Consider the following 71,084-nt stretch of genomic DNA (forward strand, 5'->3'; position numbering starts at 1 on the left):
AAATAATAGATTAAATCTTGAAAAGGAAAAGATTGATTATTGTAACTCAACATTAAACTCAATGTTAAGTCCCTATAGATTCTTCCAGAGCATAAGAAGCCGCAAACAACATCTGAAAGGTTATAATTACATTAAGAGTCATCACTGGTTAGGACAAAACATGGATCAATGATTCAATCGTGATGGGTTTTGTTTGGCATGGACACGCACGTGAATCCTATCCCCTTACCTGCCCAAGTATAACACTACAGTGTGTTAGTAACCTGTGCTAAGGAGGGTAGTGGTCAAAGAGGTCTAACTTGGTCTTGGGTCTCCTGCACTCTCTCAGCACACAACAGAATCATAGGCATGGGCCTAGACATGTCTCCCCAGTCCCTCTATCAATAATTGATTCCCCCCCCTTCTCTCCCTCTCTTTCTATCTCTCTCAATGCATTGTAGAGCACTTGCATATATATATATATATATATATATTCACATTCAGGTATTCTATCTCATTTCATCAAGAGAACATAAAACATGGTTATAATGAAGGTACCTTTGTGTTTGGTTTGCCTGTGTATCCTCACAATTGCTTTCTATTCCTTTTCCAGAAACATCATCAGCAATTTTTCTTCTTCTTCTTCTTCTTCCTCGATGCTTCTTACCGGAAGGAGAGCCATGAGGGAAACGAGGCCGTCATCACCCAATTACAGTGTTGGATACTCTGGTTTCAAGGTGGGTTTGATATTTTCCGAACTCTTCAATGTTTTAGTAATTTCTTATTTTCTAAAAAGGGAATGCAGATAAGTTAGCCTGTACATGTCAGAATAGCCATACAAATCAACCTGTATACAGTGTCAGGTCTAATTCAGTTAACTAGGAGTAATGTTGTGCACCAGAACAGATTTCTCAGTAAATATTTGATAAAGAAACCCGCCTCAGTTTTAGAGGAGACTATTACATACCTTCTGCGAATTTCTTGCATCTTGCACCCATCAAATTATGCTTCCGATAAAATTTTCCATGTAGACATTGTTCCAGGCCTCATAATCAGGTTGCATGAAATGCAGGTTGCTGATGAAGAAACAAGGGAATTGAAATTAGAAGATTTAGTGTCACTCAAATATACAACCAGAATAGATGACTCGGATCAGCTGGTTTACCACATCGATTACCATGGAGTGACAACTCACCCAACACCAACACCAAAACATCCCAGACCATAGTAGCGATTTGGATTTCTGATGACACAGGATGAGTGGATGTATCTTAGTGAAATAGATGAAGATTATATATAAATGATCAGTAATCATTAGCATGAAATCACAATCCATCTTTATGTGCAGTTTTATTTTCTCATGGCTTACTTGAACCAAACTTGTGGATTCTACTCAGATTCAAACTAACAATAGTGGGAACAATAAGTACAGCACAATATGATACCAATATAGAAAATTGTGCATAACTAATTTGAAAAAGAGAGAGAGAGAGGAAATCAACAATCACAGTGGCTGCATATATACTCTAGTCTGAACTCACAGTTACAGTTTGTTAGAATGCAGAGAGAGCATTCCATTCATGTATTGCTTTCTCAGTCTCTTATACCTCTCAAGTAGCCTCTTATAGCTTCTGATAGCACCTTCATACAATATTTCATTACAAAATTTATTTTTGACCTGCATAAATGCAACCTCTGCCATGTCTTTGTGCTGAGAAAATATTGTTAACAGATTGTCACTTTTTGTGAAGGGTAAAATCCAATCACGTCCTTCCGTGGTTTCTGTCTCCCAATCAAGAAACTTTAACCACGTCATCCTTTGAAAAGGATCCTCATCTTTTTGACTAGCCATTTCCACTGTCCTGACTGCCTCCAGCATACTTGATGCTGAATTAATTCTATCAATGACACTGCTGAAGATGGCCCTTTGATTCAGATAAAGCCAACTCTCGGTGTTTGATTGGGAAGGAATTGCAGCAACCAAGCATGCCTTTCGAAAATTAGGATCAGAATCACCAATTAAACCGATAGTAATATGAAGTAAATGAATGGACATGATGCTCAGAACTGTAGATAAAGACCCAGAAGAAGTGTGCTGCCATGGCTTTTGGCTTTGGGTCCAACAACAAAGTGCAACATGTGCAAATCCCTCCCACCTGTTCTTAAACAAAAGGCAGAAAACACCGCATAAGAATAACAGTTTTTAAAACCTCATTGTTCTCTTATTGGCTCATGAACAGCCTAAACATGTACGTTCAAAGAGTCAATAGTTTTCAATGCTTGTAATATATTTCACTACTTGAATGGAAATTTTTTTTTTCTCATTTAAATATAACCAAATAGCAAATAAACCTTTTTCTTTTACTGTTTTGACAGGATGTATCTTCCATATCATAGACTTACAGTGTCTAGTTTGAACGGCTCAAGTTTGCTAGAAATTACCCATGTCAGAACCTTATCATTTATATAATAATTGACAGATCTCACATTGACCGAAACACATGAAAGAGACGTCCATAAGCACCTTTTCTAGAGCCAATGGCCCCAACCCTGTCTCTATGTCTGATGAACAGGGACGTCTATGCGATTCAATTCTGTAAACAACATGGGATCAATCCACATGCACTGTTGAGTTTTTGTCTTATAATGACCATAATTCCGATCAACCTCAAGATATCTGAGTATTTTATGGAAGATCTATATCTACAAGATGACCATTATAATAAATATAAGAGATTGATGATTATGAGAAAGGCCATTTCACACAAGATAACAAAGGGACAGGTTCTTACAAGAATAACACCTTTGACCATATATCTCAATTTAAAAAGAAAAGAAAACTTTTCTGAAAGCTTCATTATGAGGTGATCACAGGATAAGGCCCTAGAGTTAGAAAAAAGAGGTTTATTTTTATTTTAGGTTATTTTAAACTAAAAACAAAAGAATAGTTAGTTTGGAAAACCTAAATTTTTGAATCGTTGGTTTAATTTTACTTTTGGCTACTAAGTCGTCAAAATTTTAACTTCTTATCTTCTTTCACTTTCCGCTGTCTATACTTTTTGCTCAACTACCCTAATTGATTACCAACTTTAATTATTTACTCTCTTTAAAGTAGGGTAAAAACCTTGAAAGACTTCCTGTTATCCAGTTTTGGAAAACATAAAATCTGCGTTCTGACTTTCTCATCCAAAGAAAAAAAGGAAGATTTTAGCAAGCTTGTGAAGACTTATTGAAATTGTCCCCTTCTGCAGGTGGTTTTCTGAAAAAAAAAAAAAAGATAATAAAAACAGACTGCTTGATAGAGAAGCATCCCATTGGCACTTGGCATCAACGAATGGAACTTATTCTATAATTATTAAAGGCAAATGGTTAAAGAAATATCAAAATTCAAGGCAGCCAAGTGATTGGCCTTTGTATGCAAAAGAAGAGAGAGCTTGGAGCTATCATGTACAGGGTGAATTGGCATAAAGAATATGGACACATCCAATATAGAAAATTTCAACAGCATAAAATAACCAATACTATGGAAAACAAACAAGATTTACAAAAGGCAGGGGCATTGAGACTTGGGAGAAGCCAGGGATATGAGAGATAACTCAATAACCAAATAACATATCAGACTCATGCAAAAACTTATTGGAAATTATACTTACGAGAATGGAGGTTCAACCTCAATAGCTAGTGTCACATGCAGTGAAAACCCAGCTGATCCATTAACTTCGTTGTTATCTGTATATGCCTCATGAGGATAGCCTCTTGGAATATATAAGATATCACCTTCTGTTAGCAGTAAGTTTCTACATGAATCTGTTGAACTCTCAATATGTTCACTGTTAGGGATGTCACAGGACGCATACAAGCGAGGCAGCTGGACAATTGGCTGAGAGAAAACTTTCCAATGTTTTTTTCCAAGAAGTTGGCATACAAACACACAGTGATCATCATAGTGCATAGATAATCCTTGAGAATTAGGTGGTGTCAAATACAAATTGGCCCCAACTGATGGTTGACCAAATAGAGAAGCTAATCCATCAGCAATGGATGCAACACTCTCAAATCGGAACTCTGCACCACGTAAAGCAATTGTGTAACCCCTTTTAAATGCTTGATCACATTTTAAAATATCATCAACATGAAAAAAGCAAGGAGTCTCGACAGAGCAAGAGCATAAATTTTCTGGAAAAAAGTGAACCTCCCTTTTTGACTTCTTCTCTGTTCTTAGAACCCGAATATCCTGGTCATAGATCAGAGGACAGCCCAATTTAGTTCTTGCCTCCTTAAGGAAACCAAGGATGTCCATTTCATCTGAAGCAAGAGGCAGACATGAAATAAGACTTTGGAAGACAGAAGAAATAGGAGAAGAAAGAGATCCTTTTGGATATATAGAGCTTATAATTGATCTTAATAGATCATGATCCTCCTTCAAATTAAGACTTCCTATAAGAAAAGGTGAGACCTCCCAGTGATTTAACAGGAAATGTTTAAAAGCATTCTCACTTGAACCAAAAATACTGCTCCTAACCATCTCAGGTGAAGAATCTGCAGTTGGTTGGTCAGCATTAATAGACAGCCTAAATAAGCTTTCTGCCAGATTGTTGATTGTCATATTTGTCAAGTGAAATCCTTTCTCTTGACAAGATCTTGAAATATTTCCAAGAAACATTTGACTTCGAGCTTTTACCCAAATCTGTTTCAGAACAGCAGAAAAACATTCCAATAGCTTCGTTGGAATCTTTTCCAATTCCACCGTTTCACAGGTATTAGTAAGAAACATGGTTGCATCAAGAAGCAAACCTAGAAATTCACCTTCCTTGCAGTCTATCTCAAGATAGGTAATATTTGCTTCATCCCCAGGGCATAAAGAAATTGATATTGTTGATCTAGGAACCTGAAGGAATGCAAGCCTAATGCATGTTAAGTTAACGGGTGATAACGGGAGACACAAAAGAGCCACAAAATTTTCAATTTACCATCAGATCATGAAACCAAAAAACAATTCTTAGCAAAATGGCTGGGAAGCCTTTTCTTTCCCAACATTGATAAGTTGGATACATCTTTTAGACATCATCGAACATAAGCTTCTAAATCAGCCACTACAATACAAAAAAATATATGATTTGTTTGTCTTAAATTTTTAACAACTAATGTAAAAGATATGCTTTCCCAATCATATTGGGAATTAGTAAGTTAAATTCTGGAAAACATAGCTCCTTTCGAAAGCTCGTGGCATTAACTTCAAGGCCATGGAAAAACAGACTTGGTAAATAACAAGCTACCAGGAAACCACAACTGATGAAGCACCTCTCGCTCTAAAACCGACATCATGGCCCAAAGTAAGCCTAATACCATGAGTACTACATGACACCTTTTCATAAGCTTAATAACATGTCAATAAAATTTAAATCCATGACTCTTTTCTATGGTTTCTCGGCAACCAAACAAAGGTAAATCATAACAACTGAACCCAAATCTTCTTCTTTCATGTTCATCGCTCTTTACAGTCAGTTGTTTAAACAATCAAGATTATTATAACAAACACTAGAGGTAAAAGCAAAAAACAAAAAGAGTTGGATACTTACATAAGAGTCTCCAGAGCAGAAAACTGCAACAAACTTTGTCGTCCAATGGAGGTTGTAGACAAATCCAAAACGGCATTACACGCTGCCGTTGAAACTTTCCGGTCCAAACTTGCCAGCAACGGAATTAATTCCTTGACAGTTTCCCCGTCAGAAGCAACTACTTCATTCATCTCAAACGACAACAACGAGGCCAACCCCACAAGCTTCGCCCCGCAGCGCGCAATTTCTCTATTTCTACAATAACCGCACCGAACAAACAAAAAGAAATCGACTTAACTCGATCAATTCAAACAGGCATTTACACTTGCATATGCTCAAACATGTATATACAGAGAGGAGATAACCTGGAACTGAGGAGTAAAGGAAGCAAAGAGATAATAGGAAAAAATAGAGATGGCGGAAAAGGGACTGTTGAAAGAAGCGATGCTCGAAGCTTGTTTAAACTTTTCTTCACAACAGAAATGGAGTCGGGTCTGTAGTCGGACTTCGACAGAGTTGCCAATAACAGAGCGAAGATGGTGTCCACGACCGGAGACTGGATGATAGGCGACAGTTCAGATTCTGAATTGCTCTTTCTCTTGCGGGTTTTAGCGCCATCGCTCGCCATCATCCCCCACTCTGCTGTCTGCAACTCAGTAGCTTCCAGCTGAGTCGGGTAATTGGGGTGTCCGTGTTTGGTACTTTGTGCCTAATGATACGTTCTCTGGTAACTTAATGTATTTTTATTTATATTAATAAACATAATTAGTATCTATTATTATAAACCAATAAATATATTTTATTTTTTTAATATAAATAATTTTATGTATTTACCTATTTTTATTCACAATTAAAACTGAATACTTTAGTTTAACAATTATATTTTATTCCCATTTGTTGACCTTTTATTTTGATAAAAATAAACTTATTTGTATAAATTTTATAGACATATTTAATCAAATTGTTCACATAAAGATTTTAATTTATAAATTAATATAAGAAAAGTGAAGATTAAATATACATAAAAAATAATATTATTAAATATTTTAATATTTTTAAGTTTACCTAAGAAATTGAAAATACAAAATAGTTTTTTGTAATTTATTTTATTTTATATTTTAAAAACTATTAAATTAAATCAGGGATTGAAAAAAAAAAAACAATCTTATAAGTAGTTATGATTAGCGGGAATAGAATGGAATCCTGGAAAAATATAAAACTAATTCAAAATACCAAAAAGGAAAGAAAAGCACGATTCTGTATTCGACTGAGTCCAGAAAATTGAGTTTCCATTATTATAAATTACTTTTAGTTAAATCACTTTCATAAATTCTTGATTTCTTCTTCTTTCAGTGTCCTAAAATTTCAGATTCTGCATCACGAACAAGAACTTTCAGAGTTTGGCTTCAATCGAACATTGAACAATGGCAGAAGAATTCGAACCAGTGGGCAAGATTCCGAAGACGGGTTTGTCGGTGATTCGGGCGATCGGCGAGCTGCATGATACGATGGAGGAGTTCGGGCATCAGCTATCGAGTAATTTGCAGCCTCTGAAAGTATTGATGGTCGGCAGCAAGAGCAGCGGCAAGTCCAGCGTCCTTGACGCACTCATGGGCCGTCCAATCCGGTTGATGCTAGAGCACCGTCAACGGACTTCCAGCGATGATGGCAGGGAGTGGGCTGAGTTCAACCACTTGCCCGGAAAGCGTTTCTACAGTTCCTCTCGCGTTCGCGAAGAGATACAGATACGGGTGAGTTTGTTTAGTTTTGTTGTGATTTTTCAGTGTATATATATATATGCAGAGACATAATTTAAGCTTGAATTCATATTCTATTAATTACAGTTTAATTTCTGCATTTTCCTTTAATATTTAGGATCAAGGGCTACTTTTTGTTGTTTTGCATCAATCTCTTTGCTTTTAATAAGATTTTATTGTTTAGCTTTTGTCTTATACAAGAATTAATTAGAAGTTTGAGATTAAACAAATTAAAATTGAAAAAAATAAAAAACTCACAACGTGATAATTTTAAAAAATTAATCTACTTTAGTATACATGCATTAAATTATTAGGTCTTATGAATTTAACAAATCATGCTTTTAAATTATATCTAAGTAATATGTATACTTATTTGTATTTATAGTCAGAATAAATTAATTGCCTAATTTATGTAAATTTGGTGCATTACTACTTATAATAAAAGTTCAATATGGTAATTTTCTTTATTGAAGAAAAAAAAAAAGAGGTCAAAGAAAAAAATAGTAAAATTATATCATACATTTTCCTTTTTATATGAACAATGGAAAACTCTATTGTCTGAGTTCTTATTTTATATGAGCAAGAAACGCATGCTGATACGTGAATCAAATCTAAGCCTACCATAATTTGTGAAAAATTAAATCTTAACTGAAAGAAAGGAGTAAGATTTGACAATTAAACCTATTCTGGTATCATCTAACATAATTGATTGTCACTAATTATCCTAAAAGTTTTAAAATTATGCTGATAAGAATTAAGAATAATCACATGACACTCATTGATTCTGAGAAGCTAGTAGGAACAGGGGGGTTTCAGAGAAAGAGATTCAAATAAGGATATCTTCTCCAAATTTTTTTAAAATGACACTCATTGATTTGCCTGGAATTACCAAGAATCCGGTGGGAGATCAAACAAGTGAAACGGAAATGATAATTAGGAGGATAATAATATCCTATATCAGCAATGACAGTTGTATCATTTTGGCTGTTAGTCCTGCAATTTCTGATTTGATTACCTCAGATGCAGTTCAGATAGCTAAAGAAGTTGATCCAGCAGGTTGGTAATTTTTCCTTCTTTTTACACGTAGGCAGTGGTGATTGGTGTTAAGATATTCTCATATGTTGGAACTTTTGATTAGGTTTTCGGACTATTGATGTGATTACAAAGGTTTGTGTTGTTTCTAGAATGGTGAGGTTTTCTCTTTTCATTCTTGAACTTTGATCATAAGCTTCAATAAGGAGTATTATTTGTTTTGTAGCTCGAGATAACCGAGAGATATCTGGATGTATACAACTTTTTCTTTGAAAGAGTTCCTTCGCTGAATTATGGATCTTATGGCATTGTGAATTGGAGTCTAAAGGTATGTATTCCTTTAAAAAACTTCTAATTGTTGATTTCAATATTGTCGCTAGAGTTTTCCTTGTACAAATAATGTGTTCTTGTAAAAAAAACATATTACTTAAGTGACTTCTCCTTATAAGGAAAACGATTCTCTTGACTCTAATTGTAGGATGAAGAACTGTTTGTCCAGCAAACTAGCCCCTTAGTTAAGATAATTTATTTGATTAACGTAGTCCCAAGGTCTGGGAAGATTATCACAGATGATACCAATAATATGATTGAAGTTTTGCTGAACCCAAGCAAAATATTGTCGCATAAATTTTTTATCCTATAAAAGATGATTTATTTGAAAGAGATGGTAACTTCTCCAATCTTACTACTAGAAAATTCTTGAACTCTACTGGACGTACAATGGATATCTTTTACACTTCAACAATTTTGCACGTTCTCTTTACATCTATCTTCATCTTTGATGCAGGATGTTAGTAAAAACTGGAATATTCAAGAGGCATTTGCCACTGAAGAGAGCTTTTTTATTGAACATCCGGTACTTCTCAGCTTCTCTAACTAATGGTCTTGCAAATTCATATATCTTAATTTGAACTGAGCATCTCATTCTTTTTCTATGGCATGATGAAGGTGTATAGCAAGCTCGCTAATCATTGTGGCATTCCCCAATTAGCGAAGAAGTTGAATCAGGTCCATCCATGACCTTTTGCTTTCTTGCTAGTACTGTAGTAAGTTCTGTGGGTATAGTTTATGATGCTTTTCTATTTCTTGTCCAATGAGAATTGACACAAAAATACTTTTCCCAAATGGGCCAATGAATTAGGAATTAAGAACTAGTTAAGACTTGTTCCGTGTAGCTAGATCTTAATGAGCTTAGATAGCAGAAGTTAGATTTTTGGTGCTTTATATTCTTTCTAAATCCTAAACATTTCCTATCTTTCTCTTTTCTTTCCATCTTTTAAAAGTATTAGTTCTATTTCTTAAATGGCAGCAACCATGGCTTTTTGAGATGGAATTAGAAAAAGGTTCTGAAATACTAAAATATTTTCATCACATTGTTAAACTTATGAAATGCAGGAGAGGGTAGAATGATTATTGAAAAGTTAATGGTCAATTGGTTATGTCTATTTTTGGTTAATTTCTATCCTTCTTACTCTGTCTTATGCATGTTTGGTTGCCAATTTTCTGTTCAAGATCCTTGAGCTCCATATAAGAAATGTTCATCCAGGTTTGAAGGCTAAATTGAATTATCATATGGTCACACTTGCTGGAGAGCTGCAAGCTTACAGAAAAGTCATAGATTCTAAAGTAAGTTTTGTTTTATGAATTGTCAGAGGTTTCTGGTCCATACACTGTTGTCAGGAATATGATTAGAACATTTTCTGATTCATATTTCTGATGCAGAAATATTAATTGTATGAGACGTTTTATTTTATGAATCAGAAAGCTAAGTTGACTTCTCAATTGTCTTTTTCTAGGAGGAACAAAGAGAGGTGTTATTGAACATCTTAGACAGATATTGTCAAGGTGAGATTTTTGTTTATAGAGAGGTGTCATTTTGCAGATTTGTGTATAAGATTTCAAAATTCCAGTAATTAAAAAATATTGTTTTACCATTGTGAAAATCCTGAGCTGTCCATATAAATCTTGAATAACTCTTTCTTGGTAATATTTATTGCTAGTTTAGTTCCTTTCCCATTTGACAGATTTTTGTGCCATGATTGATGGGAGCAACCAGAACATGTCAACTAGACAGTTATATGATAGCAGGATCCACTATGTTTTTGAATCAATTTTTGGGACGACTTTAGAGGTGATTTGTCACCTCTGCTTCTGTTCCTCTTCTTTGTTGTTTTGAGATTTGTATTGGTAACTGATAAAAAAATTTGTCTACTTTGAATAAGAGAGATATTAGGCCCTATTTAGATACGGAAAAAAAATTTTGAGTTTTCTTTTTATAGTTCGTATATGTTTGTACATAAATACATATATAATCGTTGAAAACAAAAAAAAAAAAAAAAAGCTTGAGGAGTGATAGGAAAATATACTTCGAGCAGTTATTCTTTTAAACTCTATACGTCCATTCAGCGAAGTTTTACACAAGAGAACAGGGTCTAAAATGGTCTCCTTGGTTATAGGAACTGGACCCTTGTGAAAATCTAGCTGATGAGAATATTCAGAAGACCATCCGAAATGTCACTGGAATAAAACCAGCTTCATTGTTATTCACGGTGAGGAAAATAATGGCTACATAAGATGCTTTCTCTTTACTGCATATGAATTATCATAACTTTTATTTTGTCACTTGCATCAACTTTACTTGATGTGCAGGTTCTGTTTGAAGTTTTGGCAAGAAAATAAATTGCTCGGTTATCAGATCCTTCCCTGCAGTGTTTACATTTTGTCTATGATGAACTGATAGAGGTGAAGAAACTGTTGCGTATGGTTCTTATGATCTTTAACATCATTATTATTGATATGAATATCATAACCAGGAAGGTAACCTCCTCCTGCAGGTGACCCATGATTGTGAGTTGACTCAATTGCAAATGTTTCCAGTCCTCAGAAGGCGAGTAAATGAAGTCATGACAAGGTTTTTGTATAACAGAGTAAAATATGCTGAAGAATTCATCTTAGAGAGCATTGAAACGGAGGTGATTTCATCCTTAAATTCATTTGTTTGAATTATATGTACTTAATTCTGTTAGCTCATGGTAAAGTTGGCAGTAAGCTTTTTTTTGTTGTTAATTTTTAGTAAGATATCTAGTTTTTTGTTTTCAATCTAGAAAGTTTTAAGAAAAGTAGAGCACCATGCAACTAGTCCTTGTCTGTTATTTTTGGTTGAATTTGGGTCAGATTTAAATTATATTGAGTATGAAAGAGCATATAATACAAATGTCTTGATTCAAAGTAATTCCATACCTAATTTAACTTGGATGTTATTGTGATTTTTTCTTTGACCAATGAGAATACCAATCTATTATTGTGAAATTAAAGATATGAATATAGTTGATAAAATTATGTACCAACTATATAAAATTACATCTGAATTCTTTATATTAAATAATCAAAGCAATCTTAGAACTAACGTATGGAAATGCTCAGAGTCAGTGCTTGAACACTATTTAAGTGATTTTGTTTTCTTTCACCTTTCTGGCTGTTTGCTGATTAGTGAACCATTGTAACCATTCAGTTGGGACATATACATTCTTACAACTCCAAGTTTATTGACAGGAAGAAAGCTGTTGAGCTTGCTGAGCAGCAGCTTCAATTACAAGAGGTATCTGCCCACGTATGTATGTTTGCAGTGAACAAGCTTGTAGGTTTTTTTTTTCCAAATAAATTGGACGTGCATCTGAATTCAGGACAATTTAAATATTAACTTTCTTGGTAGATTTTGACAGTGTTTGGAAAAAATTGATTCCACAAAGAAAAGAATTCATTTAAAATCTACATTTTTACATCTAGAGTGGAAAAAAAATGTGAACTTGCAAATAAATATCACAGCTTTTGTAGGATTTATTTGTTTCAAACATAGTATATGCCTCTTTCCATGGTCCCATTCTAAAGACGGATACGAATATTCAGGATGGTTTAGATGCATTAAAGATAGGCAAGAAGCCTCACATAATGCTCGAGAGATCAGCTGGTGCTCCACCTAAAATGGTACTTGCTTTCCTTTGTTTTCATATAGGCACGCATAGGGTAAATCTAACATACTTCCAAGGCATAATGTCTCCAGATGATGTATGGTTAAGATGCATTAGTTGATTAATTTTTTTTATGTTTTCAATTGTCAGGATATTTTCTATTTTAATCTAAACTATTGGAGGCATCATATCTCAGATGAACTTACTAATCTTTTTTGTTTTGGTGGTAACTGGAACTTCTATTCATATCATCCTCATTTACCTTATGAATGGCCATTGGCAGGGAAGTAGTCCTCAACCAAACAGTGACAGGCCTGTTCAATCTGGTAAAGTCTTGCTATGTTTTGTAATTTGTTTCTGTTTTAATTGAAAAGGAAAACAATTTAAATCTGAGTCTAGATTGTATGAATAAGCAAAAGTATTTTGAACTTGTGATGCGCAGACTATCCATCCACAAGAGCTCGGGGTAATATTTCACCAATACTGGGGCGCAGTCTATCACCAGATTATAATACTGCAGCTAAAATATCATCCGAACCACAGGGAATATCATCCATAATCCAACTCGCGAAGGTATATTCTTTAGTCTCATCATCGATATCTGCTCTTGATTGAACCTCAAAAGATTTAGTTCTAGTATATCAAAGCCAAGATGGAAAAAATACCAAGACTGCTAAATATAAAAAATATTCTCAAAATCACCTTATAAACTTTCCCTATTAATCAGTCTTCCAGAAGTCAGTACTGAAGTACTACTTTTCTTCTACTCTTCAGGTCCCATCGGTTTTATCACCAGAAGGACATACCAAGATAAACTAGAAATATTAGTAATCAAAATATTGCTAAGGTCCTATTATGACATTGCTAAGTCACATATTCAACACATGGTTCCGAACGCTATAATGCACATTCTGGTAACCTTCTGTTTTATATTCTTTTGTAGCAAGATATCTCTTAATTTTTTTGAAGCTACTGAAATTTTTGTTCCATTTGATCAATCGATACGCAAAAAGAAATATCCATATGACTTTAATGCAGAATCTATTCAGGTTTTACATTCTCCTGTTAATTTCTTCTTGCATAATCATACTCTGGTATTTAAAATATGCATGTTTTGTACTTAAAAATATCTTTTTTAGGCTTAAAAATTAAAAAGCTTTTTCTGATAAAATCTTTCATTGACACGTGCAGAGAGAACATCTCCAAAAATCTATTACAGGAGAATGATGAGTTTGCGGCAAAGAGAAAACAAGCTCAAGAATCTTATTGTGCTTTGCAGCAGGCTATTCAGGTAAGAAAAAGCTTAACAGAGTTTTTTTTTTAAAAAAAATGACACAGACAATTACTTAATGCATATGTTACCTGAAGGCAGAGTTTCTCAATGTTTGTCTCCGTTTCAATGTGACCATTCTATTTCATGGAGCTAATGCTTAGAAATAAACTAACTTGTTCATATGAAAATAAGGCATTATGACGAAGCTCAGATTCAAGAGGTTGTCGCCTTGCCCGCCAATTTTTCATCATGAGTTCACTCGAATACAGATGTGAATAATACACCAGTTAATAGAGGCATACTGGAGTGTCGCTGTATTCCTTCTTACTTGTATTGAAAGTACATATGCTAGGTGCCATAGAGGTGTAAGTTTCTTCTTTTCTTTTCAGGAGAAGAATAAGGTGTAAGTTATATCAATTATTTATGAAGTATAAATTAGAGTTTTATTAGTTTAATCACAGTTTTCCTTTCCTCTTTTTGCTACTTGAGGTTATCTATGATTTAACCAACAGCCTGATTGGGTTTTAACAGAAAGCTTAGGAAGAACAGACAAGTAATTAACCCAGATAAAGGAGACGAATTAATAACTTCACTGCTTATCAATCTGGCTAATTGCTTAGATGAGGTGTTAAAATGTTTAGTTAACAATAAAGAACATAATATTGAAAATGACAATTAAGTACGAAAACTAAGACTCAATCTTTATGTCTACTGAACCAAATATATATATGTTCAATGAATATAATGAAAAAAGTAGTGATGACAAAATCCAAATAATTGGTTTTGGGCCCTGTTTAATAATTCAAGTAAACAGAGGTTTGTTCTTGATTCATAGATCATTCTTATCTTCACCGGTAATGCCCAGAAGCTTAACCAATTCTCCGCTCTCGTATGCTTCAACAGTATCTGAAACAAACATATCAATGTAAACTCAAGTGATCTTAATCTTTCTTTTCTTTACAATACAGAATATCCATTTAAAATCCTTATTAGAGAAATAAGAATTTACCATCTGAGCCACCGATATGCTTTCCGTTTATGAACACCTGTGGTACAGTACGCCTTCCCACAATCTCACTCAAGGCAGTCTGAATGTTCCCACCGTCCTCTGTAAGACACAGAATCAATTGCCTCAATACATTTCCAATGCATATCCAAAGGCATGGTTCTCAAAGGCATAATGACTCTCGGTAGTATTTAAAAGATCATAGAAATTCAGTAACTTCTTGTAATAATCACTTCATATTAATTAATAATCAAATAACTATGCAAAGATAACTAATATAAAAAGTTACTATATTGTTATGAGATATTCGGAAATCATCAAGGAAGCATGATGCTCCAAGCCACCCCGAAAGTCAGAAGTACAATTCATTTCTTAGTAAGAAATGTAAGCCAACCGAGCAACTATCACAGTGAGAAACAACATAGTTCAGTTGGTATTAGGTGCCAAAAACCGAAGCATTAACCATGAAAAATGAGAAGTTAAAACCATAGAATTCAGCTGTCAAACTAGAAAATCAGTCCACCAGCATGGTAATAAGTAGCTTCTTTATTGTTTGGCTTTTAACCAATACCAAGCTATTTTCATCTAATCTCAGTAGAAGTAACTCTTTCAGTTTATAGCAACCCCTTTTCCCACAGTTAGAAAGCATCAACATGTATTTGTAAATAAAGACAGACCTCTCTGATCAAGCTCAATAACACGGGGAACCTGGTCCAACTCCTTGAAAACAGATTTTGCTTTCCTACAATACCTGTAGAAAAATAATAAGAAGAATGAAATGATAAGTCCATAATTCCATCTATTAGAGGTAGCAAAAAATGAAGCACAAATAATTCTTCACATCAGATGTTGGCTGCCACAAATAAAAACAGAACAAAGATTAATATATTTTGTGATTCTCCATGCCCATAGAAAGCAGTTTCTCTTATCCTCATTTCTTTCCTAGAAAAAGTTATGAATTCAAAAAAAAAAAAAGAGAAATGAATGATTTGCAGAGTTAATAAATGTTCATAAAATTATAGATCTCATCATCAATGGACATGGACATTCTCCTCACCCTTTCGACAAAGTTAACAAAACTACTGGAGAAGCAGCATATAATCACAGAAAGCACCTAGAGCTTTATGTAAGATCTCTTATTTGGAACATGTTTCAAGTAACTAAGCTAAATTCTATGACGTTGCAAATGAAACAGAAAAAATGCCCATGCAAATATCTGTCAGTTGCATATGTGATTCCTTGAAAATTTTCAGAGAGATTAAAAAGGAAATTTGCGGGGAAAGATTATACATATAAGACACAACCCAAAACCCAGAACCCTTCAGCCTTCAGGACATCAACAGATCTCTAGATAAGAAAACATGCAAAACGGACACCATTTCCTGCAAAGTAAAAAAGGCAGCTCCTAGAAAGAGACTGGATAAGCTGCAAGTGGAATTCATGGTTTCTTCATAAAAATGTTTTGTAAGATCTAAATACCAACACGTGAAGAACCTTCTGAATGGAGATATTCAACCATTCAAATTCCAAAAAGAATCATGTGAGCTTATCCCATAAAGACAGCTCTTCCTAGACATGCATGCCGAAATGAAAAACAAAGCCGGAGCCATCTTGCTCGTTTTCACATCTGAATTCATTCAAAATCATAACACTGAAATTGAAAAAGAGAAGGATTTTTTTTTTTTTTTAATGTTGGTAGAAGAAGAATACTGGCTTTGGCAAGAAGAACCACTAGGCCTTCCACTAACTGGATCGGAAAAGGTACACGCCTAAAAATGCCAGTTATACGGACAACTCAAGATTAATGACCGTTTGATTCAATTCAATTCCTACTCCTTAACCATCCAATTAATAGCACTGTAGGTAAATTTCGTAAATTTACTGATAATCGAGTGATGAAGGAACAGATATTGAATTGAACAAAACGGAAATGACGTAAATTAGGAATGCCAGTTTCAAAGAGGAAACCTAATACGAGAAACCCCAAATTGAAAACAGAACGGGATGTCCTAAAATCCAGCAGCTGTAAAATCCAATACGAAGTTAAAAACCAGTCAATTAGATCAACTATTTCGGAACTAAGAGGGTCACATAAAGGAATTTATCATGGTTAGCTACCAATTAAGTAAAATATTCTCAATGAAATATCGATCGAGATGGAAAGAGAGATTTGTACGGGCAATAGGATTTGGAGAAGATGACAATCTTGTGAGAAGCGATCGTCTTCAGAACAAACTTTGTTTCTGGTGATGATGCAAACGATGCCCAACACAGAGAAGCCACAACTATTAGCATCAGCAATGAAGCTGCCATTGCAGAAGATCGCGTTGGTAATCTCGCCGCAGCCATCGAAGATCGCTTGAAAAGAAAGTGACTGTGAGCCTAATATTTAGTAGTCTAGATACATAAGTATGTATATATGTATATATGCTTTCAATATCAACAGTTCTGAGCTAGAAATAGTTGCCATTTATTTACTGGGCTAATGGTAAAAATGGTTCATAACCTTCTCTATTTTGCAGTTTGCTCCTTTATTTTTTAATTATTGTAATTATGTTTTTTATTTTTTATTTTCTAAAATTAATATTTAATTAATTTATCTGTTAAAATAAATAAATTTATGATCACGCCACCACAACGTAAATCTAATATTTGTTACCGCCATTTACATGATTTAAACAAAGTAAGTTAATTTTTATTGCTAAGTTTATAAAATTTAATATTTAATTTTAATAATATTTAAACTCTATAAAAAATAAAATAAGTAAAGAAAAATAATTTATATAACTTTTATCATATTTTCTTACAAGAATTTTACAAAATAATCATGAACTTTTGTCATATATGATTTTGCTTGCCACTAAAAATTATTTTCAAACCACTTTTACCATTTCAAAACATAAACATTAGTTGTGTTGAATGAATATTATGAATTTTAACATAATTTGGCAATATGATGACACTTCACAAATTTACTTATGAAATGTAACGTCCTCGAAAATTTAAAAAGAAAAATATATAATAATTTAAGTGTATAAGCGAAATAAAAGGTTAAAATTTACATTCCTTACATAATAACTTAAAAGTACTAAATAACATTACGAAATTAATGCCTTAAAAGAAACACAAAAAATAAGAAAATAAATGAAAAATAGAAAATATCTAACATCTACTCGCAATCTTCTTGCGGATTAGAATATAGAATCATATCCTTTTGATCTGAAATAGTTAAATAAAGGATAACTTATACTACCCAAATAAGGATATTACACTATATCACCGGCACAGAAGCAAATGTTGGTATAAAATCAAAACAACTAATGAAACATTAAATTTAGCAAATTAATTTATCAATTATAAAATCATTTACCGTTCACTTACCATAGTAGAATTTATGAAAATAACCTATAAAGACAATAATAGCATACAGATCATAACTTCATGAACAATCAGTAACATAGAACATATCATAAATTCATATCCATTAACAATATACCAAATTATAACTGTTTCTCTTTTCACCAGCCTACTAGTATCCAATGGGGTTCATAAGAATGTCCTCATTACACATGAACCATTTTCCTTAACAATCTCAATTACAGGGCAGTCCCCATATTCCGTCCGGTATGAGCGTCAAGACATTAAATCTCAATATCCCGTCTAGTATGAGGGTGAAGCGGGTCGTCTCCATACCTCGTCTGATATGAGCACCAAATTACCAAGTCTACATACCCCGTCCGTATGAGACAACGTTCACGGTAGGGTTCCTTATGTACCCAGTTTGTCCATCATCTCCCAAGATATCTAGTAAGGTTGTCATTCCATCTGTTTATTTAATCACACCACTTTTCTGTTTTTCTTTAGTCTCCATTACCAAATCAAATATAATCACATAAACAAATAAACATACATAAGGTAATGCAATCATATCTCAAATCCCAAATCAAACAGTAATCAAGTAAAACAGCAATACATGCGTTTAAACTATAAAATAGATAAATAAGATATTATCATATTTTTAAACTATAAAATAAATCAACAGAGAACAATATCTGATTTGGGCTCCATTAGCAATCCGTAATTAATTATGAATATCTATTTAATTTGTACAAAATAACGTATTATTATTTATTTAAACTTCAATTATATGATAGGGAATATGGTGAAGGATCCTTACTCAATTTAATGCCGAAGAGCTAAACAGTTTACTGCGCCTACGGGCGGTTCTTGAATTTCCTGAATTTTTCTCTGAAAACTAAAACGTACTTATAGTATCGACAAATGTTCCAAATAAACTCAAAATCAGTCCTAGGACCCACTCAACTAATTTCGAAAATCCGACATGGCAGCTCTGCCGTGCTCTGGTGACGGCGCTGCCGCGGGCAGCAGCGGTCCGCCTCGAGTCGACCGTTTTCGGTCGATTTTGTATCGATTTCTGCGAGCAAGCACGTTAAAGGGGCTCGGTTGGCCCAAAAAATCGAAACTCACCAACGGTGAGGCTCTCTGGTGCGGCGGCTCCTCCGGCTCACGTTGCAATTAGGTATTTCACTTCGGTCAACCTGTAGAGAAGAAAATGGTGATCACAACAGTGAAAAAATTACGCGAAACGGGAATCGGAAAGGGCCTCATCAAATGTGGTTTGTGAAATTTTTCGTGGCGCCGCCACCGGGCTTTGCTGGTATTTTTCGGATAATTGGCCGATCTTTTCACTCCAATTTGGCCATGAATGAGCTTAAAATTGAATTTCATGCAAAATGAAAAGTTTTTACCTTTTTTGGCTCTCGGAAAGGATTTCGGTGCGTCAGCGAATGGCGGTGGTCGGCTCCCGGCAGCTAGGTCGTCTTCTCCAGCGAGGGATTCTAGCGGTTAGGGTTGGGGTTTGGTACGGATGAAGATTATTTATACCCATCCGTTTTTTATATGAACTGTTCATCGCGTTTGATCTGAACCGTCCGATCGCGATTAAATAGAGAGTGAATCTGAGTCGTTCATCGCGATCCAATCCGGGCCGTCCATCGCAATTAACTCTGGGCAGTCCGATCGCTTTTGAATCTGGCCATTCGATTTCTTTCATTCGGGAGCGCATCTAGGTCGTCTGTGCGCGTAGAAACGAACCTCAGTCATTCGATCGCGCGCACGCGGATCGCCCACGTGCCCCCCCCACCCCGCGTGGCATCCTGCATCAACGCCTCTGCCACTTGGAGCGTCCTGGTTGGTCAGGACTGCTGACTTAGCATATGACATGGCGAAACTTCCCAAATTGGCCCCTATTTTTTAATTTTTCTTTTAAAAATACTCTCATAACTCAAAATTTCACCCATTTTTTTCTAAATTATTTTCAATTAAATTCTTCTCACATTTTAATCCATTTTTTTTACTCTAAATTAAATAAAATAAAGTACAATAATACAAAATAAAATAATAAAGAAATAAAAATTTGTATTTATTAATTTTTTTTTCCCCCAAAAAAAGAAATTGTGGGTGTTACATGAAATTCCAATATATAAAGAACGTCTTCATTATTTTAATTTAAATATAAATAATATTCGAATTTCATAATTCAATATCACAATTAACTTAATATAATAATCATTGACATCTATATGTCTGGTTAAATATAAATTATTTACATCAAGATTATAAGAATTAAATTCTCCTTGTGAAAACAATTTTTGTAAGGAAAATTCTCTCATGATCAAATTAAATTAAGTTTTATTTATTATTTTTAAATAAATTCTACTAAATTTTGATATATATATATTTTTAAATATAGTTTAGTTTAAATTTATGACTGCATCAATATCATATAATGTTTGTTCTAATATATAATTTTTTTTTTTCAGTTAAAAATTGAAAAAGACTTCCTATCTGTCTCGTCTCGGGTATTTTAATGTGCTTTTTGTTTGGTGTAACTCTCGTTAATTATTCACAAATTTGAGTTTGTAATATGTTGTAACCAATTATTTATATCACTCATCTTAAAAGCATATTCTCCTTTTTGCTTCTTTCTTAAAATTCTTTTGTCCAAGATGATATTATTGACAATGGCATCCCAATATGTTTCCTCAACTCACCAAAGCATTGGCTTATCGGCTATTGTATTTGTATTGGTAGATTTTTTCTTGGAAAAAAATTTAAAGGTTATTACAATGATGGTCATGCTAAATATTTGTAGAAGCATGTGATTACCTTCTTATCATATTAAAACTATCTAGAGTGTCATAATATTAGTATTTGTTATTGAATAATAAGCCTAAAGCCCAATAGAAAGATCTTGAGTTAACCACGTTATTAGTTATTAATTAGGGTGACTAAACTAATTACAATTTAAATATACAGAAATAATATTCAACTAAATATTTTGTTTCTCATAGATTTCAGATTGAGAAAAGAACAACTAAATAACAGAAGGACATGGAGATCAAGGCGTTTGATCAAGGGTCGGGTCTGGTCCGAAAGTGACTGAGTTCAAATCTCACTCTCCACATAATTTCTTATCCATTTTCCTTTTAGGATATGGTAATACCATTTCAATAATCAAGCATTATCAACTAAAGCCAAGCTTTTACTTACCGATGATCCTCTTCTTAAATCTGGAGAACATCTATGAACTTCTACATATTTTTTCTTTCTTTTGGCATCTCCTTTAGTGTCTTGTTTATAATATTTCTTTTGGCATCTCCTTGAAGTTTGAAGCTCTTGAGACCAGTATGCAAATCATCAATCCATAAAATATTTCTTTCTTTATCTCCAGGAGTGACTCATAATTTTATTATTGAGGAAATGTATCTCATTAGCAAATGTACATAGCCTTGAACATTAGCTCTAATGGTTATGTTACTTGGAGAGAGAGAGAGAGATCAGAACGATGTTCACCCATACATTCCATTAACATTCTACTACTTATATGCCTTGTCCTGCCACAATCGAATAAGAGCTACCAATATCCTTGAGACCCACTCGACCAACTAAACTAAACTCAACTTCACTTCCTTCCAACCATACATTTAAATATATTCAGGTTCTGTATCTTCGGTAAATATATTCAAGTGGATATGGCCGGGTTGGTCTAAGGTGCCAGATTAAGATTCTGGTCCGAGTTGGTTCAAGTCCCACTCTCCTCACAAATCTTTTCGTCCTTTTAATTTTAGAATACAATAACATCATGTCAATAATCATGCATAACTAAAGCCAAGCTTTTATCTAACGATGATCATCTTAAGTCTGAGCCTCATTTGAGACCAGTATTCAAATCATCAATCCATAAGTTTTCAAGAACAGAGGCACTCAGGGGTGACTCTCAAGACAGTTTTCACTCCTGATCATAACATAATTCAGGAGTTTCACCTGGAGTGAGCAATTTGAAATAAATTAGAAGAATAGAAGGTACTCACCTGTAACAAGAACAACACCTTTCTTTTACTTAAAACAGCAGGGGAATTGTTTTCAATTGACCCTTGCAATGTTGTGAGAAGGGCCAAGACAACTTATGTCTGTCTGAAGTCCAAAGAAACCAGAATATCCAGTATAAGAGGTAAATCATTTACAGACTCAGCCTCACACCACCTAACTGGAATACTCTTTGTTCATTTCAGATAACAGAAAATAGATTGCAATCCTCAGCCCCTCCCTCTTCCTCAAAACACCAAGTAGAAAAAGTGGGGAGGGGCTGAAAAGTGAAAACGAAATATGAAGTTCTAGATGTCTAAAGTCAGTTTTATCTAATTTGATAAACCATTTGGGAAAGGGAAGCGTATCATTCCCCACAATACTTCACCTCGTTCAAGAAACTCAAAACAAGAGGCATTTGAAGTATTCCTTGTGAATTATAAAGATGGCAAAGCAGGAGCATAACTCATGAGTTTGATCTGGTGAATTCACGCTAACAGAAGCTCAAATGCTCACACAAAATGGTTTGTTGAATAGATATCTGGTACTAGTACACTGAACAATGCTATTCACATTATAGGAAACAAACTACAGTACCTGCCCCCTATTATCTGCAGCAGTCATAAATTCTCATAGAAAAGGCATTCCAAACCTCTATCAAACATATTATATCAAGTGTAAAGATATACAGCTTAGAGAGTATATAACCTCTGCTATTCTTGCAGGAGAGGCGAGCTTTACACAAACAAAATCTGGCTAACAAACACTGATTGATCAAAAGTATGACAGGAAGATTCTAATACAGTAATCAACATAACTTGTTAATGTTAATGAGTTCACAACTATATTGCAACAGGAAATCAAACAACCAAGGTCCAAATCTTTAGCAACTGAATCTGAATACACATTATCATCAAACCAGACCTAGACAAGATTACAGGGAAAGAAAACAAAAAGGAAGACTGTAATGAGATAGCTGTACAGATGTGGCCAAGCACGAAGAGCTTTAGGTATTCATCCACTAGACAGGGGGTATGTTGGAAAAAGAAAAGCCTTTGTATCCCTTGTAAGCATAATATGCTATCCGTGTATAGTAAAACCCCGGAAGAAACAAAATGCAACCCAGCACAGTGAAGAAAATCCCTGATTCATCGTCAAAACAAAATCTCAATTAGAAGCTGAATCCATAATTATTCACTGAAATATTTTTTTTAGAAAAAAAAAAAATCCTGCTTCCTACTTAATGCCTGAGTAGTTACTCTTCTGCTGTCTAAGAATCCAAAATTTCCTTTCTTTAAATCGCCGTCCCAAAATTTATTACCGCAAACTAATTAGCGGTTTTTGTTTCGCGAGTACGGAGAAAATAGAAAACCTAAGAAAGAGGCAATTTCTCTAACAATCCAAGTGCTAAAGAGAAAAGAGAGTACACCGGTTCTCTTTCATTTTCCCTTACTTTCCGAGCAACCAAACAGGTGCTAACTAGCTACCAGATGAAACACAACGAAGAAAGAGGAAAACAAGGAAATTATTTAGCATTTTTAGTAACGTACCATGCCCTCGGTCACCACCGACTCTATTGTAGGCCATGATGATGCCGGAGACAATCCCAAGGGTTCCAAATACGAGAAGAGCAACGGCGAGGGAGATCTCCTTTATTGGCGGCCGATTGTTGACAGCATAAGATGTCTCCATCATTATGTCCTCGTCCGAAATCGAGAAGGCATGGTCGACGTAAGCCATCGATGCCTAGAATCGAGTTCGCTTCTGGAATTTCTAACCAACAAAGATTGAAATTTTCTCTTTTCTTTTTCTTTCTTCTTTTGGAGATTTGACGGAGGCTGGTGGATTTGGCGAGAGAAGTAAATTGAATCCAAAGCTAAAGATTTTTCAAAGGTAAAGGAGGAAAGAGACGAAGATGCTCCAAAGGGTTGGGCTTTGGCCTGCCATTTATTAATTATGGGCGGAATGCGCACCGTCTTTGTACTGCTGCCACGTGGCTAAAGTCACGCGCTTAATAAAGGAAACATCTTTTCGAAGATTTAATTTATTAACGAAGGAAAAATCTTATCTAAAGTAGATGATAAAAGTAGTTTTCTGATTAATTATTTAAGAGAGTTCAAAATTTCAGTTTGACATTGGAGTAATCAAATCATTTAATTAAGGAAGAAAACATAATCAATCATTTAATTAACTTAATTATCAATTCTTTTTTACGAAAATAATTAAATTAAAAAAAAACTATATCGTGTCACCTAATTTCCCTGCTATTATATTAATTATATAAATCATATATTTGTGTATATATATGTGTATGTATATCAAAGTTGAATTTTCTAATGCTCCTTTTTTCTTTGCTTATTTATATTCTTTTATAATTGATGTCAATTTGACAATTTTGATTGATAATAGGCAAACAATTTTGTGCATTTTTCTAATATTTTCAAGAAAATAACTTACATTTATGTTACATATGGCTCACTACCCTAACGGTTATTTTTCTTAAAATAAGTTATTGATAATTTCACATTTGTGTAACTTTTAAATTTATCAATATTTAATCTTGATTTATAATATTGTAACATCTGGATCCAAAAATTTGACTCGAAATAATTTAATATTAATAGAATAATAATTAAATTAAATTAGTTTTTAATCTTTTTATAAATTTTTGAAGAAAATTGAGTTTTTGATGTATTTAAAAATATTTTCGAAAATTAAGACCAAAATAGAAATAAGAGAGTACCTATTTAAAAAAAAAATTGAAAACTAGGGTAAAAATAAAATTAATAAAACTTTGGTAACGTAAACCGTGGCATCAGCAGCACGACCAGCCTCCTTGCACTGCGTGGCAGACACGTGGACACGCGTCTATGTAGGAAGCCACGCGAGCGATCCACGTGCCAGCAGATCCAACAATCTAGATAGCATCTTGCGCCCATGGATGACCTAGATCTGTTTTCTCTTGAGACACAATCGAACGGCTGGAATTGATCAGATCGTGCGGTCCAGATTAAGTATCAAAATAAGAGCAATCCAATGACTAAGGATATGTCACGTCTTCTCAAACGAACAGCCCAGATTTAATGAAAATGAGTATTTAAAATCCTCTCTAAAGAAAACTCTAACCCTAACCACCAGAGAGGAGATCAGAGAAGAAGGAGAGGGGCGTCCGAAAAGCGAACTAGTCGCCGGAGAAGGAGACCAGCCACTATCGTCGTACCAGAGCCATCGCCGACACCAAAAAGGTAAAATTTTTTTCCTTCTGGTCAGAATTGGATTTCAAACCTCCCCATACCCATATCGAAGCTAAAAGGCCAAAGGGTGAGCCAGGAATAACGAGCGAAGCTCAACCGAGCTGCAAAGGCCGCAACTCGAAAAACCCTCTGATGAGCCCCTTCATGTTTCCCGTTTCCCTCGATTTTTTAATTATTGTCTTCCTCATTTCATTTTGTTGTAGGTTAGCCAAAGAGAAGGACTACAAGAGAGGAACAGTGGAGCCATTGCACCGAAAAACTCCTCCACTGGTAAGGTCTCGATTTTCCCATTTTCTAGCCGATAGAGGCTCCCAAACCCTATTCTTTTTACAGGTTTCCACGCAAAATCGGCTAAAATTGACCAAAAAGAACCAAGCAGAGAAGAACTGCTACCGTGGGCGGCGAAGCCGGTGCCATCGTGCCGGAACCCTAAACCGACCAAAAAAATTCAAAAACGCTCATTTTGGCATTTTTTTGGGGTATATTGGGACATGTGACTTGTGTTTTTGATTTCTACAAGAAAAATCTAAGAAATTTGAGAGACGGAAGCGCAGTGAAAAAGACAGCGTTTCGAACACTGATTCAAGATAATAATCTCTCACCATTTTCCTTCGTTACGGTAAATTGAAGTCTAATGACTAATAATGGGTGTTTTATAAAAATTAAAAATCTCTAAATTAATTATAGATTACTAGTGAAAACAGAACCAGTTAGTATATAATTGCCCTAACTATGTTGTTTATTTTCTCCTATATTGTCTAAATTGTTATTGTTTATTTATTTTAATTACCTTCTTGTTCATTGATTGTTTGACTGATTATTCTCACCTATCGACTGATTTGAAGCAAATGTCCTAATCACGTTTTCTTAATTTTTGTATTGTCTATTGCATGACTTATTGTTAATATGTAAATATGAAATATTGGTGTGTAATTGGCGATTGGTTGATAATGTGGATATATGTATAAAAGATTTATCGGATACCCTGGGGAAGGGTGTACGAACCCAGTGCATATAAAAAACTCTGTCATGGACATTATCTCAGTCGAACGGGGCTGAGAAGTCCCATACCAGAAGGGGTTGAGAATTATAGTTCACCCTCATATCAAACGTGGTATTGAGGTAGTGGTATGTTTAGCGTCAATTACCGAAGGGGGTATGGGAACGACTGGTTAAATAATAAATTGGATATTAAGTCCATGCATAGGGGGGATCCCTATGGACCCCCAGAGGTACTGGTAAGCGAGCAAGAATGTAAGTTTACTGCTATTGTTTATTTAAATGTGAAATAAAATATTATTCTAGTTATTGTCTTCATAGATTGGTTTTTAAAACTCATAAAGGTAAGAATGAAAATAATGATTTTTTATGTTAAATGAATTTATTCAAAAATATATAATAGCTCCATTGGTTGTTACGATTTTTATCAATATTTAATTTTCCGTATCGGTGCTAAACATGATATTCTTACTGGTCTTGTAACGACTCCGAAAATATTCAAATGAAATAAAAGATAATTAAAGTGCAGAAGCGTAATAAATGTTCAGGGTTTACATTCCTTACACAAATAACTTACAGTACCAAATAGTGTTATAGAATTCACCTTTTTGATATAAACACAAGAATAAGGAAATAAACAGAAAATAAAGAAATCTAACATCTACTCACAATTCTCTTACGGATCGGGCTATAGAACCTGATCATCTTAATCTGAAATGGTTAAATAAGGGATGAGCTACACTACCCCAGTAAGGATATCACACTATATCACCGACACAGAAGTAAAGATTGGTATAAAATCAATACAACTAATGGAGCACTAAATTTAGTAAATTCATTTATCAATCATAAAAATCATTTACCATTCACTTATCATAGTGGGATTCACAAAAATAATCTATACAGACAATAATATTACACAGATCATGATTCTATGTATAATCAGCAATCATAACACATAATAAATTTATATCCATCATAAATAAATTAAACAATAATTGTCACTCTTTTTACCAGCCTGCTGGTATTCATGGGGGTTCATAAGGATGTCCCCGCTACACGTGAACCCTTCTATTTAACATTCTCAATTACGAGTCGTTCTCATACCCCGTTCGATATGAGCGTCAATTTACCAAACCTCAATACTCCGTCCGGTATGAGGGTGAAGCAGGTCGTCCCAATACTTCGTCCGGTATGAGACAACGTTCACAGTAGGGTTCCCTATGTACCCAGTCCGTCCACCATCTCCCAGAATATCTAGTAAGACTGTCATTTCATCTATTTATTTCATCACACAATTTTTTACCGTTTAACCTTCATTTTTTTCGATTCAGCAGCAAACACATAGAATAAATCATACATGCATTCGAAGTCATAAATTCAATTAATAAGGTACTATCATGCATTTAAACTGTAAAATAATCAATAAAGTAACAGTAGATAATTTTCGGTTCTGGCTCCATTAGCAATCCGTAATTAATTATGCACATTTTCTAAATTCACACAAATATTGTATTATTATTTATTTAGACTTCAATTCTATGATAGGGAATATGGTGAGGGACCCTTACTCGAATTGATACTCGAAAAGCTAAGCTATTCGACTGCGCCTAAGGGCGATTCCCGGGTTCCCTGAATTTTTCTTCGGAAATTGAAGTGCGCTAATAGTACCTACAAATATCCCAAACAAATCCAAAATCAATCTCAGGAGCCACTTGCCCAATTTCAAAATTCCGACACAGCGACTCCGTGTGCTCCGGTGACAGCGCCACCGCCCGTAGCAGCGGTCCGCCTTGGGTCGGCTATTTTCGACCATTTTTGGCCGAATTTGGTCAATTCTGCATTGATCATTGTGATAAAACACGTTAAAGGGCCTCAGTTGGCTAAAAAAATATGAAAAATCGAAACTCACCAGCAGCAGGACTCTCCGGTGCGGCAGCGGGTGGCAGTGGTCTCCTTCCCGGCTGCTGGATTTTCTTCTCCGGTGAGGAGTTCTGGCGGCTAGAGTTAGGGTTTGATGTGAATGGAGATTATTTATATCCGTCCGTTTTTTATCTGGGTCATCCATCGCGTTTGATCTGAACCGTCCGATCGTGATTAAATAGAGAATGAATTTAGACCATTCATCGCGATTCAATCTGAGCCGTCCATCGCGATCTAATCTAAGCCATCCAATCGTGTTCAAATCTAGTTGTCCGATCACATTTGAGGCGGGAACGGATCTGGGCTGTTCGATCGTGGGCATGCGGATCGCCCGTGTGGCCTCTCGCGTGGTGTCAGCATCCGCTACCACGCGGCGAGTCCTGATTGATCAGAGTTGCTAACCGGGCATCCCACGTGGCAGAACTTTTCTAAATTGCAGTTTGACATTCAGTTTTTTATTTTTCTTTCAAAAAATACCCCCACATCCCAAATTTTTATCCATTTTCCCCAAAATTGTTTTCAATTTCATCCTCCTTCAATTTTTACTTCATTTTTACCCTAAATTAAATGAAAAAAATAAATTAAAAATTATATTTATTAATTTTAAATTCCATACAATTTTATTTTGAGGTGTTATAACTTTTCCCCCCTTAAAAGAAATTTGATCCCTCAAATTTATCTCTCACTCTCAATAAAATAGCTGGGGATATTGGATTTTAAAGTCTGATTCTAGCTCCCATGTAGCCTCTCTTGATGTGTGGTTCTGCCATATGACCTTTATAAAGGAAATTTCTCGGCTGTGGAGTAATATGCTCTTTCGATCCACAATACCGACTGGCACTTCCTCGTAGGATAGATTCTCTTGGAGTGGAAGAGGCTCGTGAGCCAAGATATGAGAGAGCTCTAGGTTGTACTTGCGTAGCATGGACACATGAAATACATTATGGACTTTGGAAAGTTCTAGAGGCAGCACTAGTCTGTAGGCGGCGATACCAATTATGTCTAAGATTTCAATGGTCCAATAAATTGGGGGTTCAGTTTTCCCCTCTTGTCGAACCTACAAATTTTCCTGAAAGAAATGACCTTAAGGAACACCCGATCGCTTTTTTCAAATTCTAAATCCCTCCTTCGGGTGTCCGCATAACTCTTTTGTTTGTTCTGAGCCGTTTGGATGTTCTTCCTAATCTTAACTATTTTGGATGTAGTCTCCTCTACCAGATATGGACCGAACAGTTTTCTCTCACCCACTTCTTTCCAACAAATCGGTTATCTGCATGAGCGCCCATATAACGCCTCATACGAAGCTATGTCAATACTCGCTTGGTAGCTGTTGTTGTAGGTGAAGTCTATCAGGGGTAGATGTTATCTCAATGGCCCTCGAAGTCAAGGACACAAGCTCGAAGCATATCCTCTAGTGTACGGATTATCCTTTTTGATTGTCCATCGGACTGAGGGTGAAATGCAGTACTAAAGGACAGCTTCGTTCCCATGGCTTGTTGAAAGCTATACCAAAATCAAGAAGTGAACTTAGGGTCCATGTCGGACACTACTTTCACTAGCACGCCATGTAATCTGACTATTTTTCGGATATATATTCTTGCTAATTTGTCGAAGGAATCGGTCATCCTGATAGCCAAGAAGTGAGAAGACTTGGTGAGTCGGTCGACAATTACCCAGATGAAATCATGTCCTGAGCATGCCTTAAGCAATCCTGTCATGAAATCCATGATGATATATTCCCACTTCTACTCCGGGATTGGTAATGGCTGAAGTAGCCCACCTGGCATTGGTATTCTGCCTTGACCTACTGACATACCAAACACTTAAAAATAAAGTCAGCTATACCTCTTTTCATCTCGTTCCACTAAAATCGGGATTGCATACTTTGGTACATCTTAGTGCTTCTGGGATGCATAGCGAACTTTGAGCTATGGGGCTCTGTCATAATGTCTCTCTTTAACTCAATGTCACCTGGAACACACACTCTGTCTTGGAATCTGAGCAACCCATCGGCGGAGACTTGAAATTTTGAGTTAAATCCCTATTTTGCATCTTTCTTGAGGGTTGCTAGGGAGAAATCAGCGAACTGAGCTTCACTTATTCTTTGGATTAACTCAGGTTAAACGGCCAGGTAGCCCAAACATATGACTCTCCTCAGGTCCTAAAGTCGTACCTATTGTGCGGCCCCTATTTGTCAACTTTTTGAAACCATCAAATGGGCTAATGTACATGCACATTTCATGCTGAGTGCGTCGAATTCCACGTTGACCTTACCCGGGTGATACAAGAAGTCGCAATCATAGTCTTTGATAAGTTTTATACACATTCGCTGACGCATGTTGAGATCCTTTTGAGTAAATATGTGTTTCAAACTCTTGTGATCGGTATAGATCTGAAATGTCTCCCCATATAAATAATTGCACCAAGTCTTCAATGCGTGTATGATTGCGGCAAGCTCTAGGTCATGGATGGGGTAGTTTTTCTCATGACTCCTTAACTGTCTGAACCCATAGGGCATAACCTTCCCATACTGCATCAAAACACAACCCAGACCTAAGTAGGACGCATCACTGTAAACTGTATATCCATCAGATCCACTCGGTAAGGCCAACACAGATGCAGTAGTCTGCCGCTTCTTTAGTTCCGAAAAACTTCTTTCACAATCCTCGTTCCACTCAAACTTGATATTCTTCTTTGTGAGCCGAGTCAGAGGAGTAGTTAAACTAGAAAACCTTTCCACAAACCTGCAGTAATAACCCGCCATCCACAGAAAACTACGAATCTCCTTAACTGATGTCAATTTTTCCCAACCGAGCACTGCTTCAACCTTTTCGGGGTTCACTGACACTGCATCCTTTGATATGATGTGTCCTAAGAAAATAGTTTGTTCAAGACAAAACCAGCACTTACTCAACTTTTCATATAGCTTTTTTTCCCTGAGAACCTATAAAACTTGAGCTAAATGATGAGCATATTTCTCTCTGCTTTTTAAATAAACCAAGATGTCATCGATGAACACAATAACAAACTGATCGAGGAATTATCTGAAGACCTTGTTTTTCAAGTCCATGAAGATAGCTGAGGCGTTGGTTAGTCCAAATATCATGATCAGGAACTCATAGTGTCCGTACCTAGTTTGAAAGGCTCTCTTGGGGATATCTTCTGTCCTGATTTTCATCTGATGGTAACCTGAACGTAGGTCTATTTTAGAGAATACCTGAGCACCTTGTAACTGATCGAATAGGTCATCGATCCTGGGGAGGGGATACTTGTTCTTGATTGTGACTCTGTTCAGACCTCTGTAATCAATACATAACCTCAATGTCTCATCTCTCTTTTTGGCAAAGGGACTCTGGCACCCCAAAGGGACACACTATGTCGGATAAACCCACTGTCCTGTAATTCAATGATCTGTTTTCTTAGTTCCTCCATCTCAACACGGCTCATGCAGTAAGAAGCAACCGAAATGGGCTGGATACCTGGCTGAAGATCTAAGGTGAATTCTACTTTTTTGTCCTCTGGCAGTTCGGATAGTTCATCCTAAAACACATCTTGGAAGTCTCGGAGTACCAGAATCTTTTAAATATAAATCTCTTCCTTGGGTTTGCCTAGTTAAAAAAAACAGTAGGGTTAAAGTACTCGATAATAAGAAAATTCATCGTGAGGGAATAAATGCTAAACGATTTTTATTAATTTGTAAATTGCTCCTCATTAGGAGGATTAAATACATCCTTCTTGCTAAAATAATATTCGGTTGTATGATACACTGCTAGCCAGTTCATTCCTAAAATTACATCAAAGTCTCCCATGTCTAATTCTATTAGGTTCACACTCAATTTCCTATCTGTTATATATATGACACAGGCTCTGTAAACAACTTCTCCTAATAGTGTCAAAGTCCTAGTAGTAGACACAACCAACATAAAATTAAGTTTATTAGGTAATACATTAAATTTTGATGCAAAAATAGGTGAAACAAATGAATGTAATGCACCAGTATCAATCAAAACATGAGCAAGATGGTTACAAATAGTGTACGTACCCTGTGCCATGTCCGGGTTGGCTTCTGCATCATACTGGGTAAGATTGTAAGCTCTGTCTTGGATAGAAGGTCTAGCCTAATTCTGGTTCATCGGGCACTCCCTCGCATAATGTTGGACACTACCACATATGCGACAAGCATTGTTGAGGCGTTAGCAGGGTCTGTCCCCATTATCCCTGCCACTGGGGCTAGAGAAGGAGCTTGGATCATCGACTTGAGCCTCTTGTTCTGTTGAACAAGCACAGTAGTTGCTAGTCTGTGGGGTGGAGCTGAGGGCCTGAGGTTTCCTGCTGTCTAAGAAAAAGTGACGAAGCTCCTCTCCACTAACTCTACCTTTGCCAGAACAGCTGAATAAGTCCTGAGCTCAAGCACAAACAGCTGCCGTCTGATCTCTGAGTGAAGACCCCACTCGAACCTTCTAGCCTTCCTGCCTTTATCCAATAATGTCTCAGGAGAATATTGGCCCAACTCTAGAAACTTACAAGTATATTCTAACACAATCATGTTTCTCTGGACCAACTGTACAAACTCTATCCCCTTCAGATGTCAGAGATACTCTGGAAGGTACTCTGCATGAAATGCCGCCAGAAACTGTTCCCAAGTAATTAGAACAGGCAGGGTAGTCTGTTTGAGTTCCCACCAACAGTCTGCTTCTCCCACTAGCATGTAGGTGGCAAGGGTGACTTTTTACTCGGGAGTCACTCCTAGGGTCTTGAAGGCCTTCTCTGTCTCTGCTAACCAGTACTAGGCATCTTTAAAAGAGGATCCCCCTATAAAAGTAGATGGGTTTAATCTTTTATACCTCTTTATGTAGCTTGGGTCGATCATGATAGGAGCTGGATCTCGTGGAAGAGGGACTGGGCTATTCTAAGGATGGACTAGGTGGCCATGTGGTGGTATTTGCTGATAGGCAGGGGCACCGGATTGTACTATGGTGGTGTTGTGGTTAGGGCACTGGATCATACTATGGTGGCGCCAGGTGGTACTGTGGAGGAGCAGAGTCGTACCGGGGTGGCTCGGGGTCCTCTCGCTGTGGGGGTGGCTCAACCTATGGCAGTAGGGGAGGGTCAAGTAGCTCCCTCCTTTCCTGTCGGCCCTGCTGGGGGGCAATGTGTCTCTCCAGTATCTCAAATATCCAGTCAACATCTTCTCTAAGCGAACCATCTCGGGCTACTCAGTTTAGTGGGGTTCTTCCTCTCCTCATCTATCTATACCTACATTTCACAAGGCAAGGTTGAGTGATGATCTAGTGTTTTGGTGTTCCCTAAGGATTTTTTGTAAGGAATGGGTCCGAGAAACGCGGCTCTGATACCAACTGTAACGACCTCGGAAATATCTAAAGGAAGTAAAGATAATTAAAGTGTGAAAGCGTAATAAATGTTCAGGGTTTACACTCCCTACACAAATAACTTAAAGTACCAAATAGTGTTATGGAATTCACCATTTTGAAAGAAACACAAGAATAAGAAAATTAATAGAAAATAAAGAAATCTAGCATCTACTCGCAATCCGCTTGCGGATCGGGCTCTATAACCTGATCCTCTTGATCTGAAATGGTTAAATAAGGGATGAGCTACACTAGCCCAGTAAGGATATCACATTATATCACCGACACAGAAGCAAATGTTGGTATAAAATTAATACAACTAATTAAGCACTAAATTTAGTAATTTATTTATCAATCATAAAAATCATTTACCGTTCACTTACCGTAGTGAGATTCATAAAAATAATTTATACAGATAATAATATTATACAGATCATGATTCCATATATAATCAGCAATCATAGCACATATTATAAATCTATATCCATCATCAATAAAACCGAAACTCACTGGCGGTGGGGCTCTCCGGTGCGGCGGCGGTCTCCTTCCTGGCGGCGGGGTCTTCTTCTCCGACGAGGGGTTCTGGCGGCTAGGGCTAGGATTTGGTGTGAATTGGGGTTATTTATATCCGTCCATTTTTTATCTGAGCAGTCTATCGTGTTTGATCTAGACTATCTAATCAGGATTAAATAGGGAGTGAATCTGAGTCATTCATCGTGATCCAATCTGGACCGTCCATCGCGATCTAATATGGACTGTCTAATCGTGCTCAAATCTGGCCGTTCGATCACGTTTGGGGCAGGAACGGATCTGGGCCATTCGATTGCGGGCACGCGTATCGCCTGCGTGGCACCGCGTCAGCATTCGCTGCCACGCGGCGTGTCCTGATTGATCAGAGCTGCTAACCAAGCGTCTCATGTGGCAAAACTTTCATAAATTTCAGTTTGACCACTGATTTTTTATTTTTCTTTCAAAAATACCCCCAGAACCTAAATTTTTACTATCTAATCGCGATTAAATAGGGAGTAAATCTGGAACGTTCATCGCGATCCAATCTGAACCGTCCGATCACGTTTGTGGCGAGAATGGATCTAGGTCGTTTGATCACAAGCACATGTATCGCCCGCTTGGCCTACCGCATGGCACTGCGTCAGTATCGCTGCCATGCGGAGCGTCCTGATTGATCGGAGCAGCTGACCAGACGTCCCATGTGGCAGAACTTTCTTAAATTGCAGTTTGATCCATAGTTTTTATTTTTTTTTTCAAAAATACCCACAGAACCCAAATTTTTACCCATTTTTCCCAAAATTGTTTTCAATTTCATCATCCTTCAATTTTTACTTCATTTTTAACCTAAATTAATTGAAAAAATATATAAATTAAAAAATTATATTTATTAATTTTAAATTCTATACAATTTTATTTTGGAGTGTTACAGGGTTAGTGTAGTTCATTCCCTATTTAATTATTTTTATATCAGGAAAACCAAGATGCAGATTCTAAACATCAAGAAGTAGGTTGCGAATAAAGCTGTCTCTCGCATCCCATCAGAGTTTCCCAGCGGAAGTTAACTCCATAAGATGTCAGTTGTGTTTTCTTTTATTTATTTATTCTGTTATTGAAAACTTCCTTAAAAAGACATTCTTGTTTTCATATTGGGCATCCCAATTCATTGTATAAGGAATATAAACTTTAAACTCTTAATTGCTTTTGCTTTTACAATATACATTCATTTCCTTTAAGTTTTGGGCCTTTACTGTTGGTATCAGAGCCGGGTTCCTCGAAATCATTCCTTGCACAAAAATTTGAATCATTCAAAAATAACCCAACACTCAACCCTTTCTCGTGAAATGAATGTACAAAGATATGAGGAGAGAAAGGCCCCCACTAAATAAAGCAACTTGGGATGGGTCATATTGAGAGGATGTCGATCGACTCTTCGAGATGCTGAAGAGACTTATTTTTGCCCAACAGGTACGAGAAGAGAGGAAAGAGCTGTTTAACCCTCCACCACTGCCACAATATGAGCCACCCCTGCAATGAAAAGATCCAATGCCACCCCAATATAACTTTGTTCCTCCACTGTATCATCCGACACCGCTACAGTATAATCTGATACCCCCATTGTATAACCAGGTGCCGCTATAGGGCCACCAGACCCCTCCCCAGCATAATCTAGTTCCTCTTCAACAGGACCCAGTTCTGCCCGCGATTGACCCAAGCTATATTGAGAGATACAAGAGACTTAACTCATCTACATTTGCAGGGGTATCCACCTTTGAAGATACTGAATACTGGTAATCAGAGACAGAGAAGACCTTCGTAACTTTTGAGGTTGTTCCCGAACAAAAGGTCATACTTGTTACCTACATGCTCGTGGGTGAGGCACGTCACTTGTGGCAGCTGAAGCAGGTCCATGCTGCCCATTCTGGTTACTTGGGAACAGTTCCTAGTAGCTTTCAATACAGAGTACCTCACAGAGCATTTTTGACATTTGAAGGAGATAGAGTTCACACACTTGGTCAAGGGTTAGATAATAGTGTCTGAATATGCTCGATAATTTCTAGAGTTGAACTGATATTCTCCTGAGAGCATGATGAACAATGGCAAAAAGGTAATGAAGTTTGAGTGAGACCTTCGTCCTGAGATTAGGCAACAACTATATATATTCGAGCTCAACACCTACTCAGTCGTTCTAGCCAAGGCATAATTGATAGAGAAAAACCTTCGCATCTTTCCTCCAGCAGTGGACAATTCTAGACTCTCAATTCCACACTGCAGACCAGTACCTACTGCACCGATATAGTAGAACAAGAGACCTAGACCCACAACTCAAACTCCTTTTCAAGTCCCAGTAACAGGATGCGATAAGACTTGTCAGTACTGTGACAAAGATCATGGGGACCAACCCTATATCGTCTCAAAAATATCTACCGCATATGTGGAAGTGCCTAACACTACGTAAGAGAGTACTCGTGGAATCAGAATCAGGCCAGACCTCCAATCCAGGACAGAGCCTACACCCTCATCAAGCAACATGTTGAACTAACCCCAACGTAATACAATGTACGTAGACTATCTGTAATCACCCTGCACATGTTTTAATTGATACTGTTGCTTCATATTCTTTATTTCACATGCTTTTGCAAAAAATTTGAATGTGTTACTTGAAAATATTTATTATGTGTTGTTTGTCTCTACTCCTTTGAATGAGATACTATTAGGGAATGTCATATACAAAGCTTGTATTATAGAAATAGCAGATTAAAAATTGAGTGTAGACCTGATAGCACTAGACATGAGAGATTTTGATGTAATTCTAGGGATGAATTGGTTAACAGCGTATCATGCCACTGTAGATTATTTTCATAAGAAGTGTGTATTCCATCTTCCTAACGTAGAGTCCTTCATAAATTAATAAAAGTTTTTTATATTATTCCCTTATGATAACTACATTGTTTATATATTGCTTTAACTCAGTTATTCTTTTTTACATTAGATAAGCCTAAGAAAGAAATTTGTATTCAAGAAATTCTTGTAGTCCACAAATTTTTGAATGTATTTCCTGATGAACTACCTGGACTTCCGATTGATAGAAAAGTTAAATTTATCATAGATCTTCAATCTAACACCCAGCTTATCTTAGCTACCCCTTAACATATGATTCATGTAGAGATGAAAGAATAGAGGAAACATATAAATACTTTATAGGATAACGGGTTCATCTGACACAGTATATCTCCTTAGGGGGCTGAAGTCACATTAGCTAGGAAAGGAGATGGATCCCTGAGGTTGTCTATTGACTACAGGGGATTGAATAGAGTTACAATCAAAAACAAATATCTCATCCCCAGAATCAATGATCTTTTCAATCAGTTACACGGTGCTCAGCAAAGTACCGCCTTCCTCGGACACATCATATCGAAGGAAGGAATTAGGTAAAAATATTATTTGGATTTAATTGAAATTGATTTTGGGAAAAAGAGGTGAAAATTTGGATTCTGGGGGTGTTTTTGAAAAGAAAATCAAAAACCGAGGGTCAAAACGCAATTTAAAAAAGTTGTGCCACGTCAGCAGCCACGTTAGAAGCCCCGGCCAATCAGGACACGCCGCGTGGTAAGGAAACGCTGACACGGGACGGGCCACGTGGGCGATCCACGTGCGCGCGATCGGATGACCAAGATCCGTTCCCGCGCACACGGACGGCCCAGATCAAACGTGCGCACGGATGACCCAGATTTAATTCCAAATAAATCGCGATCGGACGGTCCAGATTTAATCTTGATGGACAGTTGAGATTAAAAAGCAAAGGGTATAAATAACCCCACCCACACCTGACCACAAAAACCTAGCCGTCAGTGCCTCGCTGGAGAAGAAAAACCAGACGCCGGAGGAGCCGGCCGCTGCCACCCGCCGCCGCACTGGAGAAGTTTCCGACCGCCAATCGAGATAAATTTTCTCCCCCTGGTTCTTTTTCGATGCTGAATCTGCCTATGGCCAAACCGGAGCCAAACCACTGGCCAATCGGCCGGAAAATCCCGCCAAAGTCCGGCGCCGCCGCCGCGACTCCCCTCTGTTTTTGCCTCCGATGAGGCCCTTCCTGGCCTCTGTTCTATGCAAATTTTATACCATTGTGATCACCGTTCTTTTCTCTACAGGTTGATCGGAGCTAAACATCAAAACGCGATTCATGCCGGAGGAGCCGCCACACCCGAGAGCACCGCCGCCGGTAAGTCTCGATTTTTCGTGATTTTTTGGCCCACCGAGGGCCCTAGGGTTGTTTTATCACAGGGACCAATGCAAGTTTGGCTGAATTCGGCCGAAAATGACCAACCCGAGGCGGATCGCCGCCGCAAACAACGGCACCGTCACCGGAGCACGGCAGAGCCGCCGTGCTGGAATTTCGATATTTGCCGAAAGGGGCCCTAGGTCTGATTTGGGATTTTTTGGGACACGTGCAGGTACCGGCAGTGTGTTTCAGTTTTCTGAAAAAAATTCAGAGAAATTAGAGACAGCCCGTAGGCACACTGTAGAGTCGATTTCAGACTCCGAAACAAGTAAGGACCCCTCACCCTATTTCCTATCACGGTATTAAAGCTTAATAAATAATTAAATGGTATTTTGTGACTTTATAGATGTGAATTGATTAAGGTTGCCAATAGAGCCCGTATCTAGTACATTGTTGGTCAGTTGTCGTTTGATCTATTTTTTTCAGTATTAAATACAGCATGATATTTGATGTATTTATTTTATGGTCTCGTATGCATGAATTATGGTTTCTTTTATTATGGTTGGTATTATGGTGAACTCGACACTGTATTGTCTTGTTTGGTGTCAATTACTGGTTTAAACGTTTGTGTATGATTGGATGATTAAGACCAAAGAAAAGGGCAAAAAAAGGTTATGTGAATTGATGAGTGGATAATGTGGACAGCCTGACTAGATATCCTGGGAGATGGTGGACGGACCGGGTCCATAGGGAACCCTACCGAGAATGTGGTCTCTCATACCGGACGGAGTATGAAGACCTTATGTGTTTTGGCGCCCATACCGGACGGGGTATGGGGACGGCCCGTTTCACCCTTATACCGGACGGGGTATGGAGGTTTATCCATACCGGACGGGGTATGGGGATGGCCCTGGAATCAGGTTATTAATGTTAATGGTTCATGTGTAGCGGGGACCCCCTATAGATCCCCATGGATACTAGTAGACTGATAAAAGAGGAAAATATGTTGTTTAATGATTGAAATGCAAAGGCATGGTAAGTGTTATGTTATAAAGTCTATATGATTTCATGATGATGATAATGTTATTGCTTTCATATGTTGTTTTCATGGATCTCACCGAAGTAAGCGGATAGTAAAAGTTTTTATGTTAATAAACGAGTTTGTTATAAATTATGCTCCATTGGTCATTTTTGTTTTCTACCCACCTTTACTTCCATGGCGGTGAGATAGTGTGATGTCTTTACTGGGCTGGTGTAGCTCATTCTTTATTTAACCATTTCAGATCAGGGAGACGTTGTTCCCGAGCCCGTTCCGCAGGAAGACGGCGAAGGGGACGCCTAAAGACTTCATAATTATATTTATAGTTCTTATTTCGAGTATCTCTTTTAGTTAGTTTGTTCATTCATGTCTTGAGTACGTTTTGGTTATTGTGTAAGGGATGTTAATCAAAATTTTTATTACGCTTCCACATTTAAGATTTTTAATATATACATCTTTATTTCAATTCCGGGGCCGTTACAGTATATCTCCTTAGGAGGCTGACGTCACATTAGCTAGGAAAGGAGATGGATCCCTGAGGTTGTGTATTGACTACAAGGGATTGAATAGAGTTACAATCAAAAACAAATATCTCCTCCCCAGAATCGATGATCTTTTCAATCAGTTACACGGTGCTCAGGTTTTCTCCAACATTGACTTGCGTTTGGGTTACCATTAGGTAAGGATCAAGGCAGAGGACATCTTCAATATAGCCTTCTGAACCCGGTACGGGTACTATCAGTTCCTAGTCATGCTATTTCGGTTAATCAATGCACCAACCATTTTTATAGACTTGATGCACAAGGTTTTCAGGCAGTTCTTGGATCAATTCATTATAGTATTTATTAATGATATCCCGGTCTATTCAAATAACAGAAAGGAACACGTTCAGTACCTGATTCAGGTTTTACAGCTTCTCAGGGAAAATAAGTTATGTACAAGCAAGTGTAGATTTTGACTCGTGCAGACTACCTTCAAATGACACATAATATCAAAGGATAGGGTGACAGTGAATTCCGAAAAGGTTGAGATAGTAATGGGTTCGGAGAAATTGACTTCGGTTAAGAAAATTCGTAGCTTTTTAGGGATGACAGGTTATCACTACAGGTTTATGGAAAGGTTTTAAAACCTAACTGCCTCCTTAACCCGACTTACAACAAAAATATCAAGTTTGAATGGAATGATGACTGTGAAATAAACTTTACAGAACTCAAGAAATGGTTGCCTATCGCGCTAGTTTTAACTCTACCGAGTGGGATAGGTTGATACATAGCGTATAGTGATGCTTCCTACCTAGGGTTGGGCCGTGTTTTGATACAGTACAAAAAGGTTAGCCTATGAGTCCAGACAATTGAAAAGACGTAAAAAAATTACCCCACCCTCGACCTGGAACTTACTACTATTATCCACGTCTTGAAGATCTGATGTCATTGCTTATATGAGGAGACTTTTAAGATTTATATAAATCATAAGAGCTTGAAGCATATATTCACTCAGAAGAATCTCAACATGCATTAGAGGCATTAGATATACCTCTTCAATGACTACGATTGAAAGATCTTATATCACCAAGGAAAGGGCAATGTGGTAACCGACGCACTTAGCATGAAAAGTACAGGTATATTAGCTCATATAATGATTTTTGAATGTAAGGAATAAAGGCTGTGCAGCTAATACGGGTTCAGGATTTGGAAAGAGCCACATGTTTGGCCCATCTAATTGTTCAACCTGAACTAATTCAAAGAATAAAGGAAGCCCAACTGACTTATTCCTCTCTAACAGCTCTCAGAAAGGATACAAAATAGGATATAAATATAGAATTCTAAGTCTCCGTCGATGGGTTGCTCAAGTTCTAGAATAGGGTGTGTGTTCTAAATGACAGTAAACTAAAATGGAATATCATGATAGAGGCTCACAGTTCAAATTTCACCATGTATCCCAGAAGTACCAAGATGTATCAAAGCATGCGACCTCGATTTTGGTGGAGCGAAATGAAAAAAAATTGTCGAGTTTGTCTCGAAGTGCATTGTATGTCAGCAGATTAAGGCAGAGTATCAACTCTCAAGCGGGCTACTTCAGCCATTTCCAATACCGAAGTGAAAATGGGAACATATCACTATAGATTTTGTAATAAGAATGCCTAAGGTATGCTTAGGGAATGATGCAATCTAGGTAATTGTTAACTGATTCACCAAGTCCTCTCACTTCTTGGCCATCAGAATGACCGACCCCTTATATAAGCTAGCAATGATCTATATCTACAAGATAATCAAGCTAAATGGAGTTCTGATATATGGTATCAGACAAGGATCCCAGGTTTACCTTTCGATTTTACTCAAATTTTAAATAAACAGTAGAAAAGAAATTGTCCTTTAATACAACATTTCATCCTCAAATAGATAGACAATCAGAACGAATGATTCGTACCCTAAAAGATATGCTCAGGTCCTATGTTCTAGACTTCGAAGGGCATTGAGACAGTTATCAAGCAAGTATCGGCATGACTTCGTATGAGACATGGTACGGCTGACCCTGTAGGTCGCCGATCTGTTGGGAAGAGGTGGGTGATAGAAAATTCATGAGTAGGTTATTTTTTGGAAATTCATAATGGTAAGTATTAAAAAAATATTTTTAAGTTACATGTATTTAATCAAAACAAAGGCTCCATTAGTTATTTTTTTAATTTTTACAAATCTTCAATTTTTCGTATATTTGATTAATGTGATATTCTTACTAGTCTTGTGTAGCTTACCATTTCATTAACCACTTTAGATCAAGAAGACCAAAATTCAGATCTCGATCAGTAAGATGATTGTGAGTAGTTCACTACCCGAACTCCCTATAAGTGCTAGTGAAGGTTATTCTAGAATGCTTATTTATTCGCTTTATTTTTTTTAATTATTATTTATCTTTTAGAAGGGACATTCTCGTAACTCTATTGGGTATTCTAAATTATTGTGTAGGGAATATAAACCCTAACTTTATTATCCGCTTCCACATTTAAATTATAAATTCATTTCCTTTAAGGTTCTGGACCTTTACAGTTGTTATCACAATCGCGTTCCTCGGAATAATTCTTTGCATAAAGATTTAAAATATTTAAATATAACCCGACTCTTAACCCTTTATTGTGAAAAATAAGTACAAAGACATGAGGAGAGGATGCCCCTACCTAATAAGGTAGCCCGAGATGGGTCGCTTCGAGAGGATGTCTATCGGCTCTTCGAGATGTTAGAGCGATTCATCTCTGTCCAACAGGGCAAGAAAGAGTTGAGGGAGCTGTCTGATGCTCCACCATTATCACAGTATGAGCCACCCCTACAACGAGAGGATCCAATGTCATCTCGATACAACCCTGCCCCTCCACCATATCATCTAACACCGCCACAGTACAATTCGGTGCCCCACAATACAACTAAGTGCCACCACAGGGTCATCCGGTCCCTCCCCAACATAATCCAATTCCCCTTCAATAGCACTGGCAAGCACTGCGACAAAGACCATGAAGACTTACCTTATTATCGCCTCAACAACACCTGCCGCATCTGTGGAAGTGCCCAGCACTACGCGAGAGAGTGTCTATGGAATCAAAAATCTGGCCAGACCTCTAGTCTAGGGTGCTCAGTGTTCTTCAAGATAGACTTCCATTCGGGTGACCATCAGATAAAGATCAAGGTAGAGGACATTCCCAAGACAACCTTCATAACCAGTTACGAACACTATGAATTCCTAATCATGCCATTTGGACTAATCAATGCATCAGCCATTTTTATGAACTTGATGAACAAAGTTTTCAGACAATTCCTAGATCAGTTCGTCATCGTGTTCATCGATGATATCCTGATCTATTCAAAGAATAGAGAAAAACAAGCTCAACACCTGACATAGGTCTTGTAGGTTCTCAGAGAGAAGAAATTGTATACAAAATTGGGTAAGTGTGGTTTCTGGCTTGAGCAGACTACCTTTCTATGGCACATCATATCAAAGGAATAAGTATCAGTGAATTCCAAAAAAGTTGAAGCAGTACTTAGTTGGGAGAAATTGGCCTCGTTTAAGGAGATTTGTAGCTTTCTATGAATGAAAGGTTATTACCGTAAATTTGTCGAAGAATTTTCTAACCTAGCTGCATCTTTGACCCGGCTCACAAAGAAGAATGTTAAGTTTAAATGGAACAAAAACTGCAAAAGGAGCTTTACAGAACTTAAAAAACACTTGACTATTGCGTCCGTGTTGGCTTTACCGAGTAGAATAGGTGGATATACAGTTTATAATGATGTCTCCTACTTAGGGTTGGTTTGTGTTATAATGCAGTATGGGAAAGTCATAGCCTATGGGTCCAATTAGTTGAAGAGTCATGATAAAAACTATCACACGCATGACTTAGAACTTGCCGCCATTATCTACGCCTTGAAGACCTAGCGCTACTACCTGTATGAGGAAACTTTTGAGATTTATACATACTATAAGAGTTTGAAGTACATATTCACTTAAAAGGATCTTAACATGCGTTAGAGGCGTTGGATAGAGCTTTTCCAGGACTACGATCACAAAATATTGTATCACTCAGGCAAGGGCAATGTGATAGCCGACGCGCTCAGCAAAAAAGTACAGATATGTTAGCTCACCTAATGGTTTCTGAATGTAGGGTAATAGGGATCGCACATCAAATACGACTTCAAGACTTGAAGAGAGTTACATGCTTGACTCACCTGACTGTTTAACCCGAATTGATCCAAAGAATAAATAAAGCTCAATCCACCGATTCCATCCTAGCAGCTCTTAGGAATAATGCAGAACAGGGAGTAAATCCAGAATTCTGAGTCTCTACCAATGGATTGCTAAGATTCTAAGATAGGGTGTGTATTCTAGATGACAGTGAACTGTAAAGGGATATCATGACAGAGGCTAATAGCTCAAAGTTCGTCATGCATCTTGAAAGTATTAAAATATATCAAAGTATGTGACCTCAGTTTTGGTAGAGCGAGATGAAAGGAGAGGTAGCCGACTTTGTTTACAGGTGTCTAGTATATCAACAGGTTAAGACAGAGCATCAACGTCCAGGCATACTACTTCAACCATTACCGATCCCGGAGTGGAAGTGAAAACATATCACAATGGATTTTGTGATAAGGTTGCCTAAGGCACGCTCAGGACATGATATTATTTGAGTAATTATCGACCGACTCACGAAGTCTTCTCACTTATTGACTATCAAAATGATCGACCTCTTAGACAAGTTAGCAAGAATGTATATCTAAGAGATAGTCAGATTACATGAAATTCTAGTGATAGTGGTATCCGACAGAGACCCTAAGTTCACTTCTCTATTTTGGTCTAGTTTTTAGCAAGCCATGGGAATGAAATTATCTTTTAGTACCGCATTTCACCTTCAAACCGATGAACAATCAGAGAGGATGATTCGCACACTTGAGGATATGCACTGAGCTTGTGTTCTAGACTTCAGTGGCTATCGGGATGATCATTTACCTTTGATAGAGTTCACCTACAATAATAGCTATTAGGTAAGAATCGGCAAAACTCCATACGAGGCATTGTATGACCGCCCATGCAGGTCGCTGATTTATTGGGAAGAGGTGGATGATAGAAAATTATTCGATCCAAATCTTGTGGAGGAGACTAAAGCCAAGATAGTTAAAATAAGGAAGAATATCCAGACAGCTCAGAGCAGACAGAAGAGTTATGCAGACACCTGAAAGAGGGATTTGGAATTTAAAAAAGGTGATTAAGTATTTCTTAAGATCACCCATTTCAAGAAGACCAGTAGGTTCGACAAGAGAGGAAAATTAAATCCTCGGTTCATCAAGCTATTTAAAAATATAGACCGGATTGGTAAGACCATTTACAGACTGACACTACCTCCAGAGCTATACAGGGTTCATAATGTATTCCACGTATCCATGTTACGCAAGTACAATCCGGACCCCTCACACATTCTGTCCCACAAGCTCTTTTCACATCAGGAGGATCTATCCAATAGGGAGGTGTCGGTAGACATTGTAAACCAAAAGAGTATAGTACTTCGCAACTGAAAAATTTTATTTGTCAAGGTCCTAAAGCAGAATCATACGTAGGAAGAGGCCACTTGGGAACTGGAATCAAGCTTCAGGACCCAGTACACCCCAACTGTTCGACTGAGTGAGAGAGTGACCAATTTGAGAGACTAAATTTTTTTAAGGGGGAGAGTTGTAATACCCGGAAGTGACTCGGGATAAATTTTTCTTATAAAATTATTTTATCAAAATAATTAATTAATGTATTTTAGTTTTATTTTATTGAATTTTTGAGAAAAAATAGATTGGGAACGAGATTGCAAATAATTTTAGGAAAAAAGAATGAAAATTTGAGTTTGAAAGGTATTTTTGAAAGAAAAATTAAAAACAGGGGATTAAAGTGAAAAAAATAAAAATTCAACTACGTGGGATGGCCCAGTCAGCAGTGCCCACGTCGCGTGTCAAAACACATTGACGTCGGCACCACGCGGGTGATCTGCGTGCCCAGCAATCCGACGACTCAAGTTTAATCCCGTACGCGTGAATGACTCAGATTTATTTTCTCCTTATGTGCAATTGAACAGACGAGATCAATCGCGATAAACAGCCTAAATTGACGTGAGATGGTATAAATACCTCGCATCGCAGGGGAACCCAAACCCTAGCCGCCAGCCCCCACCGGAGAAGAAGAACTAAACGTCGAAGAAGAAGACCGACCGTCGACCGTTGCCGCACCGGAGCCATTTTCAACCGCCAAAAAAGGTAAAATTTTTCTCTAACCACTTGGAATTTGATTTCAAGAATGTCTATGGTCATATCAAAGCAAGAGAAATGGCGAATGAGCTAAAAATTGCGGATAAATCCCGGCAGAGTGCCCACAGCCAAAACTAAAAATCCCTCTAATGAGCCCCTTCCTACTTTTCGTTTCACACAATTTTTTGATCATTGTGTTAATTATCATTTTCTGTGCAAGTTAGTCAAAGAAGGAACCTCAGCCGCACCAAGAGAACCCCCCGCTGATAGGTTTAATTTTTTGTACTTTTCTGACTAACCGAGACTTTCTAACGTATTTTTTTATAGGAATACGTGTAAAACTGGTCCAAAACTTGTCAAAACCAGCAAAAATTGGTTAGGCCAAGTCGAATCGCCGCCGTGGGCACTAGATTCGGCGTCAGAGCACGGCGGTGGAGCCGACGCCGTAGCACGGCGACGGCGCCGTGTCAGAATCCTAAAATTGGCTGAAAAAAGTTTTGGACACCGATTTAGATTTTTGGAGTATTTTTAGGTACGTGATGAGTGTTTTAGATTCCACAGAAAAAATTCAGAAAATTCAGTACCTGTTAGGAGGTATGATAGACAGCGCAATATCTTAAAACACTGATCCGGATAAGAATCCCTCACTCTATTCTTCATTAAAGTAAATTAAGGTTTAATAATGTATAATTTTATATTTTTATGAAAAGTTAAAAAATTCTAAAAATAATTACAAGCCATTAGTAGAGCCGGAACCGATTAGTTCACAATTATCATGATTTTCTATTTATTTTTTTTGTACTGTCCTACTTGTTTGTTATTGTATTATGCATGTTCTTAATTTATAGTCTCAATGGTCTTATCGATTTATCTGATTTACTTGGTTATTTAGTTACTCGATCCCTTATTATGATAAGATATATCGTCTGCATAAATATCATCTAATTGATTTGTAAATATAATATGAGATATTGGTATGCATTTGTTAATTTTTTGTTTGATGGTAATTTTTATGTGAAAGACTTACTGGGTACCCAGGAAAAGGGTGGACGAGCCAGGTACTTAGGAAACCCTATTATGAATGTCACTTTAATCGGACAGGACTGAGAAGTCCTATATCAAAAAGGTTTGAGAGATATGGTTAACCCTCACACCGAACGGGGTATTAAGGAGATGGAATGTTTGGTGCCCACTACCGGATGGGTTATGGAAACGACAGTTGATAGTTAAAATTGGATATTGGGTTCACGAATAGGAGGGACATCCCTATGCACCCCTAAGATACCAGTAAGCAAGTAAAAAAGAAAAATTTTTTGAAAAATTCATAACAATAAGTATCAAACAAACGTTTTTAAGTTAAATGTATTTAATTAAAGTAATGGCTCTATTAGTTATTTTTCTAATTTTTACTAATCTTCAGTTTTTCGTATCTGTGATTAGTGTGATATTCTTACTGAGTTAGTGTAACTCACTTTTTTATTAACTATTTCAAATCAAGAAGATCAAGATCCAGATCCCAATTAGTAAGAGAGTTGTAAGTAGTTCACCACCCGGACTCTCTTCAAGTGCTAGTGAAGGTTATCATATGATGCTTATTTATTCGTTTTATTTTCTTTAATTACTGTTTGTCTTTTAGAATAGATATTCTCGTAACCCTATTGGGCATTCTAAATTATTTGGTAAGAAATGTAAACACTAACTCTATTATTCGCTTCTGCATTTAAATTATAAATTCATTTCCTTTAAGGTTCCAAACCTTTATAAAAATAATAGTTTTTTATGTTAAATGAATTTATTCTAAAAGAGATAATGGCTTCATTGGTTGTTTATAATTTTTATCAATATTTGGTTTTCCGTATCGGTGCTAAGTGTGATATTCTTACTAGATAGTATAGTTCATCTCCCTATTTAACCATTTTCAAATCAGGAAAACCAAGATTCAGATCTTGAATAGCAAGAAGAAGATTGCGAATAAAGCTATTTCCCATATCCTATTAGAGTTATACAGCGGAGGTTAACTCTATAAGATCTTTAATTGTGTTTTCTTTTATTTATTTATTCCATTATTAAAAATTTTCTTAAAGGAACATTCTCGTATCTCTACTAGACATCCCGATTCATTGTGTAAAAAATATAAACTCTAAACTCTTAATTGCTTTCGTCCTTATAATATATATTCATTTCTTTTAAGTTTTGAGTCTTTATAAATGCAGTGATAGATAATATTAATGAAAATATAAAAATTTTGAGTAGGCTTTTGATGATACTATAATCTTAGGTGGCCAGTAGTATACATCAAAATGTTAAACTTTCTCCTTTATACGAGATCGTATAGAATATTTGTTTGTTATCTCTATAATAATTTTTATTTGATGAGTGACAATTATTCCACTTGATACCGTCATATCATTAAGATTGATTTTTGTTCATGTTTTACAAATAGATCTTTTAGTTAAAATTTCTTTTGTCTTTACACTTGATAGCCAATATTTGTCTAGCCATAGTACCTAAATATTCCTATAAGCAATATTAGAGTTCCTCAAACTTGGATAGGAAATATAATTCAATTGAATTTATTTTCTTTTTAAATAAAAATTTTAATTAAAAATAATCAATAAATCCATAAAAATCAAGGCAAATGATACACCCATAACCTATGATGATTTATTAATTATAATTAGTAAAATTAAAAGTATAGTTATAAATGTAAACTATAATAAATAGATACTCAACATAAATATATTAAAGTATTTTATTTGTCTATATATTTTTAAACATAAATAAATGTACATATATCAAATCCAACTTAAATATTGAACTAAGCTAATCATGGACCAATTTGATATTTATTATTTTCAAAATCCAATCTCAATTCAGTTGATAATTATATTAAGTAATGTCAATAATTATGAGGTATTCAAAAAAATATAGATAAATTAGCAAAATTTGTAACTAATATAATTTGTGTACTTTAAATTTTATTTTTATAATTTTTTAATAAAAATTTGACATTAACCAATTATAATTATAAATTTATATATGCTCTTAGAATAATTTATAATTATTCAAACAAAAGATGAAAAATATTAATTCGAATTAAATTGCCACAAATTTTAAGGCATGATAGGTTGAATTTGAATTTGTGAGTACGGATATGAATGGTACTTGTCAGTCAGTCAACGTTATCAAGTCCTCGTCAATAAGATACTTTCACACTTTTAACTTACACGGGGATCAAAACACTGCCGTTTTATGATATTTAATTTTATTATTTTATTTTTTCATAAAATGTCTTCAACGGTGCGCATTCTTAGAACTCAGTCACCACGTACCATGCACTGAGACACCTATTAGATTACTGATGGTGTTGGGACATGGTGGTCAGTTTATGTTTATTCGTTACTTGTATCTGTAATTACAGAATCTCTAATTATTTATTTTTAAGTGTAATATTTTATATATATATATTATCAATTTATATAAATTCAATTTTAATATTAGATTTTAATTTTTGTAACACGTGAAAGTATTTTAATAATTAAATTAAAAAAAATTAAATTAAAATTAAGAATTAAAAACGGTCTATAATTTATATATATATATATTTATATTCCTGTTTTTTTTATTAAAAAAAAAAAAAAGTGGTAGAATATGTTTGATAACTATTATATAATTGTGATTACGAGGAGGCCAACACAGCCTGCGGCTAGCTAATTGGCAGGGCCCGAGTCCCGGGAAGCCTTTATTATATAGTTTTATTATATAGAAATATTATGTATACATACAACATAACAAAGAGATCTTTATTGCTGCCGCGGATCACTCAATTTTTGGTTTAAAGCCATGTGCATGAACCACAGGATTAAAGAGAAAATAACCGTCGTAATTTGATTATTTTTAATTTAAAACAAAAATAAATAGTTTAACCCTTTTTATCATATTAAACTTAATTTAATAAATATAATCTTACTAATATATTAATTTATTAAATTATTAATTTAACTGAATTAAATATTATAATTTAATTACTATTAATTTTTAATATATAAAAAATTTTACAATTTAATAAAATATAAAATTATGATTTTTAAGTAAAACAGTAATATTAAGTAATTAAAAATAGTACTTTTGAAATTAGAAAATCTCAATGGCACAATTTCCATGTAAAATAATATTCCTGTTGAAGCATTTTAAAACTAAGAACATAATAAATTTTAATAATAAAGTTAAATTACTTTCCATATGTTCAAAATTCAATTATGTACATTAGATATATTAAACTTTTTTTTTATCACCCCCATTTGGGTAAGTTATAAATGTATCCCAATTTATTATTTCATGCACATACACATATATATATACATACAATGTGGACATGTATAATCTGATGTCTATCAATTTTTTTTTTTTTAATACAAGAAGGTACAAAAGCTAAGAAAATTAAAAAGTCGTTATACATATCTTGGATCAAGAGACGCTCATGATATCACCAGTGAGGAGCTATTGGAGATCATTCGGCACTTGAGCATGTGAATGGAGACCCATCGGTAGAGAAAAGTCAGCATTCGCTAACTAGTCAGTACATTTGTTCTCTTTCCAATAGACATGCTGGATCCAAACCTACCAATACTGCAGTAGCAAGTGCTTGATCGTATGGACGAGAGTGACAAATGCATTTGTACCGTAATCCTCCTTAGTGAGTAATTACACTGCTAGAGGGCTATCTATTTCTACAATGATGCTGTGAAACCCGACATTCCAAGCGAGTTAAAGACCTTCAAAGGCTCCCCAAAGTTCGGCATGAAGAATAGAGCATCTACCAATTTTTCTATTGATATTTCTCAAGCAAACACCATCATCACCTCTAATAAGTCTGCCACAACAAGAAAGATTGGTTGCAGCATGATAAATACCATCAATGTTCACCTTCAGCCAACCCCCGGGTGGTTTCTGTTAAACAATAAGTTCTTTAGATCTGTGCGCCATACTTAGAAGAAAAAAAATTCATGTTATTAGCTATAAAAATATAATTAGTCATGAAGGACACTTCCTTAGCTAGCTCCTCGATACTGCTATCACTCTCTTGGAAAACAAATTTATTTATATGGTTCTACAAATTTCAGCAAGTAAGGTCAAATGTCACTCTCCAATCTTGGAATGTCTAATAGCAGGGCCAACTATTTTTTAGGTTCAACACTAAATAATCATGCGCACAACACTAAAGAAGGTTAATTGGGCTTCAGCGGGAATGATCTTCAACCACAGCAGTTTGACAATGCTACATTCACAGAGGACATGATCCACATCTTCAATAAGACCACCACACCTACTGCATTCCGTGGTAGAGGACATGTGATGTCGGTACCACTCCTAATTTGTCAAAAGCTTTTCCTTAACAGCTAACCAAAGGAACATATGCATCCATTGGGCACTTGACCAATGCCAAATATCTCTCCAGTTCCTATTCTCCGGGTGCCAATGATCGCTCTCTAGGAAGGCATAAGTCGAGCTAACCGAGAAGCACCTAAAGCTTATCATACCCTAATAGTAGAAATCCAGAATGTTATCATCTTTAGGAATCGGTACTGCTACTATTTAGAGCAGCGTACCCATCTGCAACACTTGATGTAGGACCTTTCAATCTCATTGGCTAGATGGCGTCATGTAGTCCCTAACACATCTATGGAGATCTTGTTCCTCAATAGGCGCAAAAGCCAAAAGCTTAAATAGCCCCAGGTCAGCTAACCAGTAGTCTTTCTAAAACCTAACATTTCTCCTAAAACCAATGGAGCATTTGATGCTAACTCGAAGGTCCATCCAAAGATGGTTGAGGTTACCCAAAAAATAGGAGGTCGGTTCAGTCGGCTTGTAGTTCCACAATAAGGCATGTCATCTATAATTGTGGGTGAGGACCTGGACCCATAAAACGTTAGACTTAGCAACCATAACAAAGCCCAATTTTATAAAGAAGGCTTGGTTTTGCTTATGGATAGACCGAAGATCGCTTCCTCCAACGTCATACGACATGCACATGTCATCCCAACTGACAAGACTAATTTTTCTGTTGTCATTCACCTGGCCCCATACAAACTTATTGACCACCGCTTCAATCTGATCACATAAGATTTTGGGTAAAGTCATGGTCTGCATAGCATAATCAGGGATAGTCATAAAGACAAACTTGACCAAAATTAAACACTTTACAAAAAAAAAAGGAGGTTAGTATTCCAGCCAAATAACTTCTGGTTAATCTTCTCAAGGATGTAGTAACAAGTATTTTATTGACTCTATTATGTAATAAATGAGCACTCAAATACTTACCAAGATTATTAGAGACTTGAAAACCAAACATCTTACTAATACGAGTAGCCTCACCCATATTAACATTGCGAGATAAGAAAGTAAGTGTCTTAGTCGCACTCACTTTGTGGCTTGAACTCACATAGAAATCCTTTAAAACCATTTTTATAACCTGAGTCTAGTCAGTGGCTTTCCCAAAGATCACAAGGTCATCCGTAAAAAAAAGATGTAAGAGAGTAAGGCCTTTCTTACCAAGACAAATCGACTTCTACATACCATTTTTCACCAAGCTATTGATGCAATGAGATAACCATTCCATGCATAATATAAATATATAAAGTGAAAGCAGGTCCCTTTGTCGAATGCCTCTAGTAAGTCAAAATTTTTGGGTGAGATAACCATTCCACAACAATTGCATAGAACAAGAGGAGATACAATCCATAATGACTTCGGTCAAGTTAGGAGAGAAACCAACATCAAACAAGGTGTCCTCTACATATTCCCATCAAATGTGATCATAAGCTTTTTATAAGTCCACCTTAATGATCATCCACTTATCTTTCCCCCATAAATTTCACATAGAGTGGACCATTTATTAGATAATAATAATGTTATCTATGATATTCTGCCCAACTACATAGCTAGCTTTAGCAGGGTCAACCAAGAAAGGCATAAGACTCTTGAGTCTATTAACGATGAGTTTAGTAACAATTTTATATAAAACCGTTAATAAACTAATATGACGAAATTCTTTAATGGTCTCCGGTCTTTTAATGTTAAAGATGAGAGTAATAGGGGTCTTGTTAATCCCAATAGGTAACTATTCACCTTGAAAGATACCCCTGACCATCGCACAAACCGACTTACTTATAGTCTCCCTTTAGCTATGGAAGAATGCCACGTGAAGATCATCAACACCAGGGGCCTTCAATGAGTGAATACTAAATAAAACATCATGAATTTCTTAGTTCGTCACCTCAAAGTCTAACTGAGCAACCATAGCAGTAGTTAACTTCGGGAATAAAGCCTCTTACAGAGTAATGCAATATAGATCTCTATTCAGCCGTATAAAAGTGCTCAAAAACTGTGGAGGCCATTATCCAAAGTTGTTTTTCATCAGTACTCCAATTTCCATTCTCATCCTTCAACATACTAATTTTGTTCTTTTTTCTTTTAGAGATGGTTTGAGCATAAAAGTATTTGGTGTTCCTGTCCCCCAAAAAAATCCAATTACAAGTAGATTTTTACTTCCATAGTATTTCGTCTTGTAGTAACACCTCCTTTAATTCCTCTTCAAAAGATTTCTCCAACTCTTGAAGTCTAATAGAATGATGTCTTTCTAGTGCCCATTAGATCTCATTAAGTCTTGCCAAGAGTATGCGTTTTCTTTTAGTGATATGGTCAAACACATTCTTATTCTAATCTTGCACAATCTCGTTGAAATTACTAATGTTATCCTGGATAAGGAGATGATTGTGTCAATTTCTCCTAACCAAGTTAAGGAAATCAAGATGGGATAACCATGTAGCTAAAAATCGAAAAGGCTTGGGGTCCTTATTGTGAGTATGACAGGTGTAAGTGATCATTAAAAGAGGTCTATAATCCGAGTTCACTTTCGGAAGATGGTAAACGATGGCTTCCGAAAACTGGTTGTACCATCTCTAGTTACAAATGACTCTATCAAGCCATTGAAATAAGGTCTCACGTCGCCATGTAAAGTTCGAACCTACATAATCAAGCTGCTACAAGGAATTGACATTAATGAAGTGATTAAAGAGAACGTAGCCTTTAAAATGTTAAGTCACCCCTCCTCTTCAATTAGCTGCTTCCAAGATGGCACTGAAAGCCCCAACTAGGAGCCAAGGGCGATCCATGTGTTGCCCAATAACAGTGAACTCCTCCTAAAGGTCTTTACGTTTCTAGGGATTCGGACTTCCATAGACAATGGAGAGAGATAAGTCCTCCTGACCATCATTCTTGTTAATCCTGGAGTGGATCAACTGACGGTAATTGTATTTTATATTGACCTTGATAAACTCTTTCCATATCATCCATATGCCACTCGAAAAGTCAATCGCCTTAACTCTGTAAGAGTAGTTGAATCTCAGGTTCTTAATCACTTTATCCGTTTTCTCGCTCGCCATCCTAGGCTCCAATAAAGCCACCAATATGGGATTATGGATATTTACAAAGGACAATCCAAAGGTAATAAAAAAATGGTAGGAAGAGCTAAGGCTAAAAAAAAACTATGCTTGCTCCTTCTGAAGGGCATCATCCGCGCTCGAAATGAGACTTACGTCCTTATTGACAAGCTCTTGGAGTTTGGACATAAAGTGGTTAATCGTAGCGGAGGAAGTGGTCGTAGGTGCTTCATCCCCTTTTGTGGCATTTGCTTGTTTTTAGAAAGTCTTATTGACTTTTATGTTTTTAATGATACCAAGTCTATCCTGCATTTTGGTTGCTGTCCTAAAGTGATCTCTCAATGAGATCGTTTGTGACATGGGGCTAGGGGAGGAGGCTCGATTGAGTTCGTGGTCTTGGTTCATCTTATTTTCAATTATTATAATTGTATTCTTTAAAGGTTCTGCTATAATAGTGCTCCGACCTATGAACATATTAAATTAGATTAGATTTGTACTTTCTTCTGGATAAATAATCTAAAAATATTGACTTTTTTTTATATCAAAGAGAGGATTGCTCGATATCCTAAATCCTAATTTTTATGACTCTCTTCTTCCTTTGTTTTTTTCGAACCTGTCTCTTCATCTACCTCCCACTTGCCCATTTCTCCTGTACTTTAAATCTCATTTTTCTTTTGTTTGTTTATTTAATTAAATCCTCATTGAAAAGCGAAGTAAAATCCCCGTCTATTTTAAGGAAGCCAAACAGGCCTTTTCTTTCTCTACTCTTCTTCTTCTTCTTCTTCTTCCCCATATTATTCTTCAATTTTCTTGATCTATCCTGGTTAATTTCTTCCACAATGATCAATGGCAAGGACATTTACGATGTCCTTTCGGCTATCGTTCCTCTCTACGTAGCCATGTTATTGGCTTACGGCTCCGTCCGGTGGTGGAAAATCTTCTCGCCGGATCAATGCGCCGGAATTAACCGATTCGTCGCCGTTTTCGCAGTTCCTTTACTCTCCTTCCATTTCATCTCCACCAATGATCCGTACATGATGAACTACCGTTTCATCGCAGCGGATTCTCTGCAAAAACTTGTCATCCTCACCGCTCTCTTTCTCTGGAACGCTTTCACCAAAACCGGCAGCCTCGAATGGGTCATCACGCTTTTTTCCCTTTGCACTTTACCAAACACTCTCGTCATGGGGATCCCGCTTCTGCAAGCCATGTACGGAGAATTCTCTGGGTCGTTGATGGTCCAGATTGTGGTGTTGCAGAGCGTGATTTGGTATACTCTCATGTTGTTCCTGTTCGAGTACAGGGGAGCCAAGCTTTTAATCGCCGAGCAGTTTCCCGAAACCGCCGGGTCTATAACCTCGTTTCGAGTTGACTCCGACGTCGTTTCGTTAAACGGGAGAGAACCATTGCAGGCGGATGCGGAGATCGGCGATGACGGGAAGCTTCACGTGGTGGTTAGAAGGTCAAGCGCCGCGTCATCGATGGTCTCTTCGTTCAATAAAACGCATGGGATGAACTCGTTGACTTCTATGACTCCACGTGCATCAAATTTGACTGGCGTTGAGATTTATTCAGTGCAGTCTTCAAGAGAGCCGACGCCAAGAGCTTCAAGTTTTAATCAGACAGATTTCTACGCCATGTTTGCCAGCAAAGCTCCGAGTCCTAAACATGGATACACCAACAGTTTCCATGGCGACGTTTACTCTCTGCAATCTTCCAAAGGAGCAACACCGAGGACGTCGAATTTCGACGAGGAGATGTTGAAGATAAACGCGAAGAAACGAGGAGGGAGGAGTATGAGCGGTGAGCTTTTTAATGGCGGTCTGCCATCTTATCCCCCTCCGAATCCCATGTTCGCCTCAGGGTCCACAAGCGGCTCCGTCGGCGGTGGTACGAGGAGGAAGGAAAACGGCGGCGGGGGCGCAAGCATTTCGGCAGGAACGACGACGCCGAACAAGGAGCTTCACATGTTTGTGTGGAGCTCGAGCACGGCGTCTCCAGTGTCGGAAGGGAACATGAGACATGCAGTTCAGAAAGGCGGCTCCACCGATTTGGCCGCCATGGATGCCAAGCAAGAAAATGCCGCTTCAAGAGGTAAAAACTCCGAATACGGCGCCGTTTTAGTCATATATTTGTCTTTTCTTCATAATTTTATTGACAGAAAGACGCAAAAATTTCCAACCGTCACCTTTTGTCATCGGCGTTACATTTTCATCTTTTTTTTTTAAAGTGAAAAATAATTTCTTTACAATATTGTATTTGTGTATTTATATGCATGTATATAGTTTTATAATAGTATGGGGTTTGCATGTGTGTATGTATGTATACATGTATATACATACAGCTATGCAGCGTTTGATAGAGAATATGAGTCCGGGAAGGAAAGATCATCAGCAACAGGTGGAGATGGAGGAAGGGAGCAAGGTGCAGGGAGGTGTGAATGGAACGTCGCCGTTTAATTACCAGAAGAAGTTAAGCGTTGAGGGAGGAGAGGGAGGTGGAAGGAAACAGAGAATGCCTCCTGCAAGTGTGATGACAAGACTCATCCTCATCATGGTCTGGAGAAAGCTCATCAGAAATCCTAACACCTATGCCAGTCTCCTTGGCTTGGCTTGGTCCCTCGTGTCTTTCAAGTACGTCTACATATATATACACATACATATATTTATATACTTACTCCCTTCCATCAACTTGTATTCTTACTTACCCATCTAATTTTAATTCTAGTTGATCAATTTTTTTTTTTTTGGAGAAATTATAATTATTTTATAATTAATGTATATATGCCTAACATCTTACTAATAATAATAGATATTTACCTCCAAAAAAAAATGTAATTCTCATTATATACTTAATAATTCAAAGTAATTCTAATTTTGAAACGTATGATTAGAAAATAATATTTATTTTGTTTGATTAGAATTTTTTGTTATGTCTACACTTATTTTTGTATTTAATTAGTGATAATGGATTAAATGTAAAAATTATATTTTAGTTAAATATAATTTTTTGGGTGTATACAGGTTACATGTCAAAATGCCAAAAATTATAAGTGCATCCATATCCATATTATCAGACACTGGTCTGGGCATGGCTATGTTCAGTCTAGGTATGTACATGTAATCACCATTCCTGCTGTCAATTAAATTAATAGATTTGATTAATTAGTTAATTAGTGCTATAATTATAATACTTGAAACAGGATTATTCATGGCACTACAACCCAAGGTGATAGCTTGTGGGAAATCAGTGGCATTATTTTCCATGGCGGTTCGGTTCTTAACAGGTCCAGCAGTGATGGCTGCTTGCTCTATTGCCATTGGCATTCGTGGTGTTCTTCTTCATGTTGCAATTGTCCAGGTCAGCTTTTATATAAATCTGAATATATATATATATATATGTATATATAAATCCTAATTAATTAGTTTAACTAATTAATATATTAATTATAAATTATATGTTTGTTTTACTGCAGGCTGCTCTTCCTCAAGGTATAGTTCCTTTTGTATTTGCCAAGGAATACAACGTGCATGCCAATATACTTAGCACAGGGTGAGTACAGTGTGTGTGTGTGTGTATATATAATAGTAAGGAACTAAAGAATGATAACTTAATTATGGGTTTTGTGATATTGACAGGGTTATATTTGGAATGCTGATTGCCTTGCCGATAACAATAATCTACTACGTGCTTCTTGGACTATAATTAATTAATTAAATTGTTGGGAAGCAAAGTCGAGGAAATTACAAACAAGATCGGACCAAGTTGGTGGGAAAATATTGGATTCAGGGCCTTAGATATCTAAGATGGGATCTGATCTGTATTATCCATTGCCAGTTGACCATTGACTGTGATAATTAATTATGTATACATAATTTTGTTTTCATTTATTAGTTATTTAATTTAATTTTTTTTAATAATTTAGTCAATTTTCAATGTTATTTATTATATAGTTATGTTTATAATTTAATTTTTTTTTTATAATTTAGTTAAGCAAAATTTTATTTAAAAATTATAAAAATAAAAATGTACATATATAGATCAATTATATCTATGAATTTTTTTCAATCACTTGTTTTCTTATAACATATATATATATATATATTATTATTATATGATTGGATTCAAAGCTTACTTTATTAACTTATTGTCGACTGGTTGGGATCATCATGTACTTAATTATTTTTTAATTAATTAATCTAGCTAATGGTAATTGAAGCACATGACTTCCGAGACCAAAAAATTAAAATTAAAATTAATCTTACATATGTATATTTACATGAGATCATACAATGTCTCTAGAGATAAATTTGGCCTTTGTATATTAGTGTGTGTGTATATATATATATATATATATATATATATGAATTTGTATACGTATGAAAATTTATATATAAAAAAATCTGCATAATCATTTAATAATCAATAGAATCTAATTTATTCTTGTCTTGATGCATGCTCATCGATTGCTTAAGTAATTAAAAACTATAATAATTGAATACCAATCACATGATATGCTAGCTAATTAATTATTTAATCACATAGGTTGTAAAACGAAATTACTTAAATAAAATTTTGTATATATATATATATATGTATGTATGTATATGGGTTGATTAACTAAAAACAACAATGCATGTGTTAGTTTTCATGCATGTTGGTTCTACAATCAAATCGAGTTCATCCCTACAACATTTATTATATGTATATGTATGTGTATGTATATGGGCGATAAACAAAACTACTGAAAAACACAAATAATTGTACAGAAGAGAAATTGTAGATATATATAGTGTTCATTGTATAAGTTACAATTAATTGTTATCAAAATATAATTATATATAAGGATTAGAAAATCTAATTTTCTTGAATTTAAATTCTTCATATAATTATGATTTTAATTAAGTGGGTTGGCAAAGTTTGTAGTAAGCACATGCAAGTGTTTTTAGTTGAAGATATGATCTCTCTCTAATTAAAAATTATGGAGCTTGCACAATTCCTGTTCATCTTTCAGCAGACACCATGTGGTTTCTCTTTTGGCAGCTGAGATTAGATTAATGGTGACTCTGTCCTCTAATATGTAGGGCTTCCCATTATTTAATTTATATATATACATATATTTCAAGAAAATGTTATCTAGCTGTTATAACTTCTCCCATTAAAGAAATGTAATTTTTATAATATCTTCTTTTTATCATAAACATAAATTAAATATTATATAATAATTACTACAAAATTATAATATATCAATAAAATAACAATTATGTATAATGTCTTGAAATTTTTTAAAAAATAACTTATAAATTGAATACGGAAGCAAAATAATAAAATTAAGATTTACATTTCTTACATAATAATTTAGAATACTCAATAGAAATACGAAAATGATCATTCTAAAAGAACAAACGAAAAGTCAAAGAAATAAATAGAAAATAAATAACTGAACATCCTATTCGTAACTCTTTTGTGGATCGGGATCTAGATCTTAGTTCTCTTGATCTGAAATTGTTAATGAAAGAATAAGCTATATTAATCTATTAAGAATGTCACACTACTCACCGGTACAGAAATGAAAGTTGGTAAAAATCATAAAAATAACTAATAGAGCTCTTAATTTAAGTAAATTCATTTATCATCTATAAAATCATTTATTGAATACTTACCGTAGCGAAATTTTCAAAATCGACTTATAGAGGTAATAACACAAACAACATCATATCTCATATTCAATTAACCATAACAATAACTTTTCATTTTTATCTGTCTACTGGTATCCATAGGAGTCCATATGGATGTCCCCATTATGCGTGAACCCTTATTCAACATTCTCAACTAACCAGCCGTTCTCATACCTCGTCCAGTATGAGCACCAAAAGTACCATCCCTCAATACCCCGTCCGGTATGAGGGTGAAACGGGCCGTCCCTATATCCCGTCCTGTATGAGCGCCAAAATACCAATCCTCGATACCCCATATGGTATGAGGCAACATTTATGGTAGGGTTCCCTATGTACCCGATTCGTCCACCATCTCTAAGGATATCCAGTAATGCTACTATTAATTCATTCACTTAATCAAGCAATTCCACATTTACATTCAATTTTTAATTTCATAATTTAACTGTAAATCACGCAAAACAAACAATATATGCATCAAGGAAGTACAACTGAATCATCTTACCAACTCCAGCGTATTATTATGCATTTTAAATTGTAAAATCAATAAATCAGTTAAAAACATGATAAACAGTGATAAATAACCGATTCTGCTTCCATTAGTAACTTGTAATTAATTATCGAGACTTTCTAAATTACGCAAAATGTCGTATTATTTATAATTAAATTTCAATTTCATAATAAAAAATTCAGGTGAAGGATTCTTACTCGGATCGGTATCCGAAATACTAGACTCTCAACTGCGGTTACTGGCGGTCCCCGAGTTCCTTAAATTTTCATTCGAAGATTAAAACACGCTTCAAGTATTTAGAAATACTCCTAAAAACTCAAAAATCAGTGTTAAAATTTTTTTTTGACCAATTTTAGAATTTTAGCACGGTGGCACCGTCGTGCTCTGGCGACGGCACCACCGCCCGCAGCGATGGTTTACCTCTGACTGGCCGTTTTCACCCAATTTTTACAGATTTCAACATATTTTATACTCATCCCTGCAAGAAAACACGTAAAGGGGCCTTAATTGGCCAAAAAAAATCAAAAAATAGAAACTTACCGGCAGCAAAATTTTTTAGTGCGTCGGCTCCGTCGGCTCACCTTTGTATTTGGGTATTTTTCTTCGGTCAACCTATAGAAAACAAAATGATGAATACAATATTGAAAAAATCGCACGAAACGGAAATCGGGAAGAGCCTCATCAGAGGTAGTTTTTTATTTTTCCTACGACGATGCCGCCGAACTTTACCCGCGATTTCCGGTTCATCTGTCAGTCCTTTTGCTCCAATTTGTTCATAAGGGTGTTCAAAATCAAATTTCAAGCAAATGAGAAGATTTTTACCTTTTTTGGTGGTCGGATATAGCTCTGGCGCGGCGATGGGCGGTGGTCGGCTCCCTTCTCCAGTGACTGATCTTTTTCTCCGGCGAAGGGGCTAACGGTTAGTGTTAGGATTCGTCGGTGTTAAGTGAGATATTTATACCCGTCTCCTTTTAATTTGAGTCGTCCATCGTATTTGATCTCGACCATCGGATTGCGTTTAAAGAGAAAATGAATATGAACTATTCATCGTGGTTTGATCTGAACCGTACGATCGTGTTTAAAGATGGAATGGATCCAGACCGTTCACGCGTGCGGGAACAAATCCGAACTGTCCGATCGTGGGCACGCGGATTACCAGTTTGGCCTCCCGTGTGGTACTGAATTAGTGTGCCTTGCTACACGGCGCGCTCCAGTTCATCGGGGCTACTGACTGGGCGATCCTACGTGACACATTTTTTCTACATTACGTTTTGACTCTTATTTTCCGAATTTTCTTTCAAAAATACTTCCCGAACCGAAATTTTCACATATTTTTTTCCAAAATTATTTTTAATTTCATCATCTACCAATTTTTGCCTAATTTTTACATAAAATAAAAATTTATAAATTTAAAAATTATATTTTATAATTAATTTTAATTTTTAAAATTAATTTCAGACCAAATTTTGAATCTACATATTACATTATTATTAATTTATAATATAATATATACACAAAATAATAATTTTTATATTTTTTTTTAGTAAAATTTAAATTCATAATTTTTAAATGAAAATATAAAAATTTTAACTATTACTAAAATAAAATTAATCACAGTTATAAAATCAGTTTATACTTATTTTAAAATTGAGAAAATGTGAATGCAGATTGGGTTTTCAGATTCTAATAAGTAAAAGTTCTGATTTGGTTAATTAATTCAAGATTCTTTTTTCCAACATACAGAAAATATTTTGCATGAGAAGTCAATTACAGATTCTGTACGCAAACAATTTCCAACAATACTGTCTACCTCATACATATATATATATATATATATATTATTATATATATGTACGTATGTAAATTAAAAATTTGAATTGGTCAGCTAACATTACTTGTTTAACTCACTCACTCACTCCAAAATTTGATTTCCCACATAAAATTTTGATATATATACACATATACACACACATATATCTTACCTCACAATGTATTATATCCTCTTCTATTTACACTAAAAATATGTGTAATTTAACTTTTCATGTGACAAAAGAAGATGATACCATATCTTTTCTCATTTCTGCTCCAGGATTTTGCCAAATTATTGTATAACCTATAAATCCCAGACTATAAAACTTCGAATGGTTTTGCAACTACCTTACTTACTTCGTTGATTGCCGTCAATAGTCATATATTTGTATCAAGGATTTCGATAAAAATATGAACTACTTCAGACAAGTAGTTCTACCCGAGATTTTTGTTCATTTATCTAAAAAAGGTTTAAAATATTATATATATATATATATACAAAATTGAATGAGGGCAAGAGAAAAACCATGGGAATTATATTTACTCAAATACAAATAATACAAATGTGATTTGTATATACAATGTTCAATATCCAACAACAAGCCAAGCAAACTAAACAAGTGTGGTTAATAAACGTTCAAATAACCAGCATCCCTATTTCATCGTGTCAAGAGGCAATATAAAATCTAAGCAAAAAACTAGGTTAAATCAACAATAAATTTTTTTCTCAACTATGAATCAGTTTTCGTGAATTATTTTTCAGTATTTCGTTAAACTGCTTCCGTGCCATATCCATCGTGCTTCTCCATGTTTTCATCGCCTAACTTAGATTTTGGTAAGGAGGAGCCTTTCCGAGGAATCAATTTCCCGGACTGAGGTTTCGTGTTATTTATGTTGAGGTATGTGTAGAAAGACATACCTCCTATAGCTACAAAAGCTCCACAAATGCTAGTTGCACCTGGATTCGAAGCAAAGATATAGTAGTTTCCGAGGAGGACAATGCAAGTTTTAAATTGTCCGAGAACAACATGTGTGATGGCAGACGTGGCTCTGGAAAAAGAAAGTTGAGAAGAAATTGCATCAGCATGAGATTGAATTCGGTTCAAAGCAACACAAATTATTACGACTATTATGACAACAGCGAAATAGAGTCATCATCATCATCAATTCAAAACACGTTTACTTATAGGTGTACTGGAAAACACATTCCTAGGAACAGGTATTTCCAAAATTACCAATACGAGAAATACAGGGATATCATTCCGATCACAAGAACTTTTAAAGGGATGGAAGAGGATACTCGTTTTAATTTAATTAAGAATAAATAGTTCCGAACCCTTAATTTTTTGTTATTGGGTCATGTTTTATACTCGAGGGAGGATTGTGAGAACCTTTTTGATTTACTGATCAATATATAAATAACTTGTATACGGGTTGACACCCCCTTAGCGCCTTTACTAATAAAATTGTTTAGTTCAAAAGAAAAAAAAAAAAAAAAGATCATCAACAAATTTCGTCTGACTTAACTTTTTTAGCTTATAAGAGGGTATGACAAGCTCATTTTTGTTTAAACTTAAAAGTTCCATATAAATAGTGAGTGTTTACTTAAAAAAAAAAAGAAAAAAAAATTCACAAGTTGAAAAATTAACTACATGACTAAAAATAATACATAAATAAAATTTCAATTTCTATAGAGGTTCTAGTAAAAAGGGCTTTATCAATCAACCAAATAAATGGGTTTTTGTAACTTATTTTTCAAAATTTATAATCCAAATGTCAAGAAAAAAAAAACACCTTTGACTGACAAAAGGATTCAAACTAAACCCCTCATTTTAGAAACAATTACACAAAAACATTGTGTACAAGAACTATCAAGGCCCTGGTTTCAGTGTCCACCTCCCATCCATAAAACAGCTATATGGCAAGCTTCATGGAATAGAAATGGTCATTGCACTACTTGGAATGTTTTAAAAAGATAAGCGGATGTACTTACCCGAGTGCCAAAGCGCCGGACCACTGAAGGAAGAAACCAAGAACGGCGGACATGAGAATTGCCAATGTATTGCTTACGTTCCAGTGAAAGGAAAAGGCACCGGGGGGATCTAAGAAAGGAATCATGGATACCAGAAAAAGCAAAGTGATCGGCGTTGTCTTCCACATTAACCTATCCAACAATGCTACATCTTAGCCAATTGTACATAAAAATTAAGAATATTCCCAGAAACAAACCAAAAACCATGGAAAGCTTGAATATGCAACAGCGCGTGTAGTAACATACGCCAAGGCTGTCCAGTTCTCCCTCTGCTGCATATTTGCCCAGAGGATCTTGTTGACTGCACTTGGAATTATCCAAGCCAACGCTACACAACCACCAAACAGACTGAATTGCAAGTCTGTTACCGTGGCGACAGCAACACCAATAGACACTACCGTTAGTGCAACCACCTGAAACAGTTCATTTAAGAAATTTCAAGAACAGAGAGTCGTAACTTTTTCATTAACTAAGTCAAATAATATATTATAAGTAATGCCAGCCAGAGTAGCTCCACAAGCACAGCCAATTTGAAGAGCACTTGGGACATTAAATGAAGGTAATTGAATATAAATCTCTTTGCTAGAACCACTATAAGAACCCGAAAAAGTTCTTAAGAAAATATTACTGATAAATCAAGACCATACGAATGATTGGCTATATCTGAAAGTCTCCCTACTTTTCTCATCTGCCAGGACATATATTCTCAGAAGCCTCATTTCGACAATGGTTTCTCAAACATGCTCCCCAATACCAATACAAGCAGTAGAGCAAAGCATAGCTCGTCTATGTACAATTACATACAAAGTTCGCTAACTACAGTCCCAAGCTTCAAATATTGCCATCACAATCACTTGTAACCCCATGGCAACCCTATCTAAACAAGAGTCCTCTTCTCTCAAGTCAAAAAGAATATAATTGACATAAGATCATAGAAACGCTACAGAGGTCCTAAGTGGGTTTTCATAGATTCAATTCGAAAGCCCTAATAGACACGCATATACTTCATTCCTTTTAAGGAGAAATCAAGATAATGGCTAAGTAAACTACAGAAAAATTAGGAATATGGTGCCTAATTATATTAAGAAGTCACTTAAAAAACCTAATGAGTATCTTTTTATGTTACCAAATTCGAATGGAGGTACTTAAACCTACTTAATGAACAGCATATAAACACTCTCATAATTGACCAGACCAATCGCTACACTCCTCCCTCAAATTAGGTCAACCATTCTTCGACTCGAAAAGGAAAATAAACAATAATGATGACCACGGGAAAAAGCAACACAAAATACCAGAGTTACCACTATTAGCAGGAAGTCAGCATGGACAAAGCTGAAAATGTTTATTGCGACTTTGGACAAAAAAAGAGATCCCCTTTAAGACAGACATAGGGTTGGATTTAAATAGAAGTCAGGCAAGATTTTACTTATGAAAATTTTAGACTGTTTGACTTAGGTTATATTTGATCAGTAGAAGCTCATATATAAGCTAATTCTACAGTATTTTAGAATTTTTTATGCATTTGGTAAATATCTAATAGCTTATAGGTTAGACAACTTAAAAGTCTTAATAACGTTTTCAGAAAGCTGTTGACCTCCAACTCTCGAGGGTGTTTGATTGTAAGAGTTTATAAACTCAACAGCTCATAAATTCTCTAACAGTGTATAAACGAATACAATGTACTTTGGGAACCTATAAACTTCTATCAAAATGACAAAAAATGATAATTTCATTACTTTAAACAAATACAACAATTAGAATGTAATCTTTTTTTTCCTAAATTTAATTATCTACTGCTAGATAAATTAATAGAAAGTAAGAGTAAAATATTGAGTTTTAAATCAACATTTTTTTTTAATTGATACTTAATTTTATCTAATTATTATGTTAACAATAATTTGAGAAATATATATTTGACAATATAAACAAAAATATTAATTATTAATTAATTAAAAGATAATTTGATCTATAATAGATAAAGAAGAGATAGAAATAGAAAGAGATAATAAGCTATCATGGTATGTAATAAATGCAGGTTAGAATTTTATAAGAGTGTTTTCTAGCGAGCTTATAAACTCTCTATATACAAAATTGGGGACCAATAGCTTTCTCAAAATATTATTGCAAGAGCTTATGAACTATATCACTTATAAGTGTTTAGTTGTTTACCAAATTCATGAAAAACTTTAGAATATTATTAAAGAACTTACAAATTCTTATTGAACAAAAAATAAGCTCTTTTCTTCAAGAGCTTATATGCTTCTTGTTGACCAAGCAAAAGACTAAACTATCCATTCTGCAATTTATAAAATCATAACATATGTCTCTCACAACTCACAATCTCTTGCTATCTTTTTCTATTTATTCTTTCAGTTCAGTGTAGACCAATCCCATACTAAATAGTTGATAAGTAATATTTCTATAATTTTATCTTGTTAAATACTATATATTTGAAAATTATTATCAGCATCAATGATGAAATCATATTAAGTAATTAAATTTAACATAAAATAAAAGATAAAACTGATCTGGAAAACTAATATTTCACTTTTACTTTACATTAATTGTTTTTAAAAATATAGATAATTAAATTTATAATAAAACAACTACACTTTAATCATTTTATTTGTTGAAAAAATATGAAATTATCATTTTTTTCATTTTCGTAGAACTGATAGCTTAAAAATTACATCTTTACCAAACACATAAATAAACTAGTATAGCTTATAAATTCGTGCTATCCAAACATTTCAACTGTTTATAACACTATGTCAGCATATAAGCTGTTAAAGATCTTACAAGCTTTACAGCTTATAAGATCCTACAAAATAAAGGGAACCAAACACCCTCATAATTCTTCAGAACCTAAAAAAATTCACAGTATATACAAATAGCACCTTTTTATTTAAGTTTATGCAATATAGCTAGACAAAGAAATGATTGATGAACACAGCAATTCCACTCACTTAAAGAAAATACTAAGATACATGTTACAGGGGCTGGGAGTCATAAAATAGAACTCAATTTACCACTAGCTAGTAAGAAAGGAGAACTACAGACATGTTATTTATGTAAGAAAAATATAGGACCTGGCATTTCCAAAATCTTCAACAGGTTTCATTCTGCTGTTATTTCTTAGTAAGTTCCTGTATTAGGAGAGGTCTATAATTGGCCCCAGGCTAAATCTCCCTCAACTTCGGTACAGAAATATCCTCTCTCCTTTCTCCCAAAGAAACGGAATGTCTTCTCTCCAATGATGTTCAGTATTTCATTTTTTTGTGATTGAAAAGATTAAGGGTATCATCCATAAAATTAAGGGTACTTCTCCACTTTTGCTAGAATTTTATGTCTACTGTTTGAATAATGAAGAATATAACAATGCTAACACAGCCAAAAATGGACATGAGCCCTGCCATGTGCATTTGTGTGCGTATATCTACATAGATTTCCCATTATTATAGTTAAGCCTATTAACCTTGGTGCAGCCTGCCACATGTCAGCCTACATGATTACTAAGTATAAAAACTGGTAAAGAAGTTACCTTGGAGAAAGAAACTCTCTTTCTATAACACAGAAATTCTGCCAAAACAATAGATGGTGTAACAGCAATTTTAGCCATCTGATAAAATCCCACGCTGGAAAGAAATATAATAACTAGATTAAAGCATAAGCAAACAAATAAAGTACAGGCCAAAGAGCTAGAAACTTCTGATCTCACCTGTTGTACTTCAAGCTGACATTGGCAAGACCGGTAGACAGAGACATTACAAAGCCAAGAGTAAATAATGATAAACGAGTTGACTTTGAGGAAGGAGATGCCGGAAGGAGAGAAAAAGAATTTAAAATGGCCATCAAAAACCAGCTTACTATATAGTGAATGAAAGTGAGAAATACTGGAAACTGAAACCCTACATATTTAAGCACCTGAAGAAACAAGAGGAGATGGAGAAGGTTACAAGGTACACATGATGGTACTTCCAAAGATATTCAAGTTTAGGAATTGTTAGAATAGACAAGTGAAAAGATATGTAACGCACCCATTTGTTCATGAAGATAATACTGATGGCGACCACAAAATTGAATGTAAGAGCAACAGTAGGGCCACAAATACGCTGTTGTTGACGCTTTGCATTTTCAGATGAATGAAATTTGTCAAACAAAGAAGCCCGCAAGTCTTCTAGAGCCCTTCCTACATTCATTGAATAGCAACAAAACATAGTAACAAATAGAAGCATAACAGAAAATATAACTAACGGAAAATATTTATAAAGACAGAGAAACTAAAGAAAAAATGCAAGTATTATATTAAGTTAGATCTGCTCAGTTCAAAATCCTCCTCACACTCAGTTGATTTCCACACTCATTTAGGAGTCAGTAACAACCTTTCGCAGAAATATCCCCTAAATATTTTGGCTTCTAGAGTCAAGCTTTGAGAATTCTATTACAAAATAAGCAGGGAAAAATGGATCCTCTGGTAAACTTGAGATTATTCCAGCCTCAGCACTATCTAAAAATATGAATGCCTATTTTCTTAGGCTCAGGCATGGGATAAAACTATTGAAGTATATCTTAAAAACTGCAGCATCTAACACCAGATCTGGCAGACAAGTCAATCAGAGACCCAAATCAGAATTAAAAATCTCGTTAGTCAATACCCTTACCTTTTTCAAAGTCAATAGTTTAGGAAGCACTTGGAAGTACCTCTAAATAGCTGGGGGACCATCTGTATAATTTAACAATTCATCTGGTAATTTTTTCCTCCATTAGACCATTGTTTTGGTATGGATCAGGCATGGACATTGCATGCACGCACAAGTGTCTGTTTTTGAGGGTATTTGATGAAAGATAAAAGATAAAACAAACAGGAGAACTAGCTTATTGGCATGTCGGTGCTCAGACAGATAGATGATTTCCAAAAGAATTATGAAAGACAACTGTTCAGTGGTTGGAGCAAGTCCCATCTTCACAATAGAAAAAGCTATAGCATTAGTGACCAATTCACATCCCCGTGCCCATTACCAAGAGGGTGGAGGTTTAAGGGTTACAAGCCCCTCTTAGGGGCCAAAAAAAAGCTACAGAATTAGCCTTTCTAATCAGACACACCTCAGCTCACAAGCCCTTTTTGGTATCTTCTTCTAATTTCGACCATCTTTCCTAAACTAACTCAAGTCCCTCCTGTCTATGTATCAGTAACTCGTCTCATCCATAAGAGTCACTAGGTTAGAGATATTGGGATTCATGGCACCCAAATGCTTCAGCCAAAGGTTAGTGACCAATAGCCAAATGTTGCTGGTCACTTCAATTTTGCCGTCAATCTTAATTAAAACCCATTAGTTGGTCACATCTAAAGCTATCAAAAGGGGTTGTGGTGAGTAGTAGAGTGGGTAGGAAGGATAGAAACAATGGAAACAAACATTCTTTCGAGGAAATCTATTATCCTAAATCACCACATTATGGTCTTTATTTATAAGGTAAAAAAGAATTAGGTACCAAACATGCCCTTTAAAATGAAAATTATCAAGCAATAGAAATAGCACAAATAAGTGAGTAACCTTATCAAACACTTTCCTAAACAGATCACTCCTTTCACACAGTGTAATACGGAATCTCTCCCTCTTTGTAATATATCTAATGCAAGGAACTGCACTCACTTTATGATGTGACCACTTACCAACAACCAATAATGAAATTGTAAAAATTTATTACAACTTCAACAATGCGTTTAAAACAAATGCTTTTTTAGAGGAGGTTGAGATATCAAACTATAATAGGAAAGAGCTTTAAGGATGCTAAATGCCGAAATCATTCTATAGCAAAAATATGTAGAAACCTAATTGGCGCAAAAATGAAAACACATAAAAGCCAAAATTTCCTATTCAAAACTAAAGAAAGCTCAACTTGGCAGAATTCCTACCGGCATTCTATTATCAATTTTCCATCCCTCCATACTACAATTCTGCATTAGGAGACACTGCAATATTTTCTCCCATTACAAGATGCAATTTCCAGTTATCAATTAATTTTTTCTCAAGCTGCATTACAGCTTTACAGTTACAAGCAACAAAAACACACCTTTTTTCATCCCTAACTCCAAATATCCAAAAGCAACAAACCCAAAAGAAAAAAACAAATGGAACATTAAGAAAGCAGATTATAATCTAGTCTCCTAAAACTTATTCCCCCAAAAAAACCAGTAATGCCGAGCAAAAATTAGAGAAAAAAAAAAAGAAAAAAAGTTAAAAGCTTTTGGTGATATATTATATTCTTTATGAAACTACATTGTGAAATCAACCAAAATGGAGATAACCCATATGCCACAACAACAAAAAAACACTTAAAAAAATCCGAAGCATAATCAAACCAAATCAAATCAATTATTCCACGCATAGAAATCAAAACAAGAAAACTGCATCAAGTAATTGCAGAAATAACTAAAGTAGAAGAAGAACTTTAGTGGGTTTACGGTACCTCGCTCGCCGGCATCACTGTCTTTGCGCTTGAGTATCTTCCGAACATCTTTTCTAACCAGAAACTTGAATATATCCCGGCTAAACACCATTTCCGTCTTTGCTCC

General features: G+C 35.7%; 7 protein-coding genes across 20 annotated transcripts in view; 3 read left to right on the forward strand and 4 right to left on the reverse strand.

Annotated features, from left to right (window-relative positions):
- Positions 1-508: 508 nt before the first annotated feature.
- LOC148253095 (uncharacterized) lies at positions 509-1,326 on the forward strand. Its single transcript, XM_088208690.1, has 2 exons — positions 509-716; positions 1,052-1,326. Exons 1-2 carry the CDS (start codon positions 519-521, stop codon positions 1,205-1,207), a joined length of 354 nt encoding a protein of 117 aa, XP_088064816.1. The 5' UTR covers positions 509-518; the 3' UTR covers positions 1,208-1,326.
- On the reverse strand, positions 947-6,257 carry LOC110809810 (uncharacterized). Of its 5 annotated transcripts, none has more exons than XM_088208688.1 (6): positions 5,903-6,257; positions 5,559-5,792; positions 4,786-4,883; positions 3,633-4,284; positions 1,145-2,135; positions 947-1,055 (listed from the first exon to the last, which is right to left on the reverse strand). In XM_088208688.1, the coding sequence occupies exons 1-5, from the start codon at positions 6,166-6,168 to the stop codon at positions 1,523-1,525; spliced, it is 1,863 nt and encodes a 620-aa protein (XP_088064814.1). In that variant the 5' UTR covers positions 6,169-6,257; the 3' UTR covers positions 947-1,055; positions 1,145-1,522. The 5 variants fall into 5 exon arrangements, with proteins under 5 accessions (XP_088064814.1, XP_021891438.2, XP_088064812.1 ...); XM_022035746.2 differs by having other exon boundaries at positions 4,477-4,883; XM_088208686.1 differs by having other exon boundaries at positions 1,145-1,222; positions 1,521-2,135; positions 3,633-4,883.
- A 462-nt stretch (positions 6,258-6,719) lies between these two features.
- LOC110809851 (dynamin-related protein 3A-like) lies at positions 6,720-12,620 on the forward strand. Of its 9 annotated transcripts, none has more exons than XM_088207412.1 (15): positions 7,059-7,288; positions 8,091-8,350; positions 8,433-8,461; positions 8,553-8,654; positions 9,114-9,182; positions 9,275-9,334; positions 9,839-9,952; positions 10,123-10,171; positions 10,351-10,457; positions 10,783-10,875; positions 10,976-11,068; positions 11,161-11,298; positions 11,838-11,940; positions 12,233-12,310; positions 12,578-12,620. In XM_088207412.1, exons 1-11 carry the CDS (start codon positions 7,200-7,202, stop codon positions 11,003-11,005), a joined length of 1,002 nt encoding a protein of 333 aa, XP_088063538.1. In that variant the 5' UTR covers positions 7,059-7,199; the 3' UTR covers positions 11,006-11,068; positions 11,161-11,298; positions 11,838-11,940; positions 12,233-12,310; positions 12,578-12,620. The 9 variants fall into 9 exon arrangements, with proteins under 9 accessions (XP_088063540.1, XP_088063538.1, XP_088063536.1 ...); XM_088207410.1 differs by having other exon boundaries at positions 11,879-11,940; XM_088207409.1 differs by having other exon boundaries at positions 11,879-11,924; positions 12,578-12,592.
- A 1,627-nt stretch (positions 12,621-14,247) lies between these two features.
- On the reverse strand, positions 14,248-16,989 carry LOC110809795 (Glutaredoxin family protein). The gene is made up of 4 exons (XM_022035719.2): positions 16,750-16,989; positions 15,251-15,324; positions 14,577-14,675; positions 14,248-14,473 (listed from the first exon to the last, which is right to left on the reverse strand). The coding sequence occupies exons 1-4, from the start codon at positions 16,920-16,922 to the stop codon at positions 14,397-14,399; spliced, it is 423 nt and encodes a 140-aa protein (XP_021891411.2). The 5' UTR covers positions 16,923-16,989; the 3' UTR covers positions 14,248-14,396.
- Positions 16,990-22,715: 5,726 nt separating this feature from the next.
- On the reverse strand, positions 22,716-23,845 carry LOC110809830 (uncharacterized). Its single transcript, XM_022035772.2, has 2 exons — positions 23,513-23,845; positions 22,716-23,105 (listed from the first exon to the last, which is right to left on the reverse strand). The coding sequence occupies exons 1-2, from the start codon at positions 23,700-23,702 to the stop codon at positions 22,984-22,986; spliced, it is 312 nt and encodes a 103-aa protein (XP_021891464.1). The 5' UTR covers positions 23,703-23,845; the 3' UTR covers positions 22,716-22,983.
- A 31,282-nt stretch (positions 23,846-55,127) lies between these two features.
- On the forward strand, positions 55,128-58,370 carry EIR1 (Auxin efflux carrier family protein). Its single transcript, XM_022035773.2, has 6 exons — positions 55,128-56,574; positions 56,825-57,113; positions 57,504-57,589; positions 57,683-57,840; positions 57,956-58,032; positions 58,119-58,370. The coding sequence occupies exons 1-6, from the start codon at positions 55,320-55,322 to the stop codon at positions 58,183-58,185; spliced, it is 1,932 nt and encodes a 643-aa protein (XP_021891465.1). The 5' UTR covers positions 55,128-55,319; the 3' UTR covers positions 58,186-58,370.
- Positions 58,371-62,983: 4,613 nt separating this feature from the next.
- LOC110809809 (Nucleotide/sugar transporter family protein) overlaps positions 62,984-71,084 on the reverse strand; it is an 8,258-nt gene continuing 157 nt past the window's right edge. The window contains exons 1-7 of one of the 2 annotated variants that reach the window (XM_088207541.1): positions 70,979-71,084; positions 68,548-68,699; positions 68,378-68,434; positions 68,229-68,243; positions 64,754-64,920; positions 64,469-64,639; positions 62,984-63,525 (exon numbers count right to left, since the gene is read on the reverse strand). The exon at positions 70,979-71,084 is cut by the window's right edge and continues 157 nt beyond it. In XM_088207541.1, coding sequence (XP_088063667.1) covers positions 63,246-63,525; positions 64,469-64,639; positions 64,754-64,920; positions 68,229-68,243; positions 68,378-68,434; positions 68,548-68,699; positions 70,979-71,069 — 933 coding nt within the window. In that variant the 5' untranslated portion in view covers positions 71,070-71,084 and the 3' untranslated portion in view covers positions 62,984-63,245. Of the gene's footprint in view, positions 63,526-64,468; positions 64,640-64,753; positions 64,921-68,051; positions 68,146-68,228; positions 68,435-68,547; positions 68,700-70,978 lie in introns of both variants that reach the window. The other variant, XM_022035745.2, reaches the window with a different exon arrangement.

Source organism: Carica papaya, chromosome 7 (assembly GCF_054855325.1).
Source record: "Carica papaya isolate Zhongbai chromosome 7, ASM5485532v1, whole genome shotgun sequence".
In the NCBI taxonomy this organism is placed as follows: domain Eukaryota; kingdom Viridiplantae; phylum Streptophyta; class Magnoliopsida; order Brassicales; family Caricaceae; genus Carica; species Carica papaya.

Coding starts and splice junctions, on each gene's coding strand:
- LOC148253095 (XM_088208690.1), top strand. CDS start 519: ATGGTTATAATGAAGGTACCTTTGTGTTTGGTTTGCCTGTGTATCCTC. Junction 717..1,051: donor TTGGATACTCTGGTTTCAAG/GTGGGTTTGATA, acceptor CATGAAATGCAG/GTTGCTGATGAAGAAACAAG.
- LOC110809851 (XM_088207412.1), top strand. CDS start 7,200: ATGATGGCAGGGAGTGGGCTGAGTTCAACCACTTGCCCGGAAAGCGTT. Junction 8,351..8,432: donor TAAAGAAGTTGATCCAGCAG/GTTGGTAATTTT, acceptor ACTTTTGATTAG/GTTTTCGGACTATTGATGTG. Junction 9,953..10,122: donor GAAAAGTCATAGATTCTAAA/GTAAGTTTTGTT, acceptor GTCTTTTTCTAG/GAGGAACAAAGAGAGGTGTT.
- EIR1 (XM_022035773.2), top strand. CDS start 55,320: ATGATCAATGGCAAGGACATTTACGATGTCCTTTCGGCTATCGTTCCT. Junction 57,114..57,503: donor TGGTCCCTCGTGTCTTTCAA/GTACGTCTACAT, acceptor GGGTGTATACAG/GTTACATGTCAAAATGCCAA. Junction 57,590..57,682: donor CATGGCTATGTTCAGTCTAG/GTATGTACATGT, acceptor TACTTGAAACAG/GATTATTCATGGCACTACAA.
- LOC110809795 (XM_022035719.2), bottom strand. CDS start 16,922: ATGGCTGCGGCGAGATTACCAACGCGATCTTCTGCAATGGCAGCTTCA. Junction 15,325..16,749: donor TTCTCCAAATCCTATTGCCC/GTACAAATCTCT, acceptor ATTTTTCTACAG/GTATTGTAGGAAAGCAAAAT. Junction 14,474..14,576: donor GCATATCGGTGGCTCAGATG/GTAAATTCTTAT, acceptor TGTTTGTTTCAG/ATACTGTTGAAGCATACGAG.
- LOC110809810 (XM_088208686.1), bottom strand. CDS start 6,168: ATGATGGCGAGCGATGGCGCTAAAACCCGCAAGAGAAAGAGCAATTCA. Junction 5,793..5,902: donor CCTTTACTCCTCAGTTCCAG/GTTATCTCCTCT, acceptor CGGTTATTGTAG/AAATAGAGAAATTGCGCGCT. Junction 4,884..5,558: donor TCTGCTCTGGAGACTCTTAT/GTAAGTATCCAA, acceptor AACATGCATTAG/GCTTGCATTCCTTCAGGTTC.
- LOC110809830 (XM_022035772.2), bottom strand. CDS start 23,702: ATGGCTTACGTCGACCATGCCTTCTCGATTTCGGACGAGGACATAATG. Junction 23,106..23,512: donor CGGTGGTGACCGAGGGCATG/GTACGTTACTAA, acceptor ACGATGAATCAG/GGATTTTCTTCACTGTGCTG.